Raw genomic sequence first — 72,089 nt, 5'->3', positions numbered from 1 at the left:
GAAGTGTCTAGTACGTCTGTCATTAGAGGTGGAGAGGGTTTTTTTAACTGACAGATGTCTGTCTCAAAATTCAAGGCTGAGCTGTTTTTATTTTTTTTATTTTTTTATGTACAATGCCATGCTGCCCTTGTTAACTTTCTAAAGCTGAGTTCACATGACTCTTTTATTGTGAAAAGAAATGTTTTATGGGTTCAAAAAAAGTCAGCATGTCAGTTACCATAGAAACTCATTTCAGACCATCCCACAGTATATTGTGCACTTGCACAATTTATGTGGTGGTAAGTAGTCAAATTTGAGAGATTACTAATTTCATTTTATTTTTCATTCAAGATTAGTTCACTTACACAATCTATGTTGTGGAAAGTAGTGTAGTTTAAAATTTTACAGATGTTGAATGAAAGCTTACAAACAGGATCAAAGATAAATGACGAGTTATACCTGCAGTTTATTATCAACAAGTATTTTAACGCTAAATCCATACTTGTCAAAATAAATGCATGAATGTCATTAAATAATCAAACCAAGTGGCATTTATTTAATCTACAATTGTTTAACTAATTGTAATTAATCGACTGCTTTCTTCCAGGTATAAATTTCCCTCAGTTATTTCAAGAGTTTCCTGATGACATTACTGCAGTAAAAGTGTCAGGTCAGTATTCTGAGGCGTGAATGTGGAAAATGATTGGCTAAGGGAGTTTTTGGTTCTCTGCGGTGTGTCACTGAGGGACATTCAGTCTAGGGGTTGTTATGTAATAGAGCTGTTTCATGGAAACATATAATATTTAAAGGTGACCTAGAAATTTTTTTTCAAAAGATGTAATATAAGTCTAAGGTGTCCCCTGAATGTGTCTGTGAAGTTTCAGCTCAAAATACCCCATAGATTTTTTTTTTATGAAATTTTTTAACTGCCTATTTTGGGGCATCGTTATAAATGAGCCGATTCAGGGTGTGTGGCCCTTTAAATCTGGTGCTCAACGCCCCAAGAGCTCGCGCTTGCCTTAAAAAAAAAGTTCAAACAGCTAATATAACCCTCAAAATGGATCTTTACAAAGAGTTCGTCATGCAGCATGTCTAATCGCGTAAGTACAGTGTTTATTTGGATGTTTACATTTGATTCTGAATGAGTTTTATAGTGCTCCATGGATAACGGCTAATGCTGCACTGTTGGAAAGATTTATAAAGAATGAATTTGTGTTTATGAATTATACAGACTGCAAGTGTTTAATAATGAAAATAGCGACAGCTCTTGTCTCCGTGAATACAGTAAGAAACGATGGTAACTTTAACCACATTTAACAGTACATTAGCAACATGCTAACGAAACATTTAGAAAGACAATTTACAAATATCACTTAAAATATCATGATATCATGGATCATGTCAGTTATTATTGCTCCATCTGCCATTTTTCGCTATTGTTCTTGCTTGCTTACCTAGTCTGATGATTCAGCTGTGCACAGATCCAGATGTGTAATCCCTTTCATAATATGGGGAACATGGGCTGGCATATGCAAATATTGGGGTCATACATATTAATGATCCTGACTGTTACGTAACAGTCAGTGTTATGTTGAGATTCGCCTGTTCTTCGGAGGTCTTTTAATCAAATGAGATTTATATAAGAAGGAGGAAACAATGGAGTTTGAGACTCACTGTATATGTCATTTCCATGTACTGAACTCTTGTTATTTAACTATGCCATGGTAAATTCAATTTTTGAATCTATCTCTTTAACTCTGGACTAATTTATTGATTTTTGGGGGAATTGAAAATGCTTTTAATTCCAGGGTAATATGTAACTTGTTTTTAACTATTATAGTGTATTATATACAAAGGTCTTGATTCTAATGCTAATAACATTTAAAATTTGAGAAAAACCACAAGGAGTGCTATAGCGTACAACAAGACCACCATTGGCCCTTACATTGTGTTGGCCAAGCATTCAGTTATGCATTTATCTGCATATTTATGTAGACTTAATGATCACATGCCCAGGTAAAAAAGTAGTATACTTTAGTGTATTTGAAATATGAATGAAGTACATGAATTATAAAACAAGTATACTTCTACTTGTTGTACTTTATTTAAAGAGTATTTGATTTGTACTTTTTAAAAGTATACTTCAAAAAAGATGTAATTAAGTTCAACTTAATAGTCCAAACAGTAAGTATACTAATTTATCAGTAATCAAATTATTTTTTAAATATACTTTTTGAAAGTGTACTTTGTTGTTAATGTATTTCAAATTGTATTGAAGTTTATTTTTTTTAAGTGTATTAAATTTGACATACTTAGAGTGGCAATTCAGTGTACTTATGGGAAGTATATATTTTTTGGAAATTAATTGTTAGTATACTTTTTTTTAAAGTGTACTATGTTCTCACTTCATTAGAAGTGTGACTTCTGTACACTTTATACAGTACACTCTAAAATAAGTGTATTTTTAGTGGCATAGCAGAGTATACTCTCATAAAATATGTTAAAATACAAAAATGTATAGTGGTAATTTAGTGTACTTTTAGTAAGTACGCTTATTTGTAATACAAAGTATAATTTATTAAAGTGTACACTGATTTCACTTCATCTGTAGTGTAATCTTAGAGTCAGTCTGTTGTTCGTTATCTGGCTCGACTCGGTGTTCATCTTCAGTTCTCTCTTCACAGCAGTTCAGTCAGTGTACTGTTTGAGTACATGAATTACTCGGGGATATTGGTTTGTTTGAACTCAGAGGGAGTGTCAGCCACATTAAAAAAGTTAACAGCTTAAGTCATTTGTGGATTAATGTGTATTGGAGACGCGAACCGTTTAAAACGATTCAGTTCGATTTGGTGAACTGGTTCAAAAAGATCCGGTTACATCGAATGATTCGTTCGCGAACCGGATATCATCACAAACTGCTTTGTTTTGAACTCTCTCTCACAACAGATACGGAAAAGAAGACAATGCTGAATAAAGTCGTAGTTTTTGCTATTTTTGGACCAAAATGTATTTTCGATGCTTCAAAAAATTCTAACTGACCCTCTGATGTCACATGGACTACTTTGATGATGTTTTTCTTACCTTTAGAGCTCTCGGACTAAATCTAAAATATCTTAAACTTTGTTCCAAAGATAAACGGAGGTCTTACGGGTTTGGAACAACATGAGGGTAAGTTATTAATGACATATTTTGGTATTTGGGTGAACTAACCCTTTAATTTGAAGAACATGCATGTTCACGTTATGTCTTGGAATACAGACCTGACTTCCCAGATTACAAATTTGAAAATCCACTTAACTCTGCCATTTTTGCCGGGAACTTCTTGTTTGAATTTCACTGATTAAGCAATATGGTAAAAGTGACAGTGGGCTGGTACGGATTAGGGCTGGGATAAACTATAATTTTTTTTACGATTATTTTGGCGATTATTTTTCGATGCATCGATTAATCTAACGACTCTTTTTTTTCCAGTCCGATTCTATTTCGGTTTGATTCGATTATCGATAATCTCCCCATTAATTGACTAATACCAATTTATAAAAAGTCCAAAATAAAAGACTATCCAAGTGCAAAGTAATGCATTAGTCAGAGGTAGCGTTCGATAAACTAGCTTACTAAAAAAAAAGTGCATCTTGTAATTCTTCTTTCAGATGAAAATAACAACAAATTGATGTCTAGCATTCAATAAATAAAAAAAAAAGGTCGCCCAAAATACTTGTTTAGAGCAATTGAAAGAATACAGTAACCAATGTAAACTTGAGGGCTTTAAGCTAACACAGAGAGTGCTTTTCCAACAAAAAATTAACATTGACAGTGGGAGCCAGCAGCCTGTCATGGTGTCCTTCCTGAACCAACAGAATTTAACATTTGTTGAAAACGCATATCTTACTGAAAAAAGTGCATCTTTTAATTCTTCATTCACATAAAAATAACAACAACGTATAGTAGTAATACACTCTGCCACTCACCTTTTTCTTAAAAAAAAAATACTAATGTAGGTAACTAGAATTTAATAAATGGAACATTATTGTAAAGTGTATCGATTTGTTATACACGGATTCAGATGTCTCATGAGTTCAGTGTTGGACAGATCAGTTGTTTTAACCATTCATTTAAGTGAATCAGTTCAACTGAGTCATTAGTTCGTGAATCGGACATGTCATTATTGGATGTGTAAGCGCTGTATGATTATCCCGGCAGTTTATTTTTTAGCACAACTTTTCAGCAAAAAAATTATCTCAGAATGCTCCATGTGAAACTTTGTTCATCCCAGCTCTGGTACGGAAATAACTACAAGGCCTCTGGCAAATTGGCGCAGGTACCAATACTGTGACCACAAGTGACATATTGCATTTATAGGCAACCCTCACAGGGAAAGGAAAAAAAGGCGAGCTGAAGGAGCAGCTTGAGCCAGAAAAAAACAACACAATTTTAGGTACAGTAATGTCATAGTTATGAATCCAAATCCATTGTCATGATTGATTGACAAATCCATTATAATCAATGATTGTATTTCAATGTTATACATTATCTATCCTGTTTTCATTCATCCCCATGTCTCTTTCCTGTTTTCACAGATGCAGTGAGGGAGCGATTCCCCAACACCGAGGTGGCAGAGATCCGGGCCCTTCTACGGAGGAAGTGCAACAATGAGAGCTACAAGGCCTCTAGTAACTCAAGTCAGAGCTACAGGTGCTGGTCATATAATTAGAATATCGTGAAAAAGTTATTTTTTTATTGTAAATTATTTTTAAAAATGAAACTTTCATATATTCTAGATTCCCTACATGTAAAGTAAAACATTTCAAAAGTTTTTTTTTTATTTTTTTATTTTTTTTATTTTGATGATTAGAGTGTACAGCTCATGAAAGTCCAAAATCCAGTATCTCAAAATATTAGAATATTTTCTAAGATCAATCAAAAAATGGATTTTCAAAACAGAAAAGTTCAAGTTCTTGTTTTAGCATGTTCATTTGTGCACTCAATACTTGGTCGGCAGCACATATTACAGCAAATGACTTGCTCCTAGCACAAATTACAGCATCAGTGAAGTGTGGCATGGAAGTGATCAGCCTGTGGCACTGCTGAGGCACTATTGAGCCTTCAGATCATCTGTATATTGTTGGATCGACTGTTTCTCATCTTTCTCTTGAAAATATCCCATAGATTCAGGTCAGGCATGTTGGCTGGCCAATAAAACACAGTAATATCATGGTCAGCAAACCACTTGGAAGTGTTTTTTGCACTGTGGGCAGGTGCTAAAGTCCTGCTGGAAAAGGAAATCAGCATCTCCATAAAGCTTGTCAGCAGATGGAGGCATAAAGTGCTCCAAAATCTCCTGGAAGATGGCTGCATTGACGTTGCACTTGATAAAACACAATGGACCAACACCAGCAGATGTCACGGCCCCTCAAATCATTACTAACTTCAGAAACTTCCCACTAGACTTCAAGCAGCTTGGATTCTGTGCCTCTCCAGTCTTCCTTCAGACTCTGGGACCATGATGTCAACATGAAATGCAAAATTTACTTTTATCTGAAAAGAGGACTTTCGACCACTGTTCACTGTCCAGTTCTTTTTCTCCTTAGCCCAGGTAAGATGCTTCTGACGTTGTTTCTGTTTCAGAAGTGGCTTGGTAGTCCTTTTCCTGAAGATGTCTAAGTGTGGTGACTCTTGATGCTCTGACTCCGGCTTCATTTGACTCATTTTGAAGCTCTCCCAAGTGTTTGAATCGGCTTTACTTGACAGTATTCTCAAGCTTGTGGTCATCCCTGTTGCTTGTGCTCCTTTGCCTACCCAATTTCTTCCTTCTAGTCAACTTTGCATTTAATATGCTTTGATACATCACTCTGTAAACAGCCACCCCATTCAGTAATGACCATCTGTGACTTACTCTCTTTGTGGAGGGTGTCAATGATTGTCTCCTGGACCATTGCCAAGTCAGCAGTCTTCCCCATTAGTGTGGTTTCAAAGAACAAGAGATACCTGGAATTTATACTGTAGGGATGGTCATTTAATGAAACTCAAATGTAAATATTCTAATATTTTGAGATACTGGATTTTGGACTTTCATGAGCTGTACGCTCTAATCAACAAATTTAAAAAAAAAAAAAAAAACTTTTGAAATGTTTTACTTTACATGTAGGGAATCTAGTATAAATGAAAGTTTCATTTTTTAAAATAATTTACAATGAAAAAATGAACTTTTTCACGATATTCTAATTATATGACCAGCACCTGTAGATATGCATGTGTAGTAAGTTGTTTGCCATTGTTCTGTTCCCGGCATTTTAGAGAAAGTCGACTGTTCAAGGTTCCTCCTTTTGCCAATATCTGCTTTTGTGTGTTACTTTAGTGTTAATAATAAAGATCCTTTTCTGAAATGCAATTTGTAATCCGTTGATTTAATGTATTTGAACTGAATTGTAATGTAATACACTTGTAGTGTAATACCAACATTCATGCTTAAGTATAACAAAATGGGGATAAAATTACAAATGAAATGTACTTTCAATTTGTTTCTACCTTACACTATAATAACATTGCACTGAAAGTACGTGTCTATGATGTTTAGGTTGTAATTGAACTTCACTTCAAAAACATTATTATTGTCATAGTGGGACACTTTAAAAGCACTAAATATAGTTAGGAAGTGCATTTGTAGATCACTTGAAATGTTACAGAGGCATACTAAATTAACTGTTTATAGTAATTATAAGTATGATAGCAGTATGCACAAAATGTACTTAAACACAACTATAATTTGCACTGCAATGCCTTTTTAAGTGTATTTACATTAGAATAGCAATACAATGCAATTGTACTGTAAGTGTGCTTAATTGCTCATGAATCTTGATTTTCATTAGTGTATTTTAGTGCACTTGAAGTTTAAAAAAAGTTGTTCCATTTTAGTATACTATTTACACTAGAAGTGTAGTTAAATAGATGTTAAGTTGAAGTTAATACATAATTGAATACACTTAACTATACTTGGATTTGACGAAAATAGTACAAAATGTAGAAAATATACTTAGTACACTTTATTAAAGTATATTTTTAATATAATTCTTTTTCACCTGGGCAGGCTTACTGCTCCATGATACTGGTTGAATCATTTTGCCCACGAGCCAAAGTGTTCATCACATATCCAGTTTAAAATCTAAAATCAGAGTTTAGGTTGATTTAACTAGTTTGAATTATTTCCAGACCACAAATATTCTTCATGCAAGCATGTAAATGAAGATGTGCATGTTCCTGTTGTACATACTTAGAATGCATTCTTGTGTTACTGTGGATACAAATCTTAGTATACTCAAGAGCTACCATGTGATGTCTGATTTGACTCAAATTAAGTGGAGGTGAGGAGTTGTACATGTTTGAAAAATTCTCTTCAAACTGTTGCTCCATCATAACAATAGAGCAATGGATGATAACACGTTAGAATACTCTTCCCTTCCTAATGTATAACTACAAAGGAACAAATGTTATTTAATGTCATTATAATAACATGCTATAACTAACAAGAGACTATGATTAAAGGTGCCCTAGAATCAAAAATTGAATTTACCTTGGCATAGTTGAATAACAAAAGTTCAGTACATGGAAATGACATACAGTGAGTCTCAAACACCATTGTTTCCTCCTTCTTATATAAATCTCATTTGTTTAAAAGACCTCCGAAGAACAGGCAAATCTTGCATATGCCAGCTCATGTTCAAGCATTACACAAGGGCAGCCAGTATTAACGTCTGGATCCGCACAGCTGAATCATCAGACTAGGTAAACAAGCAAGAACAATAGCGAAAAATGGCAGATGGAGCAATAATAACTGACATGATCCATGATAACATGATATTTTTAGTGATATTTGTAAATTGTCTTTCTAAATGTTTCGTTAGCATGTTGCTAATGTACTGTTAAATGTGGTTAAAGTTAACATCGTTTTTTACTGTATTCACGGAGACAAGAGAGCCGTCGCTATTTTCATTTTTAAACACTTGCAGTCTGTATAATTCATAAACACAACTTCATTCTTTATAAATCTCTCCAACAGTGTAGCATTAGCCGTTAGCCATGGAGCACAGCCTCAAATTCATTCAGAATCAAATGCAAACAATATAACAGTATACAATACTCACATAATCATGCATGACGAACACTTTGTAAAGATCCATTTGAGGGTTATATTAGCTGTGTAAACTTTGTTTATGCACTGTTCAAGGCAAGCGCGAGCTCCGTGGGCGTGGAGCAGGAGAATTAAAGGGCCAGTAGCCCTGAATCGGCTCATTTATAATGATGCCCCAAAATAGGCAGTTAAAAAAAATTAATTAAAAAAAGAATCCATGGGGTATTTTGAGCTGAAACTTCACAGACACATTCAGGGGACAGCTTAGACTTATATTACATCTTATAAAAACTGGTTCTAGGGCACTTTTAACTAATTAGAAAGTAATAGCATTCAGTTGAATGAGGAAGTTTACTATTAACATACTTAGTAACTACTATTTTTTCATACCTCCCAGAAGACTACTAAGAACTACTATATACAGGTTCATAATAAAAATCAATAATGCATAATGTAATTAATTCTAAAGTCAGGGTTCGGATGTAGAACCTGTAAGCTCTGGACATAAACAATGTAGCAGTAAGACAGGGGAGAGAAGATATTTTTGAATAAAGGCGTTATTTATTCATTTATTTGCACAGAAAAATTATTCTCCTCACTTCATAACATTAAGGTTGAACCACTGTAGTCACGTTGACTATTTTAACGATGGTGCACCTTTTGAGCCTCTTAAAGGTGCTAAAGAGGATGTTTTGTTTTATACATTTTTGCAATATTACTTGAAACTGTCTTTACTAACTGATAAAAGACTATTTATTAGGTGCACTGAAAGGAATAATATTAATATACATCATCTGTGCACGAGGCAGGGCCTTAAAAACATCAGCCAATCGTTTACGCGATCATTGCGTAAACGATTGGCCCTCTGGCTTGTCAATCACTGCCGTGACGTTCCTTGTGAGAGACGAGCGCGGCTGCACGCTCCAGTAACTTTCCACACTCCACAGGCGCCGCATGCAATGTTTTTGTCAGGAGACAGGAGTGACAACTGCAGATTATGAGTTACCTGCGGTGAGTCCGACATAATGAATCCACTAACATGTCACAGCGAATGTCGGTGGTAAACACTCGTGTTCCAACACTCGTGTTTTGGGAGGCGTTCCTTCGAAGGAGGGGGGTTGTTCTTACGCATGCGCTCATTTAAAAAACTCAGTAACAGTCTTTGGTTTCTCAGTCGACGAAAAGATCCTCTTTAGCACCTTTAAGAAGACCTCAGATGACCAGCAGCTTTGAAGAAATGGCGCCAACTCCTGTGAGGACTTCAGATGACGCAACATCTGGATCAACATGCACATTACCAAATTTCTACATATCCTAATTATTGTTAATATGTAATTCATTTTTCAGGAGCTCATTGCTTCTACCTTCAATTAAACTGCTAACAGTGATTGTAAATTAAATTGCCTAAATTATTACATTACTGCATTCTCTAAATTGTAATGTTGACATGCATTATCTGTAAAGCTGCTTTGAAACGATATGTATCATGAAAAGCGCTATGCAAATAAATGTGAATTGAATTGATGTTTTTACTACTTTTCTGGACCTTGAATGATAGTAATTAGGTTGCTTTCTATAGGAGATAAAAAAACAACTCAGATTTCATCAAATATATCTTAATTTGTGTTCCGAAGATGAACTGTAGGTCTTACAGGTTTGGAACGACATGAGAGTGAGTAATTAAAGACAGAAATTTCATTTTTGGGTGAACTAACCCTTTACCCCTCTAACCTTGCCCATACCTTATCCCTAAAATCATAGGGAAACGTTAAGTGAATAACACTGATGCAGAATCACCTAACACCTGGTTGTAAGCCTAAACTTGACATAAACTGTAAACTTGCCCCTCAAATCTGACTGTATTGAAATGTTGTTCCAGGATCAACAAAGCCATTGATCCAGGAACATGTTGCACTTGGTGAAATCACGTTTACCAGCAGGAGACACATGGCAAGGCATCTGAAGAGCTCTTACTGGTTGTCTTTCCTGTCTGACATCACAGATGTGTTACTGGGCAACTCTTACACATTCAAGCAGTACTCATACACTTCTACAACAGCAGGTGACACTGGCTGAGATGATCTGAGATCAGCATTCACTTAGAGAGCTTTATATAGCCAAGTTGTCTGTGTTCTACTGTCCAGGATTAGACGTCGGTAATTCACCAATTCCACAGAGACGTCTTTGTGACATCATGGAGACTGTCCAGCTGCCAGTTTAACCCTTTGATTGTATCATTCCTTTAGTCATCGCTATTGCTATTACTTCAGTTTTAGTAACGTCTCAGCAAAGCCCTATGCAGCTGAAGAAACACTTATGCAAACACTTGACAAACATCCTACCATCATGGCAGAGAGTTTTGTTTTGAGTAAACACCACTCACACAAACCTCAGGTTTTCAAGGACGCAAAGGTGGTGGTTAAGGGGTTAAGGCTCAACGAGAAGGTGACGAGAAGGAGGCTGGTTTGAACCCAGTAAGAAATCTGCAACGAGTTTAAAGGGTTAGTTCACCCAAAAATTACTTTTCTTTCATTAAATACTCACTCTCATGTCGTTCCACACCCGTAAGACCTTCGTTCATCTTCTGAACACAAATTAAGATATCTTTGATGAAATCCAAGGGTTTCTGAACCACACATAGGCAGCAACGTCATTGCACCTTTTGAGGTCCAAAAAGGTAAAGGCATCGTTAAAATAGTCAATGAAAATGACAGGGGAGAGAAGAAAGTTTTGTTTTGTTATTCTCGTCGCTTCATAACATTTAGGTTGAACCACTGTAGTCACATGGACTATTTTAACAATGTCTATCCTACCTTTCTGGTCCTCAAAAGGGACAATGAGGTTGCTGCCTATGGATTTAATCAAAAATATCTTAGTTTGTGTTCCAAAGATGAACAAAGGTCTTACGGCCTACGGTCTTAAAGACATGAGGGTGAGTAACCCTTTAACCTCAGGTTACTCCTGTCCTGTATTAATAAATTCATGTGGTGTGCTATGAAGACCTCACATGTAAGTTGTGAACATCTAACTCTATCTAAAGACCACATTAAGATGCTGCTCCGTGCTTCCAGGGAGGTGTTATGGTGAAGGAAAGCCTCATTTACAGATTCAGAGTGAGACTGAGAGAGATGCCCCTTGGACATCACACACCCCCTCACCCTTCCACTGACACGTCTAAGATTTCTGGCACCAAAACAACGTCACGCTTCCTATTTCAGGCACAGGTGCAACATTTCAGCAGCGGGTCGAGTAACCGGGAGAGCAGGGCTGAGAGAGAGAGCAAAGCTCAGTAAGAGCTGGTTACATTAGGACTCTGGATGAGGAACAGGACTCTTCCTGGTAGCTTTTAGCAACATATGATAAGAGCAATGTTAATGCTGTTAATACTGCTCAACAAGGAGCTAATTAAAGAGGGGCCTTTTTACTATGTTGGCATGAAGCGTCTTATACTGTAGTTTTGCTTTTTAGGGAAAAAAGTGATGAAAGGGGCCATGAAGTTACCACATCAAGTTGCTGAGATGCTACTAGGATATTATGGATGGTTATTAGGTTGTTGCTGTGTTATAAATCAGGTGTTCAGAGTGGTTGTTAACACATTGTTGTGGTTGCTTACTGGCTAAAAGTCAAAAGAACCCAAGTCTATTTGACTTTCTAGTCCCTGGATGACTTGGGTTGCTTCACAAGTGGATGCATTTGAATCGGCTAGCCAGATCACAAGAGAAAGTAATAGCACACTGAACAGAAGAGAAATTTCAATGATAACATTAGCAATCGCCATGAAAAACAAAAACAATGAAGCGTTCAGAGTCTAGAGTTCAAGAGTTTCACTAACTCGTCAAAGCACTTGCGTTTATTATACTGAGAAAGAAAAAAACACAAAAAGCATCACGTTTTTGTAAGGATCATATCACAACATTAAATAAACATTCCAAAGCATTTCTTCATTATAATATGGTCAAAAGATATAATTTACTCTTCACAGATGTTGAACTTAAAGGATTTTCTTTACAAGGCTGGAGAATGCAGACATGTTCCCGCAGAAAGGTGCCATGCACCGCGTAGTTACAGCCCACGTCAGGCGCAGTCAAATAAGGCTTATAAAAAGATTATGAGCCCGTAATAACCTCTACATGTCAATATTATGAAGCACTAATGCAGCACTGAAATGGACTTTGACAGAACATCAAAACATTTGTGCACGCCTTTACAGGTAATGCATAATAGAGAAGGCTCAATAACTCGTTGACATGTATGCTTAAATATGTTATGCTTATTGCATACATGCTTATATGGTTACAAAAAAATGCCCTACATGGCACCAAAAGAACTGCAGTGTACACAAAGCACTCAGGAAAATAGAAAAAAAGAATAAAATAATACAAAATTGAATGAGAATGACAGAAAGAAATGAAGAGAAAAAGGCAATGAAAGGTTCATAGGCACAGAAGTTCACCAGGTCAGAGAATTTCCACTGGAGTTACTTTCCAAAGCACTTCAAACAGCACAGAGTTAAATGAAAACAGTATCCTTTTGAAGTTATTTAATGAAAATATCACAGGCCATCCTAGTGGGCTGCAATAAGGTTCTCTGAAGTGATGGTGGTTATATACAAAAAAGTAGATTTTGTTCTACAAAAGGTTAAAGGTTTGTCTATTCCTTTTGGTGAAAATGTCCTTTAAAGTGTCCATTCAAGGTTGTTCTATCCTGGTCACATGATCACAGTTTCTGTGTGCTGGGAATATGAATTCAAGAACTGTTTGGCTTTCAGGCCAGGGCTTGGTGGGCAGGATGTGTGGGCGATTTTGCTTGAGGGGGCATGCTTTGCCCACCTGGATGGACGACGTTGATTGGCTGGTCTAGCAGGACGGGAAAAATTGCTACTGCTGGGGGCAGGAGACAACTCATGGTTGACCTGGAGGGGAACAAATTTTAATCTAAGTATCTTTGTGCATAAATGATCAATACTTGCATTTTATGTACCAATATGTTATGTCTTAAATTGGCAGGTTAGAGGAAACAGAAAAGAAAGTAGTGTATGGGAGAGAAGGGAGAATGGGCAGCTCAGAGCAGGGTTCCTCATTCCTGGTCCAGGAGAACCACTTTCCTGCAGAGTTTAGTTTCAACTTTAATTAAACATGACTGAAGTAACTAATCAAGATGTCTGGGTTTACCTGAAAACCAATTGTGTTGGAGCAGAGTTGGAACTGAAATCTACAAGAAAATGGCTCTCCAGACCAAGGAAACACTGGCCCGAGACCATGTGTACTACAATTGCACCATAACTCTGACAAAGGTAAATGTTGCATTGTAATTTAGTGTGCGTGCAGATCACATTTGTATACCCTATTCACCTGCTTGGTGTCCAGTTGCTGGGTGAATGTGACCCTCTGACTTCTGTTGTTCTCTATTTCCATCATTTCTAGAAGTTGCTCCAAGTTGTCATTTCCCTGTCTCATGGTATCAACACTAAGTCCTGTGTGTATCTTCCTGAAGTTTTGAGATCCTGCTGCCAGAATCCTCTCCACCATCTGGTAGTCAGAAATTAGGTCCTCACCCTGGAAGCCTGATTTGCTGGCTTTAGGCCCTTGAGGTGCCTTGTGATACTTTGATTTAAGGTGAGACTGTGACGGGCTTAAGTTAAAGGACAAGCCATACTGTTCAAGAGTACTACCACCCCTCCCACTGTCTCTGTCTCCATTCAGGAGATGTCTAGAAGGACCAGCTGCCCAAGGCTCCTGGCTGAGCTCCAGTTCTGCTACCAGTACGTCACAGTCTGCAAGGCATTTCTGGACGGGCGCACGCGTGGATGCCCGCTTGGCATCAAACTTGCTCTGGCAAATGGGAGTGCTGGTGTGCCTTGGAGGTTCAGTGGAAACAACTGTGGTCACAAGACCATCCTCTATCAGGGTTTTCCCCTCGTTCTCCTGCAACATGGCACCAAACTTACGCAACACTGATGGGCTGCCAGATTTCCTGTCAAGCAAGAGGCACTTCCTGTCAGATTGTTGTGATGACTCATGGTAAGTGGAACGAGGGGTTACAGGAGAAGCATCTCTCTGTCTGACTGCCAGTTTGGAAGCTGAATATTTAGGGGGAAGCTCGTTGGATGAAACTGGGTCTTTCCAGCTAACGTGGCGGGCTTGGGAGTCATCCCAACTTGATTTCTTGTTCTTCTTGTTCTCAGCCTCCTCAAACTCATCCTGAACTACACACAATGCAGTCCTGAAGTGAATAGACAAATCAATCAAAAGTAGCCACAAAAGGGCATTGGGCAAACACTAAGAATTGGTCAATAACTATCAACCAATTTGTTAGGACAAACAATAGGAATGATTCTGATAAATTGAGACAGGAAAGGCTTTACCTGTTTGTCACCATGCTAGTCTTCATGCTATCTTGATAACTTTGTGTAACTGGATATACCTTGGGGTTCTGATAGCAAAAAGAGGGAGATATGGGATATAAGAGGAATATCAAAGGTACCAAATCCTTGGGGTTTAAGAGTCTAGATGAAGTAAAGATTGATAAATAGTAAAAGAGGTACTCACTGCATTTGGGGTTTCAAGATTCCCTAAGTTCTTTCCAAAATGCGGGCCCTTTTGGAGATATCCATTGAGGATGTCTAGGGTGGCATCTTGCCTTTCAAGATCATGACAACTGGTAGGATAATGGCTGCCTTTGCCCAGGGAATCAAGTGAGTAATTGTTGGAGCCATTATAGTAATCACTGGGGTGGTGAAACCCAAGGCTTTGCATAACTGAACAATCTGCTCTTACTTCATTGCATTGACGAATTGGGAAGTTGTTGTTGGGGTGACCATGGGGTTCATGATAACCATTGGCCTGGTATCTATAATGAGAGTTGACAGGAAGCAAAGTAATGTCCAGGCTTTTGTTGTTTGTGACATTGTTTGTGCCACTTTCGCTGGCTTCTCTTCTTGCTTTGACCTCACTGTACAACTGAAATACATAATTAAAATCATAATATTAGAGACAAACTCAGCAGTTGCAAAGCATGTTTTGCATATTTCAAATGCACAAGTCAGCAAATACAACTAGTATAGTGTACTGCATGGACTAATTATGTAATATTTGATTAAACAGATAAAACTTTCTTCAGAAAGGGGTTAGTGAAAGAGAAGGGGATTACTTGCTTAATAGTTAATTAATCTACCAATAACAACATACTCACTTGGCCTGTTTCAACATGAACGCATTGACTTCCTAAGTATTTTGGTGTATTTGTGTGTGTGTGTTAGAGAGAGAGAGAGAGAGAGAGAGAGAGAGAGAGATTGTGTGTGCGTAAATGTTTTTGGGTTTCCTGTTACCCCTATCCCTTTGGGTTTAATAAGCTTGTTAACATCTGTCAAAGTCTTGGTTCCAAACGAAGAGTGAAGCACCTATTATTATATCCAAGCGATACAGCCAACTTTGGCAACAGGGGGTCAAGGTTCTTTCAGCCAATCACAATCCTAGTTAGTGGTCACTATCACAACATCAACAACTTCATGGTCCCTAGTAAATACAGGATTGCAGTGCTACTGGATCTTTTGGCATCATATTTTTGATGTTTATTTACATTTTTAAATAAGGATCGGAATGAGTATCTCTCTCTCTCTAGATCTGGAGATGGATTCTGTCACACTGACTGGCATCACTGCAGCTGAAAGTTTGTCTCACCTCTTCAATCTTCCTCTGCATGTCCTGTAGTTGATCTTCCCATTCCTGCATCTCAGAGTCAAAACTATCAAGCAGGTCAGCTCTCTCTCCACCCCACACACAACTCCCAGGCTCCGGCCCACAGTGCAATTCCAATGCGGCCATTCTTTTGCGAGTGTTTGTCTGTGCTCAGAATCTTATGCTGCAATTCCTGAAAGGTCACTGGAGTGACCACATTGGCAAGTCCACCAATACCTCTATGAAGACAAAAAAGACATTCATCATTGATTCATCATTGATTCAACAGCCTATCCTAAATATCTCAAGTAAATAAATGACTGTGAAAAATTCTAGTGTCAAGTGTGGCTTGCTTTGAAGTTCAAAGGAGTTATGAATCTAAACATTAGTGACTTCTTCTTGATTGAATTGCAATGAAGTAGACTTGTAGAAGGAAACAAAATCCCAGCTATTTGCTCTGGACACCTGCTTTAAAACTTTGACTCATTTCTATATGCATTCCATGTCCTTCAAACCAGCCCTTAACTGTCAAAATTGTCAACACTTTCTTTACCACACCAACTTCATTAGACATGCTCAAGTTACCTAAAGGGACTTCAGGGATTCTGAAGTCAGTTTTATAACATGGACAGTCTCCCTGGTGTAATCTGATCTCTCTTGATCAAGGGCACAATAGTAAAGGGTAATTGGTTGCCCCTTGCAAAATGGGAACCTACACCTACTGCCAGTCTAGATCTTTAACTATGAGGTTACGCCACTTCTTTCAGGCTAGGATGAGGTCAAAGTTCCAAGCAAGTGCGGAACCTTTTACCCGCTTGGATGAGCTCAGAATAGTTGCATCCTTTCCATGGTAATGTCACTGAGTTTTTCTGTAACACAGCTTTGATTTACGGCGGGTGTTAGGGATGGAATTTTCTGCCGTCAAGGAACATGACACCCAGTTTAACTCCTGAAATTGCCAGAATGTACCGCCGTATGACGTAAGCATAGAGGGATATTTATACCCTTTGCGATTATGTGTCATAAAACTAAAAAGACAGAGTGTGTATCTGTTTACATTACAACATGCATGCACACTTAATTTATGTAAATGTAACTGATCACAATACTACTAATGCTTCTATATTTACAGACCATTGCATAAAATATTTACATATTAAGTATATATTGCTTGTTAGTATTCTCTTAGCAAGTATATGCACATACATATGTGAATACATTTAGTGTGAAGTGTGACCAGTTTGGCTGCAAGGTTCTTAATGTTGTATAACGTTGTCAACCCAGAAAAAGTTAAAAAGCTTCAAAAGAGTTACAAGTAGTAATAATTTCATACTTTAACAGGTTTCAAAGAGGAGGTTTCCGTTCCATTCTTGTCTAGAAGCTTTCTTAATCCTTACCAGTTAAATCGTATTATTGGTTCCTCCGGTAATTCCCTCTCATGAGCTTGCGATGAACTGACGTTCCAGAATATGAGTATGGTTTTCAAGTACAGGTTTGTGGCTTAAATCAAGATCACTCTTGTTTCAGTACCACCTCCTTTTTGACAGCTCCTGCACTTGAACAGCATGTAACATCGCAAAGACCCCGGAGGTTCGTTCCCTATGGTGTGACGTAAAAGTCCAGCGTATTGGATCTTAAATGTTTCCTCTGTCCGGCCCTATGGTCCTGTCCAGAGCTCAGGAGTAAACAACTGTAGTCCTGAGGGGGCCCCGGGGTTTTATAGTGACTCTAAGTATTTACCCCTGCGACGTCAGACCCACCAGGTATCCGGTGTCATAATGTCAGATTTATTCCAGCATTCATGGTCTCCATGCAAGAGACTGTCGTCACTGACATTCTAGGTTAAAATTACAAAGGCAGAGGGAGAGTGTTTACATGGCTATTTTAAAATGCTCAGTTCTACCCCACCTCTGTGAAACTGTTGCTAGGTTGCTTTTAGGACTTGGCAGATTGCAGTCTTGTGACTCCTATTCCAGTTGTTTCGATTTCTACTAATCCCAATAGGCAACTGGGCTATTTGTGACTCTCAAAACACTCTGTCCATTTTATTTTTAAGATACCAGTGGACAGAATTAGCGGATACTAAGTGTGCTGTCCGCAGTTCTTAATGGGCGCCTCACACTTGTATTTATTTGACACATGTGGCTGTTGCGCAATAAACAGACAGCCGACAGTTCAGCCCTAATATTGGCCGCTGACTCAAATAGTTTCCGGGCACAATAATGCAGGAAGGAAAACAACAAAGCAAAAGCCTCTGAGAATGGAGAACACCGTAGAACTGGCAAAATCTGAGATAAAATCTGTATGTTTGACTTTTTCGCTAAATTTCAGCTGGCAGGAGTTCCAAAAAGAGACTGACTCTAGAAAACAGATGAGCTGTTGTTCTCGAAGTTTAATTGTCTTTTTAATAGCCTACACTAAAAAAATGAACATTGACAAACCCAGCAGTTGGGTTAAATGTTTGCCCAACCTGCTGGGCAGTTTTATTTGGTTGGTTTGTCCATTTTCAACCCAACTTTGGTTGTTTTTAACCCAGCATTTTTTTAGATTGTACACCCATATAAACCTAAACAAAACAAATGTATTTGTGATCGAAATAATTTGTGAACTCAGCGCTTCCACAGTTGTTTTTAGCAATTATTTTTATCCATTGACAGCTTTAATGATTTAACTAAAGAATTACTGCTGATGACTTCAGAAGATTCTGACCCTTCAACAGAGGTTAAAACTGGAGATGCCAACAAGCTGAATAAACTCATGCAGAAAGCATGAAGCTCTGACGCCCAAACTGCTGATCATCATGGGTAACATATCCCAACCCTCCATAACATGCTTGCTGGAATGAGGAGCACGTTCAGCAGTAGACTGATCCTGCTCTGGTGCAACAGAAGGTAAAGTACCGGCATACTCCCATCATGTACATAAGCGATTTCCCCAACCACACCAAAGCCACAGCTGTTCTTTAGAATATTGCATGAAACTTTTTGTGCAGCATTTGTGCAATTTCTTCAGGTTCTTTTGCAACCTAATTTATCTATGCAAAACTGTAGTTCTTGTCACACAAATTATATTGTACAAATGGATGATTCCTAACTCCTATGTTCCTCTCTGACCATATAGTTGTATACCATGTTCTTACTCACCTTTACATGCTTCCGACAGGTAATCATTCCAGCTGATGTATCTTAAGTGTGCAGTGGCAGGCATTCTGGCCAATGTGGTAATGTGCCCCTTAATGGTAAATTGCAGTTGCATATTTCGTTGCAAGTCTTTGGTGGCAAAGCAAGTGTCAATGGGCAGATAGCCATAGTCCTTAATGAAAGAAATGTCTTCTGGGTAATGCAGTTTCCAGAGGCTCAAGGGTATTGATGTCTTGAGAAATGCATGTAATGTTTTTCCAGTGATGTATAACAGTCTTTATTTGCAAAAAAACTCTTGTCTTGATGATGCGCCTTCCAATGCAGCTGTATATATATGTGAATTGGGTAAAACAGCCTCCAGCTTTTTGGAAATTAAGGTTTTGCAGACTTCTGTGCTTAAACGTGCTGTCTGTGCTTGGAAAGTGAATGTCCTGTGATTCTTCAACCATGGTGACATACACAACATTGACAAACAAACAAAACAAAGGGGCGAGACTATGCTAATGAGTGGACGGATGGTGATCACAGGACAAAAAAGAGGGTAAAAAGAAATACAAGTTTAAAAATGGTGGCATAAGAGAGTGAGGAGAACAACACTAGAATGAGGATGAATAAAATGATGGGCTGAAACATCTGGGTGAATAACCGACAGGATTGACGAACATGCATTAAAAAACATGGGTGCGTGGGAAGACAGGATCAGAGAGAAAGAGAGAAAGGTTAAGATATTATAGCCATTAACATTTTCTATTTGCATAGTTTACAAATTCTTGGCAAATCACAAAATTATGCTTTGTTATTTTGCTGAATGTTAAAAGCAGTCAGGCAATGAACTCTCTTAAATATTTAGTGCTTCCTTCCTCCTCACTATCAAATTCACTCTCTTTAAAGGAATAGTTCACCCAAAAATAAAATTGGTCATAATTTACTCACCCTGTGATTCTCTTGTTTGCTCAAAATTCAAATATGACTTATGCATTATAAGGCTTCTGTAACCACACTTTTAATAATTTTGTCACTAAACAGTTTTAGTAAAAAAACCTAAATTTTGTCCCTAAGCCTTGTTTCCCCTGAAATTACCCTGAAAAATTTGTTGCAGTAAATTTTTCCAAGGGACTTTTTCCCCCAGACCTGTTGCTGTCTGCGTTTTCATCGTGGTCTTCAAGTACCGTGAAGATTAGGCAAATTATTCCGTTGATGTAGGACTGTGCGCAACGTTCCAGTTCCCACTGGATTTCGTCCTCTGCATAAAAGCTTAATAAAGCCTGAACCTCATCACTGGTCCATTGGTTGTATTTTTTAAACTCCATTGTTGATTCAAATAGCAAACAACTCTTACTGCACGCACCGCAACAGACTTTTAAAAATGGAGGTGGAAATAAAATGCTGCGTGGAGTCAACCAATCAAAATGCTGCGTGAACTCTATCAATCAGCATGTTCAGCGCCCAAGTCCCACCCCCGAAAGTTCTTTGAACTTTGAAAAAGTACTACCTCGTGAGCAGGGACTTTCTAAGGGGGACATTTTTTTACCTGGAACTTCATTTAGACCCTGGTCCCTGTGGTCAAAACACACCAGTACCACCCCAAAGCCCCTAGTTCCTGGGGAAAGTTCCTGCTGGGGAAACGTGGCTTTAGAATACAGTGCAAGATTTGTATGGACTACTTTTATGATTGTTTTTTTTTTTTGTCCTTTTAGGAGCTTGACAGCCCTGGTCACTGTTCCACAAAAGAAAGAGAATCATGAGGTTGAGTAAATGACAGAATTGAACTGAACTATACCTTTACAGTGTGGTAAACATTCTTATTGTGCTTCACATAGACACACAGATTCTTGCCAGACTCACAGATAATGGTTCTTCTGAATCTCTTTCCTCGGGTTTTGGGACTTCAAGTCGGTCTATAAACCCCTGCAGCTCCTTCCTGAAGGCCTTCATTTGAGCGTTGATGCGGTAGAGTAGCTCATGCTCCCTGATCCGGCCACCATCCTCATCATCTTCCATACGGCCGAAAAGATCCCCATTAGACACGAACACCCGTGCCTCTGCAATGATGTTACTGGTGTCGGCTATGAGCCGATCAATGGTTCGTCCCAATCGCTCTGCTTCAGCACGGATGTCAATCATCTGTTGCCTGTCCCGAATGGAACGCGAGAGGAGACGGGCGGATTCAGGAGAATAGAGAGAGCGAGTTGGAGTGAGGCACCGAGCGTTGCGGACTTCCTCTGAGTCACTTTCTCCTCCAACAGGACCCTCACGTTTGCGATGGGGAGGAAGACGAGAGGAAGATGAGTCGTCGTCGCTTCCTCTACGCCCTCCAGTTCCAGGACCAGTGTCGCTCTCTGCGTCACTGTCTCGTGGTGTGACAGCTAGGTGAGATGATAGATCATACCGTTGCATGTTGGAAAGCAGCACACGGTTCTCGTACTGCAGCTGCATCACTTTCCCACTCAGTTCATTGATCTGCTTCCTCGCTGCCTTCAGCTCCTCCTGCAAGGCCTCGGCTTTGGAGCTGTCTCCTGCTCCACTGGCGGCACTCGCTGCATTACCACCCGAGGCATGCCTTGTACCCTCTTTAAATCGCAGTTTGTTCAGCTCACATGTCACTCTCTTATTCTGTTCCTCTACATCTGCCAGATTCCTCCGCAGAAGTTCTGCTTCATCCTCCACCAACTGCAGTTGTTGCCTCAGCTCCGACAGCTCAGACCCCTGCTCGCGCCCCATCCCTCCTTCCGCTCCGGATAAGCCCCCATTGGAGGATTCTTCACCTCGAAGATCATCCAACTCCGCCCTCAGGCCACGGTTCTCCACCTCCAATTCAACAATCTTACGTCCCAGGATGTTGGCCTCCTCTTCCACCAATCGCAAGCGGAGTTTCAGCTCTGATTCCCTTGTAGTGGGTGGGCCACCAGCTTCACCCTTTGGATGAGGGCTGTCCAGATCTCCATAGAAAGAACGATACTTCTGGAGTTCTTGTTCCAAACGGTCCTTTTCCTTGTCAATCTTGGCCATTTTCTTTCTCATTAAAGTAGCCTCATCTTTAACAAAGGTCAGTTGGCACTTCAGGTCCTCATTGTCCTCCTGTGAACAGAAGTGTTGCGTTAAGGTGGGGGCAAGATTTCGCAGACAAAAAAAGGTCTGTTGTCAATAGTGTAGCAATGTACAACATGAGTTCCTTTCAAACCAAACAGCTTTCTGTAGGTGAATGCGGCTAATTCATGTGACCAACTTGAACACGAGGAAATTTGCATCTCTGTATAGTTTATAATGCACTTTATATCTTTGCAAAAGGCTGCATAACTAGTTAAGCCTGAACTTGAGCTTGTCATTTAAAGGGGACCTATTCACTTTTATTAGAGTGTTTGAACACAGATTTGTGTCCACAGTGTGTGTTAACAACCAGCCTATAATGGTAAAAATCCACCCACTCCTTTTTATAATCCCCATAAATCATAAACAGTCTCTCCAAATGAGCGGTTCCAGATTTACATAAGAGTAGGGGGAAGCCCCGCCCATGACTGGCGAGGGAATCTGCCCTATTAGCTTAGCTCCTCCCCTGAGCTGTACAGAGTCTGCTATGTTTATCTCATCCCCAAAGCATTTAACAGGAGCATTCAAGTAAGAAATGTATTCTAGGCCATGTTGGGCTGCTTTACAGAAGAGGAAGAGTTATTGTAGTACTTCTTCCTGAGTCTCTCCATCAGTGTCCGACATTCTCCAACTTTGTTGTTGGGTGTGTCTCAATCAGTTCCCTAGCTCCCGAGGTCGTGAATCAGTATATCGTGTACACGAATTCGGGCACTGGTAAGGACAGTAAAAGATGCTGGTTCACTACACATTGGGACACTTATGACTCTATTTCCGGCGACGTGACAATGTCCTCATTATACAACATCACTACTGGTATTTACAACAACAGAGCTGATATTTTCTAACATTACTTGTAATGTTATTTAAAGTACATTATGATTAATTATTTGCTTGTTACATATACGTGCAACATTTCAGCCGTGAATAAATGATATATTATAAAGCTAGATTCTTCATTACCTGTCTAGCGATGTATGTTTATGCTGAAATATAATAAAATAACGGTTTGTATTTTTAAAAACATCTATCGCGTATCGTTATGTGTAGTGAGTTGGCTCACGTGATTCAAGTTTCGCGCTTCAGAACTTCCGTTAAGGGAGCATAGTGAGCATCGATGCTCCCTGGTTTTCACGATGCATTGTGGGACTTTTCAGGGAGCGAACGTTTCAGTGCCCTGGAAGGATTCTGCGATTGAGACAGCCCTTAAAATGGCAGACTCCCTGGTCAGGGCCCTGACTACTGAACTAGGGAGCCGATTGAGACACAGGGGTTGTTGAGCAACCAAAGCATCATCTGTTAAAGCTCCACCCTCTTTTTGAAAGTGGGCCGGGAGCAGCAGCTCATTTGCATTTAAATGGACACACAGAAAAACAGTGTGTTTTTGTTCACACCCAAATAGGGGCAAATTTGACAAGCTATAATAAATGATCTATGGTGGTATTTTGAGCTGAAACTTCACAGACACATTCTGGGGACACCAGAGACTTATATTACATCTTGTGAAAAGGGGTCCCCTTTAAAGTAACAGTCTTCATTTGACAGCAGTGTTTCGTCCTCACCTCTGTAGGTGTCTGAGTCTTCCTCTCAGGCTTTTGTGCATCTTTGCTTCCTCTTCGTTTCTGAGACTGGACACAACAAATTTATACGAATGCTATGCAATTAATATGTATTTAAACCTATTTAGATGCGCTGTAGTGACTTGTGTTTGTATTCCTACCTCTTTGGCTTTGTCCAGTTCATTTTGCAGGGCCTGTTTGGTGACTTCCACCTCAATAAGTTTCTGTCTCAGTCGCTCGTTTTCTTCTTCTGTCTTTGTTCGTTTCTCCTCCACGTTCTCTAGCTCATGGTGGAGTCTCACAGACACATCCTTGGCAACCTGTCAGAATGGTGGTGGTGTGGCTTAGTGGTTGCTTTGGATAGAAGCATCAACTAAATGACAAGTTAATAATTAGATAAAAATTGTGCAAATAAGTCATTGGGAATGGGTAATTTATCATAGACCTTCTCTGCATGCCTTTAAAGATAAAAACATGGGTATTTGCCTTCAAATCTTGCTCTAAGCTCCTTAGGAGGTCCTCGTCAATTTCTCCAGTTTGTGCATAGCGAAGTCGTTTGCGCTCAGCCTTGCGGAGTCTGTACTGAAGGATGCGGCAGTTCTTATTCGCTCGCTCGAGCTCACGCCGCATATCTTGTAACTGACAGGTGTCCTCCTCATAAAAGGTGTCGCGCATCTCCTCCATCTCTGTCCGCATCTCCTCAATCTCATTCTGAAAACCAGAGTGTGCTCATTAGAGCTTTCTGCTCTCCAATTATTTTAATAAGCTGTACATTATTTCCAAAATAACATGTTTAATAAGTCCTTGACAAACTGTTGGTTGAACATGCAAATTATTGAATTAAACCAAGACTGTTTTTATAACTGTATTTTTCTTTGTTCTAAAATGGACTAAATTGTTTCAATGTTGCATTTCTCTCATTGTTCTGTTCATTATCAGAAGGCAACATTTTTTAAATAGACCAAAATATGCTCCCTTGTTGGTCATAATGCTTATTTTCCAGGGTTTCGCTCAGGCCTTGATTACGCTGGTATTAAGATGCATTTTGGTCGATCGGATCATAAGTAGACGAGGCAGACACCTACCGTTTACACCTGGAGTTTCAATCTGTCTCTCTTGGTCCACTTTCAACCACTTCTGTCCTGATTTCTTCAAGGGGAAGGTCTATGGTCAGGTAAATGTATGTGTGTTGTTTTTTTTAGATCTTTCGATCTAATGGACAAAATAAGCTATGCAATTTACATGTGAACACGCACAGAGATGACAGGGAGAGCATCAGCTTTCATTTCTGCTCTGATAGCCGCGAGTCCACGCCGAACATAGTGAATGTGTGTTAGAAATCAGGAATGTTGAGAGAACATTGTGCTTGGAACGTTTTTCGTCTTCAAACCAAATGTGGATCTTCAGCCAACAAAGTTTAAATTCCGTCTGGCTAGAACACATCCCATAACGTTTACACGTTAGGTCAGTAGGCGTAGAGTAGCCAGTCTTTTGGGGCTGTTCGAATGCATTCAACCACGAGCATCTACACTATGAAAGCAATCCGGTCGAATGCGTTTTCGACTACCTTTGGAAATGATCGAATGTGAACACGCTCGAAACGTTTTAGACTCCATTTACACCTATATTTAGCGCCATCCACTTGCGATCCGTGTGACCAAAAGGCATCTTAATACCAGATGGAAAAAGGGCCTCAGAGTGCTATTTCCAGTTTCAAGATGGTTGGACAACATCTCTGCAGGCTTATCATTGCTTAATTTCTGTTAATCACCAGTATTTCTATCCATCAGGTTGAGCAGGAATCAATTGTGTTAGAACAAAATTGCCATGCACCTTCTGAGCAGGAGTCATTAAAAAAGTATTTTTCAAAAGCAAGTAACATGCTTTGATTTTGAATTGACATGCTAACCCACAGAATTCATGTACGTTCACAGTTAACAACATGCATCATTTATCAACTTTGCTAATGGTCATCAACATATGTATATGCTTATTAAATTAATGTGGAAATCTACATTTGTGCAGTTATATGCACATATTGTGCATATTCATATCTATCTATCTATCTATCTATCTATCTATCTATCTATCTATCTATCTATCTATCTATCTATCTATCTAACCCTAATCTTCAGCTCTTAAAAAGGACTATCTGTCTATCTATCTATCTATCTATCTATCTATCTATCTATCTATCTATCTATCTATCTATCTATCATCTTCAGCTCTTAAAAAGGTCTGTCTGTCCATCTATCCATCCATCTTTCTATCTATCTATCTATCTATCTATCTATCTATCTATCTATCATCTTCAGCTCTTAAAAAGGCCTGTCTGTCCATCTATCTATCTATCTATCTATCTATCTATCAATCTTTTCATTCATCCATATGTTTTTTAACATGATTGGTGTGTTATACATTTTCTCAAGTAGCACAAACAAACCTTAAGCTCTTCGTTTTCATCCTCCAATCTCTCGATCTCGTCTTGCAGGGCTTCATTCTGCTGTGTCACGGGCTCGTCGGCGCCGCTCGTGGCCTGTGAGGCCGGTCCCGGTTGCGTCTCGTCAGATGCTGTTCGCTGCATCCTGCCGGTTTTCTTCAAGCGCTTGTTGATGTGATACTGGATGAGCTCTGACTGCAGACAGCCCCCGCCCCAGAAGGCCGGCCCGCAGCCCACGTACTCTCCTCCCGCAGCGGCCTTTCTTTCCTTCTCGCTCCCCCTCACACCACCACCGGAGGAACCGTCCGGCTGCTCCGAGAACGAGTCTCTGTTGACGCACGGTAAACGCAGAGCGCGGCGCGTGTCCGGTGGTGGAGCGCGATCAATACGCTCCTCGGTTTCCCAAACCGCCTCAGTTTCAGCACCATGAACAGCTGCCGCGCCTCTCACCCGAACTTCACGTGGCTCTTTAGCCGCCTGCTCTCCCTCACGTCCTTTAATGCCTTTTCCTCCGGGCTTCGACGCAGTGGATGATGAGGAGCGGCTGCCGCTGGGTTTTGAGGCCGGCTTGGCGGGGTTTTGTCCGGGAGACGTTCTCCTCCTCCCTTCGGTACTGTCCGCTGATTGTGAAAAATCCGCAGCGCCACTTGCGGCAGAGCTCATCATGTCATATCGTAGACCTCCAACAACACTTTAATCAATGTTATGCCATTTATAAGAGGGAAAAAACTAAATATTAAACTTTGTTATAGTGCATATATATATTTAGTGCATATAATATTTAGTGCATAATAAAATTACATTTGTGTAATATAAACCACTATGCAATATAATAAAATTAGGCTACACAACAGCGATTTTCATAGACCAAATGTGAATGCATGTCCTTTAAAGAACGACCAAGGTTGAGTATGTACATGAACATTAATTTTAAACTTATATGTAGCTACATGATGTATTTGACAGTGAAGTTTTTTGACATCCATCGCATTAAGCTTCCTTTAAGTAAAATGTTTTATACTTTGCAAGTATAGCTTGTTGAAATATTCATAGGATATATTATAATGCATCTTTGATGCAGTCGTAATTTGAACATTAAATATCGCGATGTTTTCTTACCTGTTTATCAACTGTGCTCATTTGTTTTCAGTCTTCAGCTTCACTTTAGCTCGAGGGTACCAGGCACTGCTTAGGCACGCGAGACACAGACGTTTAATATTCATGAGTTGACGTAACATCGGATATAAGGAAGTGAGAGTACTTTTTCCTCAAAATTCTTTGTTTTATATAAAGATAAATGTATAGGCTTATATAAACATACATGCATTTTTAGTATTTACAACTATATTTTCATATTATTGACATCTATTAGTTATTATACATTGTTGTTTTTTTTTCCTTTTTGTTTTTTTTTTTTTTTTTTTTTTTTTTTTTTTTGTAGGTCTATATATACAGTTGTGTTGTCCCCTTTAAAACCTAAAGAGGAGAAAGACTGAATGCTGCTGGAGTTTGCTGCTTCACAGTTACGCTGGTGAAAATGCAGCGTCATTCCCCCAGCACTATTATACAAGAATACATTTAAAAAGGTCAGTCTGCACTTTGTGCTACAGTCAAGCCAGTAGTCAGACTACAACAGAAAATATACTATGTACCTCAGCAGCAAAGGCACAACTATTTATATCATGTGCTGTTTAAAATATATTGTTTTCACAATTTCTCAGGGCCCAAATTCTTGGTTTATCACAAGCATTGGTCATATTTAATTACTATCACTTTAATGATGCTCTTGTAAATGTCACAGTGAGTCACAAGTGAATCTCAGGTCATTGTGATATCAGTCTATAATACTGTCTGTCAACACTAGAGAGCGCCGTCTGCCTGTCTGTGTACTTGACTGGTAATAAGTTAGTAATAACATTAGCCAATTACATATTTTGAGGTTTCAGCTGTTTTAAATTCAGAGGTGAATTACAATATCTATGCATCCTTATTCTCACACATTGCCTCATCACAATGGTCCCAAAAGTTATAGTAGACAAGGAAGATTTGCGTACCATTTATAAGTGTATTAGTGTTGAGTTTGCGTTATTGTGCACATATGTAGTCTATGATAGGTGGCTTTTTGTGTAGACACAAAGAGGAGCTAATTATCTTAGGTATATTATCAGTGGAACAGGTTGAGAGAAAGGTGAAACCACTTTCTGTTAATAGGGCCAGTGGAAATCTCTGGCCTATTCGCAATCCTCTTACTGACAAACATCCTGATCAGACAAGGGAGAGAGAGAGAAATTGTAGAATTGGTTTGGATGAGTTGGTATGAGTGCTGGTATGAGTTAAACAAATGCATTTTCTCTCAATTACTAGATTAACCAGGAATTCCCATAACCTGCAGAGCAATGTGTAAAAATACTACTTTTTGTGTTTCAAAATAATATAGTATCTGGAGTACAAATCAAAATGTTTTGATGTAGGATATTATCACATGAAAGCCTAATAGACGCAATTAAAAGGCATTATTTAAAGTAATTTGCTTTAAATCAAAGACTACAAGGTATATGAGTCTTTATGACAATAGCTGTGGCCATTTAATTTTTTCTTTGACATGGATTCTATTGGCTGTTTTAAATAAATGCTAAATTGCATAATTTGAAATAATATATAATAAGATTATTGTTTTTAAATTCATTTAAAAAAAATAAACACTACAATTTACAGAACAATTTCTCAATTCAGAGCAGCATTAACTTCTTTTTTCCTGCATAATGGACATTCATTTTCTTTTCTGGACCACTACACATGGAACTTTTCTAGCTTTCTAGTGGATATATGCATGAGAAATATTGGTATTTTCATGTGTAAATGTCAAATTTATTGAATCTATCTGGTCTGTTTAATAGTTTTTGTCTGATACGAGTGTATGTTTCCCCCATAGTGACCTGAATAACACTACAAACTCTGACGTGGATATAAGCTCTTTTACAGCGAAAGCCAATTTACGGCCTGATTAGACCAGATCTGTCTGCCCAACCCCTCAAAGCTCTGGCCTGAGAGCTCCATCACAGCCAGAGGACACTTAATTAGAAGTCCAGGAAGGAAAGAAACAGAGACAGAGGGTCTGTGAACAACTAAGATAAATGTGACTGGGGCCAGACCGTAGGGTTGTCATCCTCTTCTCCAATTAAAAGTCCATTATGAATTTTTTCTAATCACTTGGAAAAGGGAACAGCGCATCTCTAACACACTGCAAGATTTGTGTCATTTACGCCTATAGCAAGATTAAGTTTAAAGGCCCGTTCACACGAAGAATGATAGCGATATTAGAGTCCACACCAACGTTGCAGTTATGTTGTCTGTCACTTTAGCTTGTTAAAGGTAGGGTATTTTATCATAAACATCTTTTTGTTTTCTTATTGAAACTCTTCAGACATCCTGATAGTGATCAATAATAGAAGTGGTCTAAATATTAAAACATGTACATATGAAGAGTTTGGTTCCAAAAAAAAAGAGTTTCCGCCAAAATCAGTATTGTATCTGGTCGGTATTGCGCTTATTCATTGACATATACGTGCGAGAGATCACTTCCAACATCAGAGCGCGTTTTCAGACCTCAAAGCAGTTGGACATAGTGGTGTATTGGAGGTAAAAAATGATACTGTTCAGTTTCTCACACAAACCGATTGTTTCGTGTCTTTGGACATCAATGTGTCGTCACGAGCCACAGAGTTTAATTTGGATTTGTCTGTGCATGTTTTTTTTTACTCTTATTGAAAGAGTTCCCATTGACATGCATTATACTACTGACAGACCGCAACGGTTGAAGTTAAAAACCATCATTTGTGTTCTACTGAAGAAACAAAGTCACCTGCATCTTGGATGCGCTGGGGGTAAGCAGATAAACATCAAATTTTTGGGTGAACTATCCCTTTAATTTAGTTTCTAAACGCTCAAATCATGACAAAAATTGGCAGTTATCAGGCTGGATCAAGCTAATGTGCATGCTCAGTCTTAATCACGCGTCTTTATAGGAAGCATGTGTCTGACTGTTTCTATAGCAACTGGAGCTTCTAAAGGTGATGATATACGTGGCAACTTTTTGAGCAATATTGCCGTCAACAGGCAACCTGATGAGACAACTAATTAGGGCAACAGACAGTTGGCAGCAACTAATCAGAGAGGAGCAAATCTATTGCCAACCCAATAAATACTTTATTATAAACACTTATAGACACTTTAATTCAACTTTTCAATTTCATTTTTATTAAAAATAAATGCCTTTCCGATCTGATTTGTGATAGAAAAAGGGAGAAGAGCGAGTTCAGCAAAAGGCGGATTCGAACCCGCGTCGATCGCATCAAAAGCTACATTAATGTGCCATACACCCTACAGCCTACGCTACTACAAACATTGAATTAACTCCGTCTTTTTAGTATTTAACTGAAAACATTCAGTGGCTTAATTACATCTTAAAAGTATTACTTTGGACAGTTGTTGATATGAGGTAAATTCCCTGTTTTGGGTTGACGCATGTCAACTTACTAGCGTAAAAAGATTTAAGTTCACGCTCCACTGCCGCTGAGAGGCCACCATCTTTTTTGAATTTTTTCTGAAATATCCGAACTGGTCACGTGATCGGCTGCTAACATTCTGATTGGAGGATCTCACAAAATTGCCCACAACCGATCTAACGTATCCAGATATAAATTTGTTGCTCATTCTCAATGGGAAAGTGCCAAAGCAACGTTGCTCGACTACATTGCTCAAAAAGTTGCCCCGTGTATCATCACCTTAACGGCAGCTGCAGCGATGATAACTTTACCAATCCCCGCATGGTTCTATTTAGAAGGCGGGACTTATTCCGCCATATTGCGCTTTGCAGTTTTTTTTCTATTTATAATAATAACAGTGCACTGTCTTTCTACCTATATATAAAGTCTTTAATTTAATGCCATTTCTCATGATACTTTGTAGAATCTGCTCAGGCCGTGTGCGTTCATGTGTTTTGAAGGAGGTGTGGCTTTGGAGACGCTCTGAAGAGCTAGGATTCTGGTTCCAACTATCATTTCTCTGTCGTTATTGCTATGCGGTGCGGACAGAGGAGAACTGCCCCCCCGACTAAGCCTGGTTTCTCCCAAGGTTTTTTTTTCTCCATTTTAACACCTATTTGCCACTTGTTTGCCACCTGATGTCACCTGTTGGAGTTTGGGTTCCTTGCCGCTGTCGCCTTTGGCTTGCTTAGTTGGGGACACTTGACATTTGACTTGACATTTGATATTCAACAGTGCTTTGATCCGCCTGCATTGACGCTATTCTTTAAGAGCTGCTGTGCAGCCAAAATTATGTACCAGTTATGAATGTAAAGCTGCTTTGACACAATCTGCATTGTAAAAAGCGCTATATAAATAAAGGTGACTTGACTTGATTTCCCTGATAAGAGCAATTATTAAATCGTTATAGTTATCGTCCTTGGTGTAAATGCTTAAAATTAAAGTATGAACTAAAGTAATGCTTTAATTGGCAAAAGAAATAAGTAATTTGTATGTAATTGAGTCGTAAACCAACATACATGAAGGAGAGCGAGACAAGACAGAAAATGAGGTTGACATCCTGTTTATTTCATTCAGTTCTGTATCAATTGGTATGGTTTATTTTAAGAGGAACATTGAAGCTGTGACATGATTTCTGCTGTACACAGAGTGCAGATCACAAACACCGCCTGTGCACTTCCTGTGTGAATTTAAGTGTATTCATACACACAGGAAATATACAGCATAGACAGCAGTTTTCAAACGTGTTTTGAGTGTTGTCTACCTGTTTTTAGAATTGTTGGATTTTATTAATAGGGAACTTTTGTTTTCATAAAGGGAACAAAAAGCAAAATTAGTGTAGCTGTAATGCAATGTGACTTTTGCAAAAACTTCATAAAAAGCTACATGCACAAAGCAATAGAGAGGAGTACACATATTGGATATTAAGGACACAAGTGTGTGTGTATGCAGTATATGTGTCTAAATTTACATGAACAAAAACATGTAAAACTACCTGAGTATAAAGCGATGATACCATCATTACTGCATGCATTCTCAGGAACTTGTTCAGTACAGGAAATTAAATTAAACATATCTAATGCAAAAGTATAAACCCACCAAATATAAAGTGATTTTCTTTGGTTGAACTGTTGCCACTTTAAAAATCGTCTATTTGTAATAACGGTCACCAGAGTCCTTAAACACCACTGTTTCACTACAAATGAAGATTCAAACTGACAATGATTATAGCTATTAAAAAACAGAAAATGAGATTTGTGGGATTATTCACATGTGTTACGGAAGTGATTCAGTCTTGCATCTTGAATGACTCCATATCATTTGTTGTTTCGGGATTCAAGATTGTCAAGAAAACCGCCTGCCACTGGGACCAGAGGAAGGACATGTGAAGCATCCAGATGAGCCGTTTATGTAAGAATCTTTCCTCATCTCCTTATATTCAATAAAAACTTTAAGAGGATCAGCTAAGTTTATGTGAAAAAAAGTGTATTTATCTGTCATTCTGTGAAAAAAAAAAACTAACTATTCTCCCCCTAGATGATAAATAAATATCTCAAAGTACTTTGCTGTTCAGATTCGGCATACCACAAGGGACATATTAGATTATAAAATATTCACAAGTAGCCTAAACATCAGGAGATGACTGAGAAAGTGAAATCACACAGAATTGGTTGCATTGGTATCCTTAAGAAATGTCCCTAGTTTGAAATACAATCAACAAGTTGACTAAAAAAAGACCAATTACCAAACAGTCTGTTGTGTTGTAGTTGAGATTACATGGGCATTTTGAACCCCATGAGACCCAGTGTTTCTTTTCAGTCATGTTTTCCTTTAACTTTCTTTTGTTTCTTTCCATTTTCCGTGATCTCCGGTGCCTTAGTGGTGCCATTACTCGCTGTGGAGATGCCATTAACGGCAGATTTTGACGACTTGAGCCGTGGCTGGCGGCGGTAGGTCTGGTAGTAGAAATTGGCAAACAGGATGATGAACGTGACGGCGTAGCCAATCAGAGCCCACTGCATCCAGGCCGGGAATGGGCAGCCCGTGTAGAGAGAGTGAGCGGCATGACCAATGGTGACGTGGAACTGGATCTAAATGGGTGTGAAAAAAAAATCTGCAACTTTAAAGGCTTCTTTGATTGCTTCAAGTAGCCTAGAAGTAGCCATTTGACACCTTGAAGCTTCAAGGTGTCAAATGAAATTATAAAATGACAATTTGTACTCACCAAGAGATGTTCTGTTGGGTTGATTGATAGATTTTAGATTTTGCAATGTGGAAATTTTCTTTGAATGTGTGAGACTTCCGATAACTGGTAAAATATCTGGACGCGAATGACACTGGAAGCCAGACACATTCAAGCCACCAATGGCTGCTTGTATTTGCTGACTATTTAAATATTTGCTGACAGTCATTAAATTGTTTGCTAAATGATTTGGTAAAGATTTGCATTGAATTAACATATCAATTCTTAAAGGGTTAGTTCACCTAAAAATGAAAATTATGTCTGAAAATTATTAATGATTCACCCTCATGTCGTTCCAAACCCGAAAGACCTCCGTTCATCTTTGGAACACAGTTTAAGATATTTTAGATTTAGTCCGAGAGCTTTCTGTCCCTCCATTGAAAATGTTTGTACGGTAGACTGTCCATGTCCAGAAAGGTAATAAAAATCAAAGTAGTCCATGTGACATCAGTGGGTTAGTTAGAAGTTTTTTTAAAGCATTGAATTTTGAATCGATTTTGGTCCAAAAATAACAAAAACTACGACTTTATTCAGCATTGTATTCTCTTCCGGAATCCTTTCCATTGAATTGATTCCATTGAATTGATTCCATTGAATCCTTTCATCTGTCGGTGTTGGTAATGCACTTTTACGTCGTTGTTTTTGGCGATTAGGACATCCGCAACATGCACACTTACGCACCATTTTAAAAAATATAGCAATACAAACAATGTAGAATAGCTTGAATACAGTGTGCGTCTCCCTTAGACTGTAAACGAAGCTCGAGCGCACCGGATTGACAACAGACGAAACAAAAGTCGTAGTTTTTGTTATTTTTGGACCAAAATGTATTTTCGATGCTTCAAAAACTTCTAACTAACCCAATGATGTCACATGGACTACTTTGATGATGTTTTTATTACCTTTCTGGACATGGACAGTATACCGCACAAACATTTTCAATGGAGGGACAGAAAACTCTCGGACTAAATCTAAAATATCTTAAACTGTGTTCTGAAGATGAACGGAGGTCTTACGGGTTTGGGTGAACTAACCCTTTAATTATTTCCAGTAGTAATTGGATGGACTATTTACATAGTAGCAGAATATTTTCAAGAAAACACCAGATTGTACATTCACAGGCGCAATAATTGTATTTTGGATAAGAAATCAATGTTGAATTGTATTATAATAATGTTTATAATAGTATTTCTAACTGATTATTAAATTCTGCAATCAATACATTGAACTTTCAAAGTAACAATGCATTTTTAAAACCCAACTCAAAATATTAATCATTTAATCATTTGAATTGTGTATCTTGAGCTGTGAAAACTAATAGCAGGTTGAGTCACAGTTGTATTTCAGTCAATCAAATTATTGTTTAAGTAGCTAAGAAGGACGTGGAGTGTTTATTTACCATCTGAATAATAGTGAGGTATTTCTTCCACCACAGGTACTTCTGGATCTTTGGGCCGAACGCTGCCAAGCCATAGTAGCCATACATCAGCACATGAATGCCTGAGTTAATTGTAGCGCCAAAGAAAGCTGTGAAGGAAGGAAGGAGATTTAGGTAGATATAACATCAAAAAATATGTTGGTCCAACAAAATATTGATGAAGTTATAGGATACCGTAAGATCATGGTATATTTTTGGGTCTCTCCGAGACTCTTCATGGACTCTTCACGGTTAAAATGAATTGTCCATGTCACATTCATGTGGAAATTTTTCCAATCCGTTCTGATCAAGTTTCACCATTGAGGTAATTTGCTTCAAGATGTATGAAGAGCCAAAATGGGTCCTTGATTATGATTTCACTTTTTTAACTTTAGTTAGTGTGTAATGTTGCTGTTTGAGGTTAAACAACATCTGCAAAGTTACGACGCTCAAAGTTCAATGCAAAGGGAGATATTTTCTTTTACAGAAATCGCTTTTTAAGGACTACAACAAACGGCTGGTATGGACTACAACAAGCTTCTTCCCGGGTTAGTGACATCACTAACCCTAAAATTTACATAAACCCCGCCCCTGAGAACACACAACAAAGGGGGTGTGGCCATGTTGGGCTGCTTTAGAGAAGAGGAAGAGTTGTAGTAGTAGAGTGTTGTTGTCATGCCGTCATTTTACACCGGACTGCTTCACAAACGAGGGTCAATTCAACACTGGATTTGCACAAAAGATGAACATGACGGCACATGCTAGTGGATGAGTTGAATCAACTCCACAGCAACTACATAAATTTATCCACTAACCATTCAGAAACGTCCAGTTTCATTTTAAAAGTTGTAACTTCTTCCTGAGTCTCTCCATCAGTGTCGACTCCGGTTTGAACAATGTAAGGCTGAACACCAACACTGACAATCCTCATTTTGACTGCGTGAGATTCTCCAGCTTTGTTGTTGTTGAGAAACCAAAGCGCAAGCTGTTAAAGCTATAATAAATGATCTGTGGGGTATTTTGAGCTTAAACTTCACAGACACATTCTGGGGACAGCAGAGATTTATATTACATCTATTAACATCAAGCGCTGAATATGAAATGTTCTGGAAGTGTTATCAGCAAGATCATCTAAACGCTGACCTCCTCCACTAGGGGTGGGAGAAAAAAATCAATGCATTGCGATTCTGGATCGATTCTGAGAATTTCATAATTGAATGTGAGCTTATTTTAACCACAGTTGTGAGATGACGCTGCGTGTGCTTACAGTGACAGAGTTCAACATGTTCCAACATTTTTGTTTATCCTGGATCAATATTCAAATCAGATTTGAGGGACAAGTTTACAGATTATGTCAAGTTTAGGCTTAAAATCATGAATTGGTGCTTGTACATCAGTGTTATTCATCTATCATTTCCCTCTGATTTTTGGGATAGCTTATGGGTAAGGTTAGGTTTAGGGGTAGGAATAGGGTTAAGACTAAATTTTCAGACTGTAATGTTATTCCAGGATCAACAAAATATGTTGACCCAGGAACGCATCTAACTTCGCAAAATCAGGACGTGCCTTACAGTGCGTGTCCACTGGCATGGAGCAGAGCGAGCATTTTCAGTTCATTCAAATGGAAGTTGAGCTTCACTCTCGCGAGCCTATTTTCCTTACAGATGCTCTGCGAAGGCATTGTTTATGTTGTTCGGAGTGCTGTGGGCTTATATTTTATAAATATGAAACTCACTGACAGAAGGCTGCTTTCAATTTCCACGTGTGCTTTGTGAAGGGCTCTTGCCTTAAACGACTCCGTTTAAGTGTCTAAATGTAGCGTACTTGCATCTCAAAATGCTTTTATGACGCAAAATTAATGTAAACACAGTCAGTTAGATGTCTTAAAGGATTAAACAGACAGGACAAAAACATCTTATATTTCAAAAGAGATCTGTGCATTATTGTGAATGCTGAAAAAAAAAACACATGCAAAAACACTCTTTGTTTATTGCTTGTAATTTTTCGTTGTCCCTCTTTATTATTATTTATTATTAGACTACTTGCTTTTATGCTTTGAAGCTGTTGATAGCCTATATCTAAAAATCTAAACTAGAAATTATTTAAAAAGTACTTACAATTACATAGATTATGTATTAAATAAATAAAAAAATAACTTTACAAAACTAATTAATTAGTAAGAAAAAAAAAGTGGATCAAGAATCGTTTTGGAATCGGATCGTGACTCCCAGAATCGGATCAGCTCATGAGCCGTTTAAAGATTCCCACCCCTATCCTCCACCCATTATCCTTTGTTCACCCTTTCCTCATCAGCCTCTGACCATCTGTACCCGTCTGTACACTTTGACCCCTTCCACACCCCCTATATAGGCTCTCCTAACCTTTCCTCCCTTTTTCTCAAATCCCCTTATCCTTCCTCTGTTTTAGATTTTCTTCTTGGTCAGGCCTCAAAATGCACACTTAATGTCAAGAAGTTTCTGTAAATAGTTCTCATGCAAATCAACCTTTATCATTTCAGATGATCCATCTTCCTGGTCTACAACTTACTTTCCTCACATTGGTGTCAATGGTGAGATGCATATAAAGATGTTGTTTTTTGTCAAATATATAGCACCAACTTTTTTTTGTGAGGACAAGTTTGAGTTTTAGACCATCGGAGTGAGGACAGAGTGACTAAAGTGAGGACATTTGGCCGGTTTTGAGATCCCTTTAAAGGCCTGTTTTGAGACTTGGTTTTAAGGATGAGGTTGGAATTACGTTAAGGTTAGATTGAAGGTGAGGGTTAGGCACTTAGTTGAGATGGGTAAATTTAGGGTAAGAAGCTAGAGATTGCATTGTGTCAGTGAATCTGTGTGTGTGTGTGTGTGTGTGTGTACTCACACTGTCCGCCAGGAACCCACTTGATGCCGATCCACCACAGGATGAACATTGTGCAGTGATGATAGACGTGCAGGAAGCTGACCTGATTAAACTTCTTCCTCATGATGAAGAACACTGTGTCCAGAAACTCCACTCCCTTAGAGATGTAGTACCACCACAGAGCTGACGCTATCTGCAGGAACACCACTAGACTCAGTGACACTAGATATCTTACATCTTGACCTGTCTATCTATCTATCTATCTATCTATCTATCTATCTATCTATCTATCTATCTATCTATCTATCTATCTATCTATCTATCTATCTATCTATCTATCTATCTATCTATCTATCTATCTATCTATCTATCTATCTATCTATCTATCTATTTATCTATCTATCTATCGATAATAACCGAAGCTTTGATCAAGACACATAACCTAAGCTCACTCCAGTGGGACTGTTCATCGTATGAGCGTCTTAAAGTCACTTTAAATAAAAGGTATAAAATGATTAATTTCAATTGATTTGCCAGAGCCATGAAAATGGAGGTGTGGCCTACAGGTGGAGAGACTCCTGACCTCATCTCTGTCCTCACGTCACCAGGGAAACCAAGCTTGCCAATGAGGGTGACAATGCATGCCAAGAAATCAGCATGAGGAAACTCTAACCGACACCAGTGAAAGCGGTATCCTGGGATTCGGCATTCTGGCCTCCTTATACAGTTAAGTCTCTCTTCAACTTTCTCCCTATTCCTACAGTGTAAAATACCCTCTGCATGCTAAAGGTCTATAAGTTCACGGCTTCAGTCCGGATTTTTTTTTTTTTTTTTTTTTGATTGGGTTAGTCCGTATAGTTATTATAAAAAGCTCAATAAAAAGACATTAGCAGTCTATGAGCTCATTTAGTAAGGGATGACAGTGTATTTCTTACCCTGACTTCATTAACATCATTCGAGTAGTTCACGGGCTGACAGAGGTAGCTGTATCCGGCCGCTCTCGAGCCCAGGAGCAGCTAGAGAGAAAAACATTGACATTATTCATTATTATTAATATGTGCTCAAGGAAAGGTTAAAGGTGAAGACTGTATGTGATGGACTGCTTGATTTGCCACAGTTTATTCCTTTTGTCAAATGCTGACTGCATTTCTGTGTCCTTTCATAGCTTATTTTTTGTTTGCTGCAGATAACCTATGAAACAAGCAACAGACTGTCTGTGTAAGAAGTCAAATATGTCACAATGTTTTTGAGCCAGTGATCTAGTACCAAAACATCTGTGACCTGTCTGTGGTCTGTCTGTACACTATTGCACTATTGCTGGACTGAAATCACTGCATTACTATTTTTTTTTTTTTCACAGCGAACACTTCAAGCATGAATATAAAATCGGGGTTAAAATTAATATATATATATATATATATATATATATATATATATATATATATATATATATATATATATATATATATATATATATATATATATATTTTTTTTTTTTTTTTTTTTTTTTTTTTTAATATATATAATGTAGTGGCCAAAAGTGATGTCTGGCCTTGGCAAATTGACATCTTCACCCTTTCTTCAAATATTATTTAAAATTTGTCAGCATTTTGTGAAATTACAAAACATGCCATCATTTTTGGCCAGGCTGTCACACAAAAAAATTATGAATGCATGCAAAATCGAGAGAGAACCACTGAAATATTAATAACTAATTATGTTTTAGTCAATGTATACTTTTCCTGTGAGCTTTTTGTTTACCTATGCAGTTTTTTCCATAGTAAAATAAACCTGTATCTGTAGTTTGCCTTTTTTTGCCAAATCATTTTGTCAGATAAATACCTTAACCAAGTTTAGGGGTTTGTTCTTCCCTCATATTTAAAATATTAATATATATATATATATATATATATATATATATATATATATATATATATATATATATATATATATATATATATATTATATATAATAATGCTCCTCATTATGTTCCTCATTATATTATAATGTCCTCATATTTTGATGGTTTAATCAAACTTGTAGGGTAATTAATGAACAAATATCCCCTCCAAAAATCACTTTTGGCCACTTCTTTATATATGTATTTATTATGTATGTACAATTCTTCACTTTTCATGCAAAAAATAGTTTCCTTAGCAGTTTTTTTAAACAGAAATGTAGTGAGGTGCATGCTTAAAACAAGAAACAACAAACTTGCCAATAGCATTAGAAAGATAAATGTAAGATATATTCTCTTAAAACACTATATTTATCTTGTTTTTAGGATGTTTAAATATCTTTTGATGAAGAAAATGTTTTTTTTTCTTCACAGTATAGATGTGTAAAGTTGGCTTCCACTCAGAATGCATGTGAAAAGCAAACCAATTTCTTTGCATGCTGCTTATTTTTTGCAAGAAACGCAAACAGAATGCTGTGATTTCAGTCTTTTGCAAGTTAATGCATAATGCCGATATTCTTTACTATACATATTGCAGCACTGCTGTATTCAGCATATTATTAGCATTTGAAAAATACTATCGCATCACTAGTATCTAGTATTAAGAATGGACCCCAACAGACCTCTTTAAAGATGTAGAAGTTGAGCAGCACCATGCTGAAGTTGTACACAATGAGGGTTTTCCTGAGCTGAAAAGGCTCGCGGTTCTGCATGTAAAGGGGTCCGGCCCAGAGGAAGAGCAGGTAGAGAACGCTGATCCCCAGGGTGGGGAGCGGCGACGACATCATCGGCCATTTCTCCACACGCTTATCTGAGATTCAAACACATGAAACACAGGTCAATTAATTTTTAATATTCATGTATATTACTATATATGAATATACGTTTCAGAATATTCTCACCTGCTATGGTAAGGCTCCATTTATAAAACTCTGCAGAGTCATTCATAAAGTGAATGACTGTCTCCATGGTTCTAGTTCTAAGATGATGATCCTGTGAAGGAACAAACGGAATAGAAGCAGTTTAAAAGGGATTTTTCTTGCACAATATGACATTAATTCCTTCAGGACAGAAGAGTCATACAAAGATCATTTCACAAGACTAAATATTGGATTTTGATTGCTGATTACACTGTGCCACATAAATGTGCTGTAATAAGATTCCGTTACACAATAACTGATCTAAAATGTATGATGGATAGCAGTCTGTGTTATTTTAGTATCATTGAGACTATAGTTTTTATTAATATTTTTATTTTTATATTTTCTGTTCTCAGTTTAATTTTAGTTTAATTGTATTTTTTGTCATTTTTACGTCAATGTAGTTTTTATTAAAAGATTAGTTCACTTCAGAATTTAAAATGTCCTGATAATTTACTCACCCCCATGTCATCCAAGATGTTCATGTCTTTCTTTCATTAGTCAAAAAGAAATTAGTGTTTTATGATGAAAACATTGCAGGACTTTTTTCCATATAGTAGACTTCAATGGGCACCAAACAGTTGAAGGTCAAAGTTTCAAAGTTCAAAGTTTCAGTGCAGCTTCAAATTGTTCTACACGATCCCAGACGAGGAATAAGAGTCTTATCTAGAGAAGCGATTGGCCATTTTCTAAAAAAAAAAAAAAAAATTATACACTTTTTAACCACAAATGCTCATCTTGCACTAGCTCAGTGATGCGCCACGAATTATATAATCACGTTGGAAAGGTCTCAAATGACGTAGGCGGAAGTACCGAGCAAGTGTTTACAAAGCAAACATGCAAAGACTAAGTCAAACGTCCTTTACAAAAAAAAAGTAAAAGAACGATGTCAGACGATTTTGAAGTTTTTGAGTTTTTCGTGTGACGCCTGACCTTTCGATGTGATTACGCAATGCATGGCGCATAGCAGAGCAGTGCAAGTTGAGCATTTGTGGTTAAAAAGTATATATATATTTTTATTTTTAGAAAATGGCCAATCGTTTCACTAGAATGTAGAGCCCTTTGAAGTTGCATTGAAACTGCAATTTGGACCTTCAACCCATTGAACCCCAGTGAAGTCCACTATATGGAGAAAAATCCTGGAATGTTTTCCTCAAAAACCTTAATTTCTTTTTACTGAATTTTACTGAAGAAAGAAAGACATAAACATCTTGGATGACATGGGGTGAGTAAATTATCAGGAAATTGTAATTCTGAAGTGAAGTAATCCTTTAACTCAACAAGTCACAACTAAATCATGTTCCACACCTGAGTGCCAGGTAAGCAGAATTAATTTGGGTCACAGTTCACCAGTGTCATTACATAATCTGCCCGTCTTTCGCAGCCCTGCTGACACCCGTGCATTATTTAGCAGCCCTATCGTTTTGCACTGAGACAAACTGAAGGAAAACAGGACAGTTGTATACGGTACTGATCCCAAATAATATATAACATGAAAGCAAAATTTGCCAGCAAAGCAGTGAGAGCATAAGCTATGCTAAAATACTTGTGGTTACAGTATATCAGGTTCAAATTGACTGATTTTTGTTTTTTTGCATAATAAAATAGTCACACAAATGAAAGCAACAATACTGCAGGTCAGTATACAGTATGCGTTGTCGTATGCATATATGGTGTTTCCGCACTTAAAATGTCTGAATGTCATTGTGTTTGATAAAAAATATCAAATCAAGTGTTGCTGAAAAGTTGCAGGATCTTTTCACTTTTTCATCATTTTTGCTCATTGTCTTTGAAATCAACTGGTGTTTGACTATTTTTAGTGGATGTATGAAGTCAGTTCTCCTCAGATTCACACAGGTGTACTAGCAGAGTATCCACAAATGTAGTTCATCACATTAATTATGAACATGTTCCACTAACTATAAACAAACAAAGAGTCACATAATACTTATGTCTTCATGTTCAGTATAGGGAGGACCGGGGCTAGTTGTCACAAGATCTTTATATTAGTAAATATAAAGTCAAAAGTCCAATTTCACAAATGTGGTTTTATATCATGGTTTATAGTTTTAGGGTATTTTTTGTCCTACAAACTAAAATTCCAATATCATATTTTTTTGTTAATTTAAGATTTAACTGAAGGTTGAGTGTTTTTCAGGCTGTCACATTTATATTGGGGCAAGCTATATGTTTTGTATTGTTTTTTATAGAATTATATTATATATATTATATATTTTGTTTTTTAAAGAATTGTTTTCTACTAGTTTTACAGCTTTAATGGTTTGAAAATTGTGACAACTTACCCCATGTATAGTGACATCATGCCCTGCTTTTGTGCTAATTAAACAATTTCCCCTCTTGAACAGCAACAGTGCAAAATGTTTCTTTTTTTGTACATAAAGGCCCGTTTACACCAAAAACTATAACTATAAAAATACCGTTAAGTATCCACACCAGCAGACGATATCGTTCTTTTTATTCTAAGCGCGCTGCAGTTTTGTTGTCTGCCGCTTTAAATACTGGAGCTATTTAAAGCAGGATGGATTCTGATTGGCTGTCAATGTTTTTATTGTTCATTAGTCGAAAAAAAAAAAACATTCTAAAAGTAACGTTAATTCTAACAATATAATTTCTCTGAGCCATTATTGCCATTATCAGTAGCCTTGGTCCTAACCAGAGGCGATGCGATAAGATTCCAGTGACGAACAATTTGTCGGTCCACACCAGATGCAATAAAGTCAATCAAAAATCACAACCAATAAGAAGAGCGCACACACAACGAAAAGTTCATACTCAAATTCATGAATATTACACCATTTTAACATAATTAAAAAAAATACATACTGCGTTACTGAAACAATCTTTGTCATAGAATACACTTGTTTGTTCACATTGAGTTGACAGTTTGAACGTTCTTGTTTCCTTTTATTTATTTCGAAGATCTGAGGTGAAATGTCAATTGTTGCTTTCAATACCAATAAAGGACACACAAAATAATATTCAACCCCATATTAGATGTTTTTAACATTAAATAAAGCACATAAACAGTACCTGAGATTATCATTATCATACTTGTTCAGTTTCTAAAACCGTTTCTAAAATAAAATCGTCGCGTACGGTGCAACGATTTTTAGTATCTTTTTCGTTTCAGTTATCGTCCTTGGTGAGACTTGACTATACAGAAATTGAAAAAAAGAAAGTGTGTTTGTGCTCTTTCTTCATTTTCTTTGTATCTGATATTGCATCTGATATTCAGATAATTTTAAGTCTCCAAATATGGTTTATGCAATGATGGCAATGATGATTTCGCACTACAAAACGGAAGAGATGAAGCTCTGTTAAAATAAACATGTCACCGGGCAGTGCAAAGTTCCCGTACGTCCCTGCTGAAGACAAAGCCTCCGTGCGCGTGTGTCAGCAGGTTTCACGAGCATTTGTCAGTCAGGCTTTAATTCCTTTTGATCTACGAGCTTAAAGTGTAAGTACAAATGCCCATCGACCCACATCTGAGGCCACAGCACTCAGAGGGATGATCACCATGAAGGTTACCACCACCAGATGCTTCAAATGCAAGCTGAGGTCTCAGAAACGAAGGAAACCATACGTTGCAGCAGTGCAGCCAACAGTGTGATAATATAAAGAGCAAACTATGAAATTAAGCGAACGCGAGCACAATAAAATAAAGGTTCTTTGATGCTTTGCAGTAGTAGATTCACCCTGCAAAATGTAGCCTGTTGTCAAATTATGTGGAAACTTAACTTGTCAAAGTCAAGATTCATTGGTTATTTTTCAATAAATAGCCTATTAAACACTCTGAGTGCATTCATTTGCACAGATGCAAGAGTTCAGATCTGGCAGAAATGTTTATTAGCTATATAAAAAAAGTTCGTCATGTTTCACTATTCCAGTGATCACCATATTGGGTTCTTTAAAGCATGAGTAAGTTACATGATCGTTTTCTCAAGAACTAGAACATTTCCAATGTTCCTCTATAATATCAAGCTATAAAACGCCTAACTGGAACCATATTTTAAAGCAGAAAAGAAACTTGAAGCCCTTTAAACGAGTAATGATTCTCTGACTAATCTCCATTAAAACGATTTAACTGGATCTGACATTTTGCAGTACACTCATTTGCATTTAACAGCATGCAAATTTCCAAGACAGGTAGATCTAGAGTGAAATCATGCAGAAAATGTACTTAAACGCACTTGACACACACAGTCTTACCTTGCGAGCGCGTGCCTATGCCGACATCAGGTGCGGAGCAGCCCGGGTGGAATATGACAGTGAATAAATGTCTGGATTTAAAACTACAGTGTGCGTTTAAACACATCAACCCCGCAGATTTGGCAATAATAACGCGAAGGCAAACAGAATGTAACTAACGGCAAACGCATCTGATCAGTGTGTCTGACAGTGACTGCTGGACACCGGTCTGTCCTGCACTGAGCATGCGCAGTCGCGCCATGTGGGGCTCATGCCGGTGCGCTCGGATAACTCCTTTGTTTAGGCGTTAAAGCTTTGTCTTATCTGAGGGGTGTTAATCGATGCATCAGCAGCGCTTGTCTTAACAGAAATATCTATTTGGGACCCAGAAAAATATTTCGGATATATAGGATATAGTTATTTATTTATTTATTTTATTTTATTTTTTTAAAAAACGTCATTATAATGTAACTAACTGCTATGTTTTATAAAATCCACCCAGGTTTGATTACATTATATTACGTTGTACTCAGTTACATATATACATTATATACATATAATTGTTTTCATATTTAATAATTTAATATCTAAAAATTATAATTCTAGTTTTGCATCATATTTTATACATGCATTTGCATGCAGTAATGTTTACTGTTATGCTACCTAATGTAGCAATATGTTTCCACTGACAGGAGTATTATTTTTGATATTGTTATAATTGATTTAATAACTTTTATATCGAATATAATTTCATTATATATTATTATTCTAATTTAGATTATTTCGTATTTTATACATTATACATTGGCATGTCCTTATGTTTATTAATGTTAAATTGTATAATGAAATTTTATCCACTGGCAGGTATTTTTAAAATAATTTTATGTCTCAAAATTATTGTATTATCTTATTGTAATATATATATATATATATATATATATATATATATATATATATATATATATATATATATATATATATATATATATAATACTCTACATCATATTGTATACATAATACATTGTCATGTAATGGTGTTCATTAATGTTATATTGTATAATATAATGTAATGATCATTTTTCCACTGACAGACCCTCTCAATAAAATCCCCAAATCCATACTGTTGCTGAAAATATTTTGTCCCAATGTGAGGACACAATGTAGACACAAGGTGGCAGCAAACCCTAGAAAACAATTTTGGCCGTTTTCTTATTTTTGTCGATCAAATCAGTTTGTTGACAGTTGTATAGTTCAATAAATCTAAAAAAAAAAAAAAAAAAAAAAAAAAGAAAAAAAAAGAGCATTTGCAGAAAAAAATACATAAACCTTGTGTAACCCGGTTGAAATATATTCTTTAGTATAAGATATACAAGTTTGAATAAATAATTTCATAGTTTAATAAATAGAATTTAAGGTTAAAAAAGGGTTATAATTCATTGACCAGCAAAGAAGTTATGATTTTGCTCAATGTCTTTTGAGTAATGTTCATGGTTTACTGTATATAGCATTTAAAATGTTAAATATTTGTTGGGTAATAATATATGTGAAAATGCTTTAAAGATGCCTGTAAGAATAGGAAGAAAGAGTTACACAAATGTTTTGTGAATTATTTTATTTCTGAAAGTTTTGTGTATGAGCCAATCACAGTCGGGGTCAAAGTACAAGGAAGTGAGAGACGAACGCTGGTGGTTCGCGAAGAGAAAAATACGGTTGCTGTTAATGTAATGCACCAGATAAGAAAAGTGTTCAACAAGGACTCTTATACAAAACTTTAATGGTGATAATTCTGTCTGTGTGAGTGGTAAACTCATAACAGTTAGACAGATATAAGTTTAAGTTAGCTGCTGATTTAGTGACTAGTGTTTTGCATTGACTTGGCTAACAAGCTAGCGGCCAGCGACCTCGATTAGTTAAGCCTGTGTGGAAACGTGAGACCGACGATGATCAAAGACCCTGACGGAGCCGGATAGCGTTATCGAGCGGTGGACTTTGCTGGAGATCGTCAACCATGGGAATCTTCTCTTCAACCGTCTTCTTTTCGGCGCAAATCCTCTCGTCCCGACTTCTGCTGCTGACGCCTTTGATCTTGTGCGCGTGAGGTTACATTGAGTAAAGGTACCATTTTTTGTTTGGCCTGTGTGGTGAAGCAGCCATTTGGTTTAAGGCTACAACGTACCCGAGCTACATTCAGGCCTGCGTCATTTGAACATTTGAAGGGTATTTCACATTAAGATAGGGTTTTGCCGGCTATTTTATTTTCTTGGGCCCTTTTGTGTTAAATGTGAATTTGAATGCATTTGTGATCTGAAAAGTGAGTTTGACAGACATATTTAATTTCTGACCTTCCTTTTCTAAGTAAATCTGGTATATTTTTTATATAAAACTATTGTGGTTACTGACTCTTTTGATATTTTACGTTAATTAAGAAAAAGAGTAACAATTGTTTTAAATGTAAAAGTGTTTATAGGATAAAAATAATTCCAAGACAGTTCATTACCTGTTAAAATATTAAAATATTAGTGCTTATATTAGGTAAATATTAATGCTTAAATAATGATTTAAAGGGGAAAAGTATTTAATTTAATATGTTTTAAATTACACTCACCCATACAAGTTAAACATTTATAAGTTTATTAGTGAAACACTTATTTGATAGATATTTAAAGAACTCAGGATAGCCACCTCTCATTATAGTCCAGCACGCTAGAGAGGCGCTACATAAAATGGAGGCACCGCTGGGATAATTAGTGTACGTTTTTTTTTTTTTTTCTTTTCCCTCTTTAAATTGAAAATCCGCATTTTGACTATCCGCATATAGTGTTAATTGATAAGCTAATATGGAACGTATGAAAAAGCTAGTAGCAGAATTAAAAGGATGGTGCCGTGGCGAGGCATTAGACGAGGCTCATGCAGTCCTGGTGCTCATTCAAGAAGATGTGGACACAAGTACAATAGAAGAGACAATGCAAACTGTGAAGTGTTTGGGACGTGTGCGAGTCAGAGGCCGAACTTTCAACAGTCAACTAAACCGATACTTGGTTTTGTGTGAATGTAAGGAAGTAGTAAAAGGGGAACTTGTTCCAGCTGAAGTGTTTCCTATTGATGGTGGAGGGCCGTGGCTTGTTATCATAGCAGATGCAGCTACCCGAGCCAGTACACAAGTTAATACGTCCGAAATGCAACAAGCTCCAGGTAAAAATGTTGAAGACCTTCGCACATTGTTCCCTGAAGATGAAGCTGCTGCCAAGTCAACAGAGGCCATCCTGCGAGCTGTGAGTGATTTACTTGACAAGACATCCAAGTCCTCCAGTGAGCATGGAAGTTATCGCCGCCTACGAACTTTCTCTGGGTTGTTGCCCACCCCAGCTGGAGAAGAGCAGTTCGACCATTGGTTGGGTCAAGCACGGCTCATGGTGGAAGAGTGTGACTGCTCTCACAGAGAGAAGAGGCGGAGACTGATGGAAAGTCTTAGAGGCCCGGCGCTTGACATTGTAAAAGCAGCACGAGCCAGTGATCCTGATGTGGGCCCCGAAGACTGCTTAGAGGCCCTGGAGCATGCTTTTGGGACAGCAGAGTCAGGAGAGGAGTTGTATTTTGCATTTCGTTTACTGCAGCAACAACCAGGTGAGAAGCTGTCTGACTTCCTCCGACGTCTAGAACAGTCGTTGAATAGGGTGGTGCAGAGAGATGGACTCCCCCCTGGATGTACAGATAGAGCAAGACTCGATCAATTGTTGCGTGGTGCGATAGCCTCTGATCTGATGTTAGTTAACCTTCGTTTGAGAGAGAAGAGAGCAAAGCCCCCAACCTTTCTCCAGCTGTTGAAGGAAATACGCACAGAAGAGGAATATGAGGCCTCACGAAAGAAGATTACTCCGGTCATGCAAGGTGGAAATGTACGGCAGAATGCTGATGTGAAACAGACGGAAATTCAGAACTTGAAGTCTGAGATTAAAGAACTTAAGGCCTTGGTTGCTGCTATTGTGTCTAAGCCAGCCCACGACACTTCAGTTAGTAGTGAGAAAAGTCCCCCAAATGTAGTGTACAATGAGTGTAGTTCAGACAGTGAGATAACAGCATTGAAAAAACAAATGAAGCGCTTGCAACAGAAAGTAACAAATAAAGTAGCTGAACCTCAAGCTGCCGTTTCAGCTGTGAATACCTCAAAACCAGTAGCCAGCTCCCCACAACGATCATTTAAAGTATCAGAGGAACACTTCTGTTATCGATGTGGTGAGAATGGGCATTTCGCAAGGAAGTGCCAAAACCCAGAAAACCAGGCTAAAGTTATTAAGAGACTTATCCAAGCTCTGAAGCTGTCCAAGAACAACCAACCGTCAAGTGATGCCACCGCTAATGCAGTTAAATGTTCGGTTGAGAAAAGTACAGCTGACATGCCTGAGGGTGTGCCTATTCCTGATGGGTTAGTTGGGCCGCCTAGCCTGGTGCCGCTGAAGGTTAATGGACAACCTTGCACTGCTCTGTTAGATAGTGGCTCTCAGGTGACAATCATTTTTGAACCCTGGTACCTGAAGCACTTGTCTGATATCCCCATTCAGCCAGTATCTGGTCTTTCCCTGTGGGGTTTAAGTGAGTCTGGAGCTAGCTACCCTTACCGTGGCTACGTGGTAGTTGATGTGGAGTATCCAGCTGAGGTGTTAGGAACCAGTCAGACTGTAACTGTTCTAGCTCTCATATGTCCTAACTCTAGGACTGAAGATAAGACGTCTGTCATTGTGGGCACCAATGCGAGCCATGTTAGACGTTTGGTGAATCAATGCAAAGATAATGGCATTGATGTCTCCAGAACACTAGGCCTTCGTGTTCATGTTGAGGAAGATCAACCTGCTTTAAAGGGTGTTGTGCTCCCAGTCCCAGAGGAGGAGGCTGGCCGTGTCCGATGGATGGGTCCAGGCCCTTTGGTCTTACCCCCAGCTGGTGACACTCAGGTTGTGTGCAAAGTCGAGCTGAAAAAACCTGTTGCTCAAGAAATCCTGATGATAGACTCCTCACCAGCAGCTGCCTTACCTGCTGATGTGATTTTTCATCCCATGGTTGTGCCCAGTGGGGCATTGGATGTCAACAGTTTGAGAATACTGTTAAAAAATGACTCCTCAAGAGAAACTTCCATACCTGTGGGAACAGTGATTGGATGTGTGTACCACATTGATTCAGTTGCGACCATTCCCCCTAAGGAGACTGCTTCCTCTGACTTTGATGAGAGCATGATCAACTTTGGGGACTCTCCTATCTCAGAACAATGGAAGAACAGATTACGTAAGAAACTGGCTCAGAAGTCTCATGTATTCTCAATGCACGAGTGGGACGTGGGATTAGCAAGAGGAGTAGAGCACAGAATCCGTCTTTCTGATTCCCGGCCTTTCCGTCAACGATCACGCCGGCTAGCCCCTGCAGATATTGAAGATGTGAGAAAGCATTTACAAGAACTGCTGCAGGCAGGGATCATAACAGAGTCGCGAAGCCCCTATGCATCCCCAATAGTTGTAGTTAGAAAGAAGACTGGGGCTATTAGGATGTGTATAGATTACCGACTGTTGAATAGCCGCACCATACCTGACCAGTACACAACACCATGCATTGAAGATGCACTGAATGCACTAACAGGGAGTCAGTGGTTCTCTGTTCTGGATTTGCGCTCAGGCTACTACCAGATAGCTATGTCCGAAGAGGACAAAGAGAAGACGGCATTCATTTGCCCGTTAGGATTTTTTCAGTTTGAGCGAATGCCGCAAGGCATTACTGGGGCACCAGCAACCTTTCAAAGGTTAATGGAAAAGGCTGTCGGTGACATGAACCTCTTACAAGTGCTGGTGTACCTGGACGATGTGATAGTGTTTGGAAAAACTCTCGAGGAACACGAAGAGAGACTGCTCAAGGTCTTAGATCGTCTTGGGGAAGTTGGTCTAAAACTCTCAGTGGATAAATGTCAGATCTGTCTGCCAAGAGTCAAGTACCTGGGGCACATCGTGTCTGCAGATGGAGTTTCTCCAGATCCTAGCAAGATTGAGGCCGTCGCTACATGGCCCATGCCAACAAACCTGAAGACGTTACAATCTTTCCTAGGATTTTGCGGTTATTATCGCCGATTCATTCAGAATTATTCTGAGATTGTTAGACCGCTGACTGAACTCACAAAGGGATATGCTCCAACTCAGAAGAGAAAGAAGAATGCCCAAGATGTGAACAAAGTCTACTTGAAAGAATCGGAGCCGTTTGGGGAAAGATGGGACAAATCCTGTACAGATGCGTTTCACCACATAATTCACTGTCTGACACATGCGCCTGTTTTGGCATTTGCCAATCCACAACATCCATACATCCTGCATGTGGATGCCAGCTTGAAGGGGCTTGGTGCTGTTCTTTACCAAGAACATCCTGAAGGCCTGAGACCAGTTGCCTTTGCAAGCAGAAAAATCAGCTCTGCAGAGAGAAACTACCCCATACATCAGCTGGAATTCTTGTCACTCAAGTGGGCAGTAGTCGACAAATTCCACGACTATTTGTATGGGGCGAGATTCACCGTACGTACTGACAACAATCCGCTTACGTACGTGCTGTCCACAGCCAAGCTCAATGCGGTGGGGCATCGTTGGCTAGCTGCCCTATCGGCGTACGAGTTTGATGTGCAGTATCGCCCAGGCCGACAGAACATTGATGCCGACCTGTTGTCAAGGAACATGCCAGAGGAGAATGACAATGGCTGGGTGACTATACCTCAGTCCGGAGTGAAAACCATCTGCCAGCGAATCTGTCTCTCAGAGTTTGCACGCAGTACACCAGTCTGTGTTGCTCAGCTTGGTGCATCTCCCCACTGTGTTCCTGACCTGTATGCATGTCCCACACACATGGAGTTAAAGTCTCTGGAACTCATGTCCAAACTGAGTCTCAGGAAGGCTCAGGAAGAGGATGAGGCCATTGGACCGGCCATCCAAGCCATCAAGCATGGGCGCTGGCAAGAGGAAGGGACTATGAGTCCTGAGTTGTCCAGATTGAAAAGGGAAGCTGGGAAGCTGGCAATGAAAGATGGGTTACTGTACCGGTATAGCAAGAGACCATCAGGAGAGGTGATCAGTCAACTCCTCCTGCCGAGAGAGTTCCGGGAGATGGTTATGAAGGCAATGCATGATGACCTGGGGCATCTTGGACAGGAAAGAACTGTTGACCTGCTCAGAAGTAGATTTTTTGGCCTAGGATGTCGATTCAGGTGGAAGAGTACATCAAGAACTGTGGTGAGTGTGTCACTCACAAGACTCCTATACAGAGAGCTGCTCCGTTGCACCAGATTGTAAGCCATGGGCCTATGGATTTAGTATGCATGGACTTTCTGTCCATGGAGCCTGACTCCAAAGGCATAAGTAACGTGCTAGTGGTCACAGATCATTTCACGAGATATGCTCAGGCTTTCCCAACTAAAAGCCAGAAGGCCCATGTTGTGGCAAAGGTTCTCGTTGAGAAATATTTCATACATTATGGACTGCCTTCAAGGATCCATTCGGATCAAGGAAGAGATTTTGAGAGCCGCTTGATCCGAGAACTGTTGACCTTGATGGGGATACGCAAGTCGCGGACAACGCCGTATCATCCGCAAGGAGACCCGCAGCCAGAAAGGTTCAACCGAACCCTGCTCTCTATGCTAAGTACCTTAGGCCGGGAAAAGAAGCGTACGTGGAGTCAACATGTGCCTCACTTGGTCCACGCGTACAACAGCACCAAGTGTGATGTCACGGGGTACTCTCCTTACCATCTGATGTTTGGCAGAGAGGCGAGACTTCCTGTTGACTTGTGCTTTGGAACGTCACCAGATGGCATAGAAGAGGCATCTCACACCCGATATGTCACAAAGCTGAAGGAAGACTTGAAGCAAGCCTACAAGTTAGCCTCTGATGCTGCAGACAAACGGCATCAGAGAAACAAAAGGTTGTATGATCGTCGAGTTACCTTTCAGTCCATAGAGATCGGTGATAGAGTACTGCTCCGGAATCTAGGCCTGAGAGGCAAGCACAAACTGGAAAGCAAGTGGAGCCCTGATCCGTATGTTGTCATTGGGAAGATGCCAAACCTACCTGTGTTCAAGATCAAACGGGAGGATGGAAGGCTAGGGACAAAGACTATACACAGGGACCACCTTCTTCCGATTGGACAGCTGGTGAGAACGCCACGCGCTGACCAGGATGCTGATCCACCTGTGAAACTCAAGACCAGAGCAGACACTCGTAAGAGAAGTCAAAGGGACTCAAGATCAGAGACTCGAGAGTTGCAGGAGTTTTCTGATTCGTCCTCTGATATGGAGTATTATGTCCCTCACTGTGTCACTCGGAGAGAGCCTGTCCCAAGGGTGTTAAATACTGCCAGGCCAGTAATTGATTTGGAAGATGACCCTGAAACAGAACATGAAAATGACCCTAAAGCTGAATATGTTCATGAAAATGATTCAGACCCAGAAGAGGTTGATCACAACTCTGAACTGGAACCCGAGGATGAGGAGTGTGATCCAGAAGTAGCTCCTGAAGAGACTAGTGAAGCTGGATCGGAGTCCGAAGAGGAAGTATCTGAGGTCCAGGAGGATAGAAGACAGCCCAACTCTGAGTCTAGACCTAAGAGAACTGTCAAGCCAACTACTAGACTTACCTATGATGAGCCTGGTAGATCGAGAGATGAGCCTTTGACCATAGTACACAGAGGCATAGTCATTAAAATAGGAAAACACTATATACATTAGTTATTATGCCCTTAGTACTCCTTTGTTAGTTTATTAATGTCTGATGAGGACACACAGACATTTAAAAGGGGGAGGGTGTAACCCGGTTGAAATATATTCTTTAGTATAAGATATACAAGTTTGAATAAATAATTTCATAGTTTAATAAATAGAATTTAAGGTTAAAAAAGGGTTATAATTCATTGACCAGCAAAGAAGTTATGATTTTGCTCAATGTCTTTTGAGTAATGTTCATGGTTTACTGTATATAGCATTTAAAATGTTAAATATTTGTTGGGTAATAATATATGTGAAAATGCTTTAAAGATGCCTGTAAGAATAGGAAGAAAGAGTTACACAAATGTTTTGTGAATTATTTTATTTCTGAAAGTTTTGTGTATGAGCCAATCACAGTCGGGGTCAAAGTACAAGGAAGTGAGAGACGAACGCTGGTGGTTCGCGAAGAGAAAAATACGGTTGCTGTTAATGTAATGCACCAGATAAGAAAAGTGTTCAACAAGGACTCTTATACAAAACTTTAATGGTGATAATTCTGTCTGTGTGAGTGGTAAACTCATAACAGTTAGACAGATATAAGTTTAAGTTAGCTGCTGATTTAGTGACTAGTGTTTTGCATTGACTTGGCTAACAAGCTAGCGGCCAGCGACCTCGATTAGTTAAGCCTGTGTGGAAACGTGAGACCGACGATGATCAAAGACCCTGACGGAGCCGGATAGCGTTATCGAGCGGTGGACTTTGCTGGAGATCGTCAACCATGGGAATCTTCTCTTCAACCGTCTTCTTTTCGGCGCAAATCCTCTCGTCCCGACTTCTGCTGCTGACGCCTTTGATCTTGTGCGCGTGAGGTTACATTGAGTAAAGGTACCATTTTTTGTTTGGCCTGTGTGGTGAAGCAGCCATTTGGTTTAAGGCTACAACGTACCCGAGCTACATTCAGGCCTGCGTCATTTGAACATTTGAAGGGTATTTCACATTAAGATAGGGTTTTGCCGGCTATTTTATTTTCTTGGGCCCTTTTGTGTTAAATGTGAATTTGAATGCATTTGTGATCTGAAAAGTGAGTTTGACAGACATATTTAATTTCTGACCTTCCTTTTCTAAGTAAATCTGGTATATTTTTTATATAAAACTATTGTGGTTACTGACTCTTTTGATATTTTACGTTAATTAAGAAAAAGAGTAACAATTGTTTTAAATGTAAAAGTGTTTATAGGATAAAAATAATTCCAAGACAGTTCATTACCTGTTAAAATATTAAAATATTAGTGCTTATATTAGGTAAATATTAATGCTTAAATAATGATTTAAAGGGGAAAAGTATTTAATTTAATATGTTTTAAATTACACTCACCCATACAAGTTAAACATTTATAAGTTTATTAGTGAAACACTTATTTGATAGATATTTAAAGAACTCAGGATAGCCACCTCTCATTATAGTCCAGCACGCTAGAGAGGCGCTACACTTGTCTGATCATATTATGATATCATCAAAAATATTTAAGTTGTAACCATATGGTAGTTCACAGATCAATCAAGGCCTGTACAAAGATCTCAAAATTAGACAGAGCTGAAGTAATAATGTATTTTTAAAATAATATGTGAATTAGTATTGCAATATATATATATATATATATATGTAGGCTATACAGTCGAACCAAAATGTATTCAGACACCTTGAACATTTAATTCATTAATACAGTTTATTCACTATAGTTTAAAAAAATGGAAATAAAATATGTCAAGATTTCAGAGAACTGAAAAACATGCAAAACATGGTCAGGTGTCTGAATAATTTTTGATCCCAAATTTTTATCAATTTTACTGGTAGTCCACTGAGTGAAGAATTCTTGGGTATAATGTCACAGTTTATTTTGCTATCCTCACTTACATAAATGAACTATAGCGTCATGCACCCACTAGTAAAAATATAGTATAATAATTTTTTGGTTAATAATAACAATAATTTTTTGTTTTACTGTATATATATATATATAATATATATATATATATATTTATATTTATAAAATATATATATATATATATATTATATGTGTATATATGTATATATGTGTGTGTGTGTGTGTGTGTGTGTGTGTGTGTGTGTGTGTGTTCTGGTGGAAAAAAAGTCACCTAAAACTAGGGCTGGAAAATAACTTCAGGAAAGGAAAATAAGGGACAGAATAAGGCACACGCTTAAAATATTTGTACCACACAATGTATGTAATTTCAGTGTCTGCAGTTAAGTATGAGTATAAAAGATGTAAAGATTCTCAGACGTAAACGCATCATTGCGTCTGACCCTTCGCGGGAGTTTGATTGACAGGCGATCTAACCAATCATAACGCCGAATCCACCATTTTGCCCGACAAAGCAGTCAGGAGTTAGAAGATTAACCTCAGTGGACTTGAACTTGAAAAGTGGTGTGTATTGACATCTTTCCGTGTTTGAAACAACATTCCTTCTGATGTTCATTCATGTTTATTTGATGCTATAAATGAACTAGTAAGAGATGATCGATTTACAAGCCTCTTGAGCTGAGGCGCTACAACAATCTGTCACGAGACTTTAAAGAGCCACAAAACGGTTTTTATGGTTCGAATTTCTTAAAGAATTACACAATTAGAAAGCTGGGACTTTGTTTAATATCATAAGTAACCTGCTCTGTCTTGTTTGTCGACGTGTTGTCAGTGTCCTCTTTGCTCTGCGATGTATTTTTCACTGTGTGAGGCGTGACAGCGCCATGGCTTGTCAGACAAAACAACAGTAACTACTAAGGGGGGCGATTTTGAAGAAAGACAAAAATATACACGAAGAAGAATGCTAAAATGTTAACATTTTCACATGTAAATATTCTAGCTGACCCCCTAGCATGAGTTTAAGGCGATCTTATTTTAGGACGTTTCACCTTATCATTTCCATAGCGATGCGTCATGCTTGTCATGTGACACACCGAAGCCATGTATGACAGATATAGCGTTTTCATTCCTTTTTTCCTTTTTTATTCAACATATTCACAAACTTGCTAGCTATGTCATCAACAAACCTGATATTTCGATTCTCAATTACGTGTAAGTGAATGTGTTTTGTCGTTTTAAAAAGCTTTATAATGATCATGTTAGCTGATCTACAACGCGCGATGGGTGCCGCCATTTTAATTTGCGCCGCAATTCAGAGAATCGTATCTGTCGGATTTACAACAGGACAATTCATCCACTTCTCCTGAAATATATGTTAGTAAGTGACCGTTTGATCAGTGTAGTGGTCAATAAACGGGACAAGGGAGGTCACGTACGGGACAAATCAATTAGGCCCAATATATGGGACTTCCCGGCTAATCCAACAATATGGGACAGTTTGCAACCCTACTCTGGTTGGCTGGTTTTCCAGCCTAGTTATAGCTGGTTTAGCAGGCTAATACTGTGTTAGAAGGTTTTGGCCACATCTTTGGATGCTCGGGCTGACCAACCAGTTAAAACCAGCTGAAAACTGCTTGGTCAGGCTGAGACCAGGTTAAACCAGTTAGTTTTAGGTGACTTTCTGTCAGCAGGGTCGTGTGTGTTGTCACGTGACTTCATCGTGTTGCACGTTTATTTCAGTTAGTGGAGTCCAGAAAGTTATTCTGCATTTATAATATTTTTTTTTATTATTATTTTATGTTCATTGTCACTCACAATAATGGGTGAGATGATAAAGAGATGATGACTAAAGAATGTTCCATGTTGGTAATGATGATCTGTATTAAAGTCAGAGTTAGAACTTAGTGTTCTGAGAGAGATGTGGAATGACAACCACAAATGTGTGTGTGTGTGTGTGTGTGTGTGTGTGTAGACGTTCAGGGCTAATTGCATGACAGCTCATTTCTGATTCTCTGTGTTTTTCCATGGCTCACAGGTGTTCTGTATCAGCGGTTTGTCCATGATCACTCGCAGCAGGAGCAGATGTGCAGTGTTTGAGAGGAGCAGGAGCAGCAGGAGGTGATGAAGGAGTTCATATTAATCTAACACATCATCTCACCTGTGTGTCACGCTGACAACTGAACAACAGCATCACAACACTGTACTGGACAACACATTTTACAGGTGTGCTTTCTTTCCTGCATAGCAGATTTGTCCTTCCTTTCTCCCACAATACAGTTCTTCCTCACATTACATAACTGTACATTACAGTTACAATAGTTGAAAAGTTTGGGGTCTTTTTGAAAGGAATTAATACTTTTATTCAACAAGGATGCATTACATTTTTAAAGGGTTAGTTCACCCAAAAATGAATTTTCTGTCATTTATTACTCACCCTCATGCCGTTCCAAACCTGTAAGACCTTCGTTCATCTTCTGAACACAAATTATTAAATTTCTATTCATCATATAATCCTAAAAACAAAATGATTTCCACAAAAATATGAATCATCACAGCTGTTTTCAACATTGATAATAGTCAGAAATGATCAAATCATCATATTAGAATGATTTCTGAAGGATCATGTGACACTGAAGACTGGAGTAATGATGCTGTAAATTCAGCTTTGATCACAGGAATAAATTACATTTTAAAATGTATTAAAATAGAATATTTCAAACCGTAATAATATTTCAGAATATTACTGTTTTTACTGTATTTTAGACTTAAAACAGAAGAAAGACATTAAAATATCTCATAACATTAGTGTACTTCTTTACTCCCTTACGTAATTTCTTTCTTTTTTACGTTTACATTACAACTTTCTTTCTTTCTTTCTTTCTTTCTTTCTTTCTTTCTTTCTTTCTTTCTTTCTTTCTTTCTTTCTTTCTTTCTTTCTTTCTTTCTTTCTTTCTTTCTTTCTTTCTTTCTTTCTTTCTTTCTTTCTTTCTTTCTTTCTTTCTTTCTTTCTTTCTCAAATTCATTCACTTGTTATTTAGTAAAAGTCAATGGAGCTGTTTCTCACTTTATGTCTCTGTTGAGATTTGCTTGAACATTTCCAGGAGATAAATTCAGCATGTGTGCTTTCTGAGTCATCTACAAATGTTGCTCACTTACATTGGGACAGGAATGCATTCTGAATCATAAATTCACGAATAAAGGCTGCACATGTGTTAATGTACAGCGATGGAAGGACACAAACAGAACAGGAATGTTTTGTTCCAATCCTGTTACATTTCAATTAAGCAGCACAACTGTTTTCAATAATAATGTTTTTTGGTCAGCATATTAGAATAATTTCTGAAGGATCATGTGACAATGAAGACTGGAGTAATAATGCTGGAAATTCAGCTTTGATCACAGGAATAAATTACATTTTACAATATATTAAAATACTACAAAAATTATTATAATATTTTACTATTTTTTTACTGTATTTTCGATCAAATAAATGCAGCCTTGGTGAGCAGAAGAGACTTCTTTCAAAAACATAAAAAATCTTAAAAATTCTAACCTTTGACAATTTTTTTAATAAATATATTTGAAAAATATGATGCATTATACTGTACACATTAAAGTTAAGTTTAGCAATTAAAGGGTTAGTTCACCCAAAAATGAAAATTCTGTCATTAATTACTCACCCTCATGCCGTTCCACACCTGTAAGACCTTCGTTCATCTTCAGAACACAAATTAAGATATTTTTGTTGAAATCCCATTGCTCAGTAAGGCCTGCATTGCCAGCAAGGTAATTAACACTTTCGATGCCCAGAAAGCTACTAAAACAGTTCATGTGAGTACAGTGGTTCAATATTAATGTTATGAAGCGATAAGAATACTTTTTTGTGTGGCAAAAAAAAAACAAAAAAAAACGACTTTTCAACAATATCTAGTGATGGCTGATTTCAAAACACTGCTTCGGAGCTTTGCGAATCGAATCAGTAATTTGGAGCGCCAAAGTCATGTGGTTTCAGCAGTTTAGCCATTTGATAGGAGATCCGAATCACTGATTTGATTTGTAAAGCTCTGAAGCAGTGTTTTGAAATTGGCCATCTCTAGATATTGTTGAAAAGTCGTTATTTTGTTTGTTTTGGCGCACAAAAATATTCTCGTTGCTTTATAATATTAAGGTAGAACCACCGAACTCACATGAACTGTTTTAAATTATATTTTTAAATGTATTAAAATAGAATATGGTTATTTCAAATTGTAATAATATTTCAGAATATTGCTGTTTTTACTGTATTTTTACAGTTTTTAGTGTACTTCTTTACTCCGTTCCTTCCGTAATTTCTTTCTTTTCATGTTTTCTTTTCTTTTCTTTCTTTCTTTCTTTCTTTCTTTCTTTCTTTCTTTCTTTCTTTCTTTCTTTCTTTCTTTCTTTCTTTCTTTCTTTCTTTCTTTCTTTCTTTCTTTCTTTCTTTCTTTCTTTCTTTCTTTCTTTCTTTCTTTCTTTCTTTCTTTCTTTCAGATTCTCAGATTCATTCACTTGTTATTTAGTAAAAGTCAATGAAGGTTTTTCTCTCTGTTGAGATTTGCGTGAACTTTTCCAGGAGATAAATTCAGCATCTGTGCTTTCTGAGTCATCTACAAATGTTGCTCACTTACATTGGGACAGGAATGCATTCTGAATCATAAATTCACGAATAAAGGCAGCAGTTTTGCCGAACCACTGATTCGATTCGTAAATCTCTGAAGCAGTGTTTTGAAATCGGCCATAACTATATATTGTTGAAAAGTCGTTATTTCGTTTTTTTGGCCCACAAAAAAAAAAAAAAACACATGAACTGTTTAAATATGTTTTTAGTACCTTTATGGATCTTGAGATTTACAATGGCATTGCTCTCAATGGAGGCCTCACTGAGCCATCGGATTTCATCAAAAACATCTTAATTTGTGTTCTGTAGATTAACGAAGGTTTTACGGGTGTAGAACGACATGAGGGTGAGTAATAAATGACATTATTTTCATTTTTGGATGAACTAACCCTTTAATATAAACCAAAGTCCCTTTAAGACAAGTCATTTCACTCGGCGGCCATCTTTGAAACGCCTCTTGGGGATCCTGGGCATCCATGCAGCTCCTATCTCTTTGAATGGGGAAACATCAAATTCTCCAAAGCTGTTTGCCAAGCTTTCTATTAAATTTCATATTTGAAATCACCAATGAATTCTGACAACAACTGTCTCATAATTTTTTTTTCCAAACACTCGAATCATGACAAAAAAACCTGTATTTTTTAGGCTGGATCAAGCTAATGCGCATGCGCAGACCTAAATGTGCGTCTCTTGTGCCTCATTTCGGAGGTGCGTGTCTGACTGTTTCTATAGGAACCGGAGCTTCTAACGGCCGCTGCTGTGACATGATGACTTTACCAGTCGGCGATTGGCTATTATTTTGAAGGCGGGACTTATTCCGCCATATTGCGCGTTACACGTTCTCCCCTTCAAAACAATACGAGTGACACGTCTTGTGTTATTCTATAGTCTTTGATATAACTTAGTATCCTGGAAACATATAAAGCAAATTCCCTCAGAATGACCTGAATACACATGCATAAAAACACACCTGCAGGCTATTTTGAAGTCACTATTACATGCATATTTTGTAACTTCGTCCAGACACACATGTACAGATGGATAGAGCGGATAGAGTTTTTCCTCAGTGTCAGTTGAGTTTTCTGCAGTCTGGTTCTCATTCACAAACTGATTTCATTTTGTGTCGCTTAGGGCTTTTCACTCTCCATTTTATAAAGCTTAACCAAGATCATCCAAACAAACCAAAGGATTCTCACGTTTCAGCTCATGGGAGAGTGTGTGTGTGTTGTTTTTAAGTGAGATGAAAAAGAGAAAAGGTCTGTTTTGATTATATGATGCAGAGGTGATGATGAGTCTCCTGAAAGAAATGTTGATTTGTTTAGTATGTGCGCTTCATTAAATAGAAGCTGCTCTGTTTGTAACCCTCTCCAGCTCCGACTCAGACGCTCAAGGGCTGCTGGTCTGACACATGGAAACGGAAAGAACCCCTTGATGGCACGAGGGAAGGAAAGAAACACAGAGTGTGCGATGATGAGTTTCATTGTGAGACGGAACAGTCTGGTGGTTTATCTAGATTATTATACTTTTATATTTGCACAGATCATTTATTCCTGAAATCATCATATTAGAATGATTTCTGAAGGATCATGTGACACTGAAGACTAGAGTAACAGTTCTTTTAAATTGTAATTATGTTGGCTTGACAGATGTTAAAACATGCTAGCGACATGTTAATTCATGGTAACAAAGTGTTAAAACATGCTAATTCATGCTAGCAATGTGCTAAAACCTGTTAACAACATGCTTACTTATTGTAGCAGTTTTAAATCATGCTAACAATGTGATAATGCTACCAACATGTTAACAATGTGTTAAAACATGGCAAAACATGTTAGCAACATGCCAATTCATGCTAACAATGTGTTAAATCATGTTAGCAAACATGCTAATTCACGCTATAAACATGCTAAAACATGCAAACAATGTGTTAAATCATGCTAGCAAGCTGTTAAATCAACATGTTAATTCATGTTAACAATGAGTTAAAAATGTCAAAACATGTTAATTCATGTTAACAATGTGTGAAAAAATGGCAAAACATGTTAATTCATGTTAGCAACGTGTGAAAAAATGGCAATACATGTTAAATCGTGTTAGCAAAGTGCAAAATCATGTTAGCAATGTGTTAACTTGTTAACAGCATGTTAAATCATGTTAGCAATGTTAAAAGATCCAAGCAACATGATCATTAATGCTAGCAAAAAGTTAATTCATGTTAGCAATGTGTTAAAACATGTTAATTAATTTTAGCAAATGTTCTAAAACCTGTTAACAACAAATGCTAACTTATTGTAGCAGTGTTAAATCATGCTAGCAATGTAATAATGTTAGAAACATGTTACTTCATGTTAGCAGTGTGTTAAAACATGTTAATTCGTGTTAGAAATGTGAAAAGATCCTAACATGGTAATCCATTTTAGCAAAGTCTTAAAACATGCTAGCGACATGCTAATCCATGTTAACAAAGTGTTAAAACATGCTAATTAATTTTAGCAACGTGCTAAAACCTGTTAACAACATGCTAACTTATTGTAGCAGTTTTAAATAATGCTAACAATGTGATAATGCTAGCAACATGTTAACAATGTGTTAAAACATGTAAAACATGTTAGTAAAATGCTAATTCATGCTAGCAATGTGTTAAATCATGTTAGCAACATGTTAATGCACACTATAAACGTGCTAAAACATGCAAACAATGTGTTAAATCATGCTAGCAAGCTGTTAAATCATGTTAATGCTATGAATGTGTTAAAACATGCTATCAAAATGTTAAAACATTCTAGCAACATGTTAATCCACGCTATCAACATGTTAAAACATGCAAGCAATGTTTTAAATAATACTAGCAAGCTGTTAAATAATGATAGCAACATGTTAATGTTATGAACATGTTAAAACATGTTATCAAAATGTTAAAACATTATAATAACATGCTAATTCACGTTATCAACGTGTTAAAACATGCAAGCAATGTGTTAAATAATACTAGCAAACTGTTAAATCATGCCAGCAACATGCTGATCACTCTAATAACCTGCTAATTCATGTTAGCAAAATGTTAAAATGTGTTAGCAATGTGTTAAATCATGCTAGCAACGTGTTAAAACATGCTAGTAACATTTTTTTTTATCTTCAAACTTCAAGCTGTTCAAAATGATTTTAAACTTTCAGACCTGCCTGACTGAGTTTGTGCCTATACAGAAGTGAATGTGATGTTTAACTCAGTCAAGATGTGAATCGTTCTCACTCTCACACTGTTAGGAAAGCACAGCAGGCTGAGAGACGCTCACACGGGACAATGTGTTTCACTTGTGTCTCACAAGCTTTGTTTTACCTATGTAAGTGTGTGTCTATGAGAAAGAAGGAGAAACAAATAAATAAAGAATAGAAGCTTTTATACAAATCTATTTACCCAATATCAGTTTACTGTGTAAGTTTGTGAGTGAATGTTAGTGTGACTGCATGCGTGTTTAGATCCCGATCTGATTGGGCAAAGACGTTGTGGCTTACAGCTCACTGTTATTTCAGCTGGAATGACGGCTCTTTTTTCCAGAGGTTTTTATCGGTTGTTAAAGCACATTAATGTGTGTAAGGGAGTGAATGCGCTGAACATGGTTTAGAATAAGGGTTCAACTGGTGTTGCACACATGCAGTAAAACCGCTTGAGTCCTCAAATGAACTCAGAAAAGGACACACCCTCAGACACAGACTGAAACACAATGTGGACGAGAGACGCGCTATTTATCCAGTCTGCCTCTCTCTCATTTTCTTTCTTTGCCCCATTCTTCTTTCTTTCTGTAAACTCAGTTTCAGTTGCAGTTGCTTTATTATCATGACAAAAAATATCATTTGTATCGCTAAAGCCTGCAGCTTAGCCGTTTACAATGAGAAATGGTGCACAATAAAACTAAACGGATTAAGCAAAAGTCCAAATGCAACAAACAAGTACAGTAAATGTATTGAAAAAGAAATGAGAAATGAAAAATAATAAAATGAATTAAAATGCAATAAGTTTAAATTAGAAATAAATTTTAAAAAGAAAATTAATTAAAATGCTAAATAATAACAGTAATAATGCAGTAAACAAGTAATTTTAGCAAAAATAAATAAATAAAATAACCTAATACATTAAGAAAGTAATCATTAAATCATTAAAAGTAATCATAAATATATTATAAGATAAACAATAGTCCAAAAGCAGCAAACAAGTACGGTAATATTAAAAAGTAAATGTATTGAAAAAGAAACGAGAAACGAGAAATGAAAAAGAATAAAATAAATTAAAATGCAATAAGAAGTGTAAAATTAGAAAGTTAAAATTCAAATAAAATGTAAAATGCAAAGTAAAATATGCATAAAAAATGCAGCTATATATAAAAAATAAGCCATTTTAACATGACAAAATGGAACAGAAAAATTTAAATAAAGTTAAATAAATTTTAAAAAGTGAAATAAATGGTGTAAATATAGTAAACTAAAATGAGAAAATAAATTAAAATGCTAAATAATGCAGTAAACAAGTAATATTAGCAAAAAATAATAATAATACAAAATAAAATAACCTAATACTTTAGATTAGAAAGTAATCATTAAATCATTAAAAGTAATCATAAATATATTAAAAGATAAGCAATAGTCCAAAAGCAGCAAACAAGAACAGTAATATTAAATAATATGTTAAAAATTAATAATTTTTGCATGAGAAATAGAACCGAAAAGGTGAAATAAAGTTAAATACATTTTAAAAAGTTAACAATGGTGTCAATGGAAAAAAAAAAAACTAAAATAAAGCGAAATGCAAAATAACAACAAAAATGCAAAATAACATAACGTAATCATCAGATCATTAAAGGTAATCATAAATTTATTAAAACGAGTAATAGTCCAAATGCAGCAAACAAGTACAGTAATTACAAATGGAACAGAATAAATTAAATAAAGTAAAACAAATAATACTATCAAATAAACAAAATAAAACACCAAATAAAGTAAGTAATCATTAAAATCATTCATGTTAATGCAATTCTTCTTATGGCTAATTAAGAGTCTCTCTTTCTGTCTATGATCTGAATATATTGTTTCTCCTAATAATGTCTTCCGGTCTGTGGCGGTCACGTGTTGTCTGGCAAACTTTGCCCTTGTCTTCGCAACGCATTCTCAGAAACTAATTATTGTATTCATGAAAATAAGACCTGGCTGTAAAGGTCGTTGCCGTGTGGACAGGCGAGGCTGCATAATCTAGAGGAGGCGTGTTGACCTTTTTGTTTCATGTAAAGTGATCCAGCATGGAATAAGCAGCGCGTATTGAGTTATCTTGCGATCGTGTCCCAGTTTATCAAACGTCTGGCTAATCAGTCTAATGCATCCTGAGGGATAGTCGGACTCGCGTTGTTATGGAACAAACTGACGCGACCCCTGCGGCTCCACACTGTATGAGCCAGTAAATCATACCGCAGCCTCCTCTGATCCTCCTGTGAATCCGCTTCTGTCAAAATAAACTGTCAAGAGGTGTTTTGTCTATCGTTAATGAAAGCAAATGGTCTTTTAAAACATAATGGTCATTTGTTCCTCTAGGATTTTTAGGTGTATTTCAGTAATGTATAGGTGTTTTGCAGTGTTTATTTTATTGCACCTACAATAGAAATCTAACTGTGCAGCGTCACAAAAAACATCAAAAATGTGTAGCTGTACACCATACCATTCCAAAATTTGGGTAGGTAAGACTTATTGTTTTTTTGTTTGTATTGTTTTTCTGAAGTCGCGTGAGGTTAAAAAACAAATCCAAATTTTAGGGCCTATTTACACGACACTATTTTAATGAAAAACTAAAAACGTTTTGGCCGTTCATTTTGGCCTGAAAACGCAAAGTGCAAGTTTTTGAAAACGATACCGTTATTGTCTCCGTGCGAGCTACAAAAAGGCAGATTTGTGAAAATGTTAAAATGTTATGCGCATTCGTATTTCGTGTTCAGTCTACAAGAGCGTAGTTTTTCTTTACAAATTGACTTATCCAACTACTGACATGAATAATACAGTGTTTCTAGCCATGTTCGCAGATCCATGTGAACGGGGATTGTTTTGACAACATTAGTTGTCTGTTTGCAAAAAATGCAAACTTTTCCGTTTGTAGTACATTGTTATCGTGTAAACGTGCCCTTAAGCTATTACCTAGCTAACATGTTCTAAAAACGTTTTACTAACGTTTCCATTAAGTTGCAGTATGTAATATTAGCCGCTTTTCCACAGGCAGGCCGAACGGTAAGAAACGGTTCCAGTTATGTTTCCACTTGGGCCTGTGGTGAAAAATCGAGTCCCCCCAGGAATCGGGTCTCCTTTAGGACCCAGAGTGATCCCATTGGTTCAGCAGACTTTAAATGGGATGTATTTTTATCACCTGATTGTAATTCCTGCAAAAACATATACTAGTATATAACTGAAGCTAGTTTATGAAATCAAGCATTTCTCTGTCTTAATGTTTTTTAGTTAGCTTATAGAATAGCGTACATCTACCCGATTAGCCTCCTGCTTTGCTTATATTATATTAGGTATGGTTTTTGCTTCCAATATCTGTTTCCAGTTTGTTTTATTATGCAATACATAGGCAATCATTTTATATTTCAAGCATTCTGTTTGTGCACTTAATGAAATAAATATCAGTGAAATAGGATATAATTATCTGCATTTTAATATTCCTCTGGTCATTGAGCTTTTTAGATGGATGCTGAGGCTTTTTAAAACAGGTAGAATCTGCGATCTCTGACCCAGTTTGTTTGCTGGATTCCATGGCTGCAATACGCAGTGTTTTCTGCCAGCTGGCAACCCAGAGTAAACTGGCAGTGGGCGGGACCACACTGACCACAACAACGGACATTCCGACACGGAACGCACATTTCAAAGTAAGACTAACTGGCTGTTTTACATAGAGAAACGAGTACTTACCATGTTTCCTAAACATCTGCAAACATATTTTTATGCTTTAGTAGGCTACAGTCAAAAAAAATACGCTTGTTCATAACCTTGCCAGAACGTTAGCCAAAGTTCTGAGAATGTTCTCAGAATTTTAATTGATCATCTCGCCTTCTCTAAAGCTCATTTCTAGTTTGCATCCAGATTTAAAAAATGTTGCAGTGCAGTTTTGGACTACACATACTGGAAGCAGTGCCTTTTTGGCATCAGTTATGTTGATGCTTCACACGGAAGAAAGCAAAAAAAGTTCTATTGTAATGGTGGCCATTCTTGGTAAAAACAGAACTGAAAAGAACTTTATGTAAAGGGCACCTCATAAAAAGAACTTTATGGTTGCTTGTAATAAATTTATTGTTGTGTTCTGGACGTGATGATGGTGGTAGACGCTCTCGAACTGAGTTTTGTCGAGCCAGTTCGAACAGTAAAATTAATTCTGCATTGTGTCAAATCTCTGGAAGAAAAGGGGATCTGGCGCGTTTCTCTCCAAAGCTCAGATGGTGTGTCCTTTTTCCCATAACGGACTCCAACGGCAAGCGGACTTCCAGGGTAAAACTGGAGCCAGGCAAACCTGCCAGCATCCTTCGCCCAGAGAGTGATGTTTTGTTGGGAAAGTTTCCTGCTACTTGAGCCTTGAGGACTGTCATGGCTGGAGGGTCTTTTTTCGGAAAAGTCTGTGAGTTTCTCTTCTGTGTATGGTTACAGTTCAGCAAAAACAATGGTGCATTGAGCTCAGATGATTGTACCATGAGAAAGTGAACTATGCAACACTCACAGACAGGCAGAAAAGACCAACTTAAATCAGCCTTATGTGGTCTGCTAGTCTGACCTGTCTCCCAGCATAGGTGTTCAGCTAACAACTGACCAAACAATCACAAATCCAACTGGTTTCAATAGCCTGAAGTCCAGAAAACTGCCTTAGATTGGTTTAAGCTTTTTGCAGGGTTTACACAAACAAACTGGCTGCCAAGTAATTTTGATGTGTTTCTCTTTTTATAGTTTACCACATGGAGACACGACCCCGGGGTTCCCAGTGACAGACTGGCAGAAACTGGCATGGTGCCTTTTCTTACTTCCACACCACTTAAAGCACCCTGAAAACTCCCACAATCCTCCTCTGCTCTTTTGTGTCTTTAGGGATCAAGTCTGTATCCTCAAAAGCTTATTGAGAAATTCTGACACTTCCACCTGCAAGCTGTAAAGCTCAATATTTCCACTTTGTGTGTGTGTGTGTTTGTGTGTGTGTGTGTGTGTGTGTGTGTGTGTGTGTGTGTGTGTGTGTGTGTGTGTGTGTGTGTGTGTGGTTAGTACCAGTTTAGAGGTTCAAACTGTTCCTGATTTTGAAAGAGAAGGTGAAAATGTGAAGGTAAAAGTAAAATTTTTAAACTCATAAAGTTGTTCTGCAAAATAAAATTATTACTGTTATACTGTTTTTACAGTGAAAAAGTACAGTAGTAATATTTCTTATTTTGTTTAATTTTATTTAGTTATAATAATAGTAAAATATTATCTTTATTATTATTGTCATATCTATATAAAATCACACAATTAAATTGTGGTTTCCTGTGGTTTAATGTATAGAAATGAAGACAGCCATAAATATTAGTATTGTATTTTTTTACAGCTGTTCTGTAAAATAAAATTATTTTTTTATGTATTATTATTATTATTATTATTATTATTGTAATACAATTTTTTTTTTATTTTACAGTAAAATGGTACAATAGTAATATTTGGTTATGTTAGTAAATTGTATAAAACCTTATATATTTTTATTTTAATTTGCTCTTTTATTGTATTTTGTGTAATTACTCACCATAAAAATTGGCAAAGAAGCTTTCATGGCATTAAAACACCAACCAACCAATAATAATAATTATTAGTATTATTGATATTGTAATTTACGAAAATTAAATTTCAACAAAAATGAAGAGATTATGACAGACACAAATTTAAATATTACAGTACTTAAGTAAAATATTTTTTCTTACATTTTTTGAGCAAAATATTACAATAGTAATATTTCTTGTTTTGTTTAATATTTTTATTCAGTAATAATATTTATAATTATTATTGCTATTATTATAGTCATATTGATACATAATCACAACATTTTGGGCCAAATTGTGCAGCCCTACAAACAAGCACTGCAAACCTGGAGTTTTTTTTTTTGTTTGTTTTTTTAACCTGAAAAATCACAATTAGATTTTTAGATCTTTAGTTAGTCTGACTCTAGAGCCCCTTTCCAGGAAAATACATGGATAATAATGACCCAGGGTTTGTCCTGGGATTGTTTGATTTTAGTTCATTCACACTGCCAATGATTTTCCGGAATCTGTGTATGCGTTCACACAATTCCCGTAGATCTCGTAAAGACACGTGATATCAGGATGTGATGTGTAATGTCTCCGCAAGTTTGATTCTAATCTGCGATTATTCCCTCGAGAAGCCACGTTTGTGCATTTTTTTTCTGATTCCATCATAAACTAGCACATTGTCTTTCATTCCGGCCCACTTTAATTCTAATAACACTGACTATATTAAAATAATGTAATTAAAACCTCAGTATATAAGTCTGTAATAGTGCACGGTTCTCTACAGCCTTGTAATTAATTGTATTTTTCAAAATTATCTTCAAATACCCACAATAGTACAAATGATAGTACAAAAAATGCTAAAATTTGATATAGAGTTATTTTTATAGTCATAATAATGATTTTATAATGTGAACCATTGATTAATTCTCTAGCCATCTAGTGGCTGTAGTTAAAAATGCATGTTATTTTAATTTTAATTTAATTAAGTGTTTGTTTTCCAGTAGATGGCAGTAATCCTCCAATTGACCCAGGCACATTTTTCATGTCTATCACTATGAATGAAATTTAGAAATGTAGATCTTTATGAAAGTGGATTTTACATAAAATTTTGCTATTTTATATAAATGTATATACTTAATTTATTACAAATTGAGGCAAATAAATAACACAAAATACCATCAATCCTACAAAATTGCACAACTTTACAGTAAAATATTAAAGTAGGCTATTACGTTTGTTTAAAAATCACATTTTACTGTCTGGTTATGTAAGCTAGTTGGACAGAAAAATGAATATTGTTGGCCAATAGCATAGCAAGCAACATAACATAAGTGATAGGCCATATTTTATTATTTGCCTACTATTATTACGATATGAGTAAGCTGCATACATGCCTTTATCTTTTGCATGTTTTCCCCTCTTCCTTTTTATTTATTTACGTTACTTAAATCGGCCTCCGGTGGCTTAGACCTTTTGCCTTACCATAGTTTAGCGTTGATTTAGAACTTGTCCCACTGTCCCTACAGACATCACCTCATCCCTTCTTCTCGTATACTTTTCTTTTCCGGGCGCACACTCCGAGTCCCTCCCGACCAGGTTAATTTACCCACCGAGTGACATGATATCATTGACGTTACGTGCAAATGAGCGGTAAAAACCTGATCGCGCATTTGTTTGTTTGATTGTTTGTTTGCCGTTGCCCATGTCATCCAGGCCTAAATCCGTCACTGACTGGTTTTAAGGAAAAAGTTAGGCTACTCAGCTTAGTACATTTGGCCACGTCCACAGTTTCTAGAGCATCCATATTTCAACCCAGTGCCATGACAACACCGGTGTTGTGCCAAATTCTGACCCCCGCCAAATTATTACACCCCTAGTATTGGTAGGTTTAGGGTTAGGTGTGGGGGAGGGGTTAGGATTAGGCAGTCAGGTATAGCGACTTCAACGAGGGGCGTAATAATTTGGCAGGGAGTCAAAATTGGGCACAACACCGGCAATGTCCAAGAATCAATCCCAGGTCGTGTTTGCATTCACACAGAAGGCACTCTGGCAATTTTACGGCAATTTTACAGGGTTAATGCGCTGTGTGAAAGGGGCTTAGGTTTCTTATGTCTCATTTGCATGGGGTGGATTTGGTTTCTTAGGGGGCGGAGTCATGTATTACGACATCTTGGCTGACGGGCAGGCCAGGTAATCAGCTCTGCTAGTGTTCTAGAGAGCTCTAATCCACTGAACACCGTCATTCTGTGTTAGAGCTAAACCCTCACAAAGCCCTGCCCCAGTAACCCTTTGCACTCGCCCATACCTCCCCTCACATCCAGGGCCAACGTCCATGTCAGTGCGGATCACATTTGCCATGGCGATGCCAACAGGTGCTTCTGATGATGGGGCAGCATGGGAAGGGTTTTATTGCCATGGTAACAAGTGAAGAAAGAAAAAAAACGAACTCGGATTTTGTCGAGTGACGTGTGAAATTGTGTCTGTGCATTGCAAAGATAAAGCATCCTGAGAGATGATTCGCCTGTATCTTTATGACACAAGCCAGCAAATCCATTACAGGGGCAGATGTTTATGTCAAATTAGATGATTCAGAAATGTGTTTATGAATTAATCCGGATACATGAACCGAGCAATGTTTGCGTAAATTAATTAGAAGCTGTTAGTTGCTCATTACTTTTATACTGTCGTACAACTAAAGGAACCTATTACTATAAAGACGACTTACATCTTCATTAAAATTCATCATAATTAATACATTCCTTATGCTGATTATAGTTATTAGGGATATATAGAAGCTACAGGAATTAAAGGTTTCGGCCCTTTTTGTGATTTGTGGCACATTTTCCACCAAGTCAGAGCCTGTGCAAGCAGCGCTTCAGCCAAAACGGCAGGAAAAATACATATTTCTTACAGCCACAGAGTAAAAAGCCACGCTAAACAATATCTATGGCCTCAATATTCTGGTGCTGAACTGGGAATAAAACAGAAAAACTCATTTTGTGAGGACTGTTTGGTCTTAATGCTAAAAATGGACTGTCAAATGAGCTGAATTATAAACACACTTGAAAAGGGAGATTCTTCTCATAATGTGATATATTGAGATCTGATGCAGAGATGTGGAGCAGCACACAAAGTACTTAAAATAATATTACTACAGATAAAATGTGTTAAGAAGAAGAAGATTATAGGCCTGTCACAAAGTCACCTTAGATCTGTATTGGACTTTAGATTGAGATTTGTGATGTAGGAGAAATATTTTCACAGAATAGGTTTAATATGCACTGTAAGTGCAAACTGCTCTGGTTTCACTTTATTTTAATATTTAAATAATGGCAAATATTTCAGGATGAAGAGGTGAAGAATTTGGTAAAGAAATAAATTATCTTTGATAATGTTCTAATATCTATAAAAATAGTTAT

The 72,089-nt window shown here is 37.7% G+C and overlaps 3 protein-coding genes across 6 annotated transcripts; all 3 read right to left on the bottom strand.

Annotated features, from left to right (window-relative positions):
- Positions 1–11,926: 11,926 nt before the first annotated feature.
- On the bottom strand, positions 11,927–19,064 carry LOC137008708 (uncharacterized protein KIAA0408-like). 2 transcript variants are annotated; one of them, XM_067370406.1, is made up of 6 exons: positions 18,924–19,064; positions 15,784–16,019; positions 14,653–15,063; positions 14,469–14,536; positions 13,456–14,326; positions 11,927–13,016 (listed from the first exon to the last, which is right to left on the bottom strand). In XM_067370406.1, exons 2-6 carry the CDS (start codon positions 15,925–15,927, stop codon positions 12,813–12,815), a joined length of 1,698 nt encoding a protein of 565 aa, XP_067226507.1. In that variant the 5' UTR covers positions 15,928–16,019; positions 18,924–19,064; the 3' UTR covers positions 11,927–12,812. The 2 variants fall into 2 exon arrangements, with proteins under 2 accessions (XP_067226507.1, XP_067226505.1); XM_067370404.1 differs by lacking the exon at positions 18,924–19,064 and adding an exon at positions 17,178–17,480.
- Positions 19,065–19,080: 16 nt separating this feature from the next.
- mtcl3b (MTCL family member 3b) lies at positions 19,081–26,840 on the bottom strand. 3 transcript variants are annotated; one of them, XM_067370401.1, is made up of 6 exons: positions 26,007–26,840; positions 24,050–24,274; positions 23,725–23,883; positions 23,567–23,632; positions 20,766–21,998; positions 19,081–19,420 (listed from the first exon to the last, which is right to left on the bottom strand). In XM_067370401.1, the coding sequence occupies exons 1-6, from the start codon at positions 26,667–26,669 to the stop codon at positions 19,094–19,096; spliced, it is 2,673 nt and encodes an 890-aa protein (XP_067226502.1). In that variant the 5' UTR covers positions 26,670–26,840; the 3' UTR covers positions 19,081–19,093. The 3 variants fall into 3 exon arrangements, with proteins under 3 accessions (XP_067226502.1, XP_067226503.1, XP_067226504.1); XM_067370402.1 differs by having other exon boundaries at positions 19,081–19,351; XM_067370403.1 differs by having other exon boundaries at positions 19,284–21,998.
- A 4,763-nt stretch (positions 26,841–31,603) lies between these two features.
- elovl4b (ELOVL fatty acid elongase 4b) lies at positions 31,604–44,867 on the bottom strand. Its single transcript, XM_067370407.1, has 7 exons — positions 44,674–44,867; positions 40,426–40,516; positions 40,147–40,334; positions 38,502–38,582; positions 37,588–37,759; positions 34,690–34,817; positions 31,604–33,138 (listed from the first exon to the last, which is right to left on the bottom strand). The coding sequence occupies exons 2-7, from the start codon at positions 40,490–40,492 to the stop codon at positions 32,863–32,865; spliced, it is 912 nt and encodes a 303-aa protein (XP_067226508.1). The 5' UTR covers positions 40,493–40,516; positions 44,674–44,867; the 3' UTR covers positions 31,604–32,862.
- Positions 44,868–72,089: the final 27,222 nt, after the last annotated feature.

The sequence above is a fragment of the Chanodichthys erythropterus genome, chromosome 20, assembly GCF_024489055.1.
Source record: "Chanodichthys erythropterus isolate Z2021 chromosome 20, ASM2448905v1, whole genome shotgun sequence".
In the NCBI taxonomy this organism is placed as follows: Eukaryota; Metazoa; Chordata; class Actinopteri; order Cypriniformes; family Xenocyprididae; genus Chanodichthys; species Chanodichthys erythropterus.
Note: the sequence above shows the minus strand (reverse complement) of the source record. Positions and strands in the feature narration are given on the sequence as shown.

What these genes read in the sequence shown, in the direction of transcription:
- LOC137008708 (XM_067370406.1), bottom strand. Translation starts at nt 15,927, where the DNA reads ATGGCCGCATTGGAATTGCACTGTGGGCCGGAGCCTGGGAGTTGTGTG. An exon ending in ACTAGCATGGTGACAAACAG is followed by an intron (nt 14,327 to 14,468) that starts GTAAAGCCTTTC and finishes TATTCACTTCAG; the next exon opens with GACTGCATTGTGTGTAGTTC. An exon ending in AGCAACTGGACACCAAGCAG is followed by an intron (nt 13,017 to 13,455) that starts GTGAATAGGGTA and finishes GTTCCCCTCCAG; the next exon opens with GTCAACCATGAGTTGTCTCC.
- mtcl3b (XM_067370401.1), bottom strand. Translation starts at nt 26,669, where the DNA reads ATGATGAGCTCTGCCGCAAGTGGCGCTGCGGATTTTTCACAATCAGCG. An exon ending in AACTGGACAAAGCCAAAGAG is followed by an intron (nt 23,633 to 23,724) that starts GTAGGAATACAA and finishes TGTTGTGTCCAG; the next exon opens with TCTCAGAAACGAAGAGGAAG. An exon ending in AGACTCAGACACCTACAGAG is followed by an intron (nt 21,999 to 23,566) that starts GTGAGGACGAAA and finishes TTCTGTTCACAG; the next exon opens with GAGGACAATGAGGACCTGAA.
- elovl4b (XM_067370407.1), bottom strand. Translation starts at nt 40,492, where the DNA reads ATGGAGACAGTCATTCACTTTATGAATGACTCTGCAGAGTTTTATAAA. An exon ending in ACTTCTACATCTTTAAAGAG is followed by an intron (nt 38,583 to 40,146) that starts GTCTGTTGGGGT and finishes TTTTCTCTCTAG; the next exon opens with CTGCTCCTGGGCTCGAGAGC. An exon ending in ACCTCACTATTATTCAGATG is followed by an intron (nt 33,139 to 34,689) that starts GTAAATAAACAC and finishes ACACCCATTTAG; the next exon opens with ATCCAGTTCCACGTCACCAT.